At 45.0% G+C, this 60,948-nt stretch overlaps 1 protein-coding gene across 2 annotated transcripts; it reads right to left on the bottom strand.

Annotated features, from left to right (window-relative positions):
- Nucleotides 1-325: 325 nt before the first annotated feature.
- LOC149313045 (pituitary homeobox 2) lies at nt 326-56,121 on the bottom strand. 2 transcript variants are annotated; one of them, XM_089525964.1, is made up of 5 exons: nt 55,525-56,121; nt 48,489-48,544; nt 47,028-47,165; nt 7,096-7,301; nt 326-1,784 (listed from the first exon to the last, which is right to left on the bottom strand). In XM_089525964.1, exons 2-5 carry the CDS (start codon nt 48,532-48,534, stop codon nt 1,227-1,229), a joined length of 948 nt encoding a protein of 315 aa, XP_089382090.1. In that variant the 5' UTR covers nt 48,535-48,544; nt 55,525-56,121; the 3' UTR covers nt 326-1,226. The 2 variants fall into 2 exon arrangements, with proteins under 2 accessions (XP_089382090.1, XP_089382089.1); XM_089525963.1 differs by lacking the exons at nt 47,028-47,165; nt 48,489-48,544; nt 55,525-56,121 and adding an exon at nt 10,544-11,474.
- Nucleotides 56,122-60,948: the final 4,827 nt, after the last annotated feature.

The raw sequence follows: 60,948 nt of genomic DNA, 5'->3' as shown, positions 1-60,948 counted from the left end.
GAAAGAGATCTTTTCTCTCAAAGTAAGGTTATTAAGCTTCATCTTTCTTTCAGCCACTTTTAAGCAACAACGCCTTTGGCTCATTCTGCTCGTTAAAAGAAAAATCCAGACCAAAACGGTATGCTGTATATTTTACTCCCATGAAAGAAAACACATTTTTTTTCCAATGCTGTCTGAAAAGGGAAAAAAACACTAGTATTATACGAAATGTTATACACAGGGTATGTTTTTACATTGCAGTTTCAGAGTCACCATTGCATCCACCAGAAGTACTATTCTAAACCGATATTCACACAATGGGACTTGTGTTTTTTTTCTTTAATAATAATAATAATAATAATAATAATATGTTAGAAACATACAGTGTCGCCTTTAGTATATACATTCCCTTGCTCGCAAGCGGAAAAAACAAAAACAACAACAACAACGGAAAAGAAAAGGAAAAAAACAAAACAAAACAAAAAAACCCAACCCTATTCTCTTGTGTAACATGCTTTATTTTAAAAGCCTAACTTTTTTAAAAACACTGTGGAGAGAGAGAGAGATTACTAACAACTGCTTTTTATAAAATTAATTTTGACATTTCCATATATATATACATCCTTTCCCATTGTTATATTTTGTGTGTATGTGTGTCTCCTTTTTGAATGGTAACAACAGCGAAACATAAAAAAAAGAACAAGCTTATAGGAAGATGAAAAGGGGCATACCATATCCAGTCAAACGGTTGTCCGCATTTATATATATATATATATTTATTTATATATATATTTATAATATATGTCCTTGTGTAGCAGTCGGAAATACTTTTTTGTTGTTGCTGTTGCGGTTCACGCTTTCATTGTCAATGAAAAGTAAAACAAGAGCCGGAGAAGAAGCTCCTTTGGAAAACAAAGGAAAGGAGGCGATTTTTACAGTGGTTTCCCTCCTCCCTCCCTCCCTTCCTTTCCTTCTTGTCTTCCTTGTGAGTGCTGGGTTTTCTTTGCCTCCCGATGTTATTTTGGGAAAGTTTCTTTTGGGGAAACCAAATGCTCAATGCTGGTTGACTTCGACGGCTCAAGTCCTTAGGAAGGGAAGCCTGCTGTCGGGGGTCCAGAAGTGTGCGACATGGCTTCCCCCCTCCGTCCCTTGGTTTCTTTAGGTCCGATGGTTATGTTTTGCTTCTGAATGCAACGACAACAAAACCCCGACGAGGCGGACCGGCCTTCCTTCTGCCCTGCCTCCCTTCAGACGGGCCTGTCGACGGCATACTGGCAAGCGCTCAGGTTGGAGGCCGGGTTTTGGACGCTGGCATAGCCGAAGCTGGAGTGCTGCTTGGCTTTGAGTCTCAGGCTGGCCAGGCTGGAGTTACACGTGTCCCGGTAAACGTAGGGAGGGGTCGGCGGGGCGTAAGGGCAGGCCGGGGTGGGCACGGCCGAGTTGAGGGACGGGTTGCTCAGGTTGTTCAGGTTGTTGAGGCTGTTGAGGCCCGAGCCGGGCACCCCCGAGGGCACCATGCTGGAAGACATGCTCATGGTGGAGATGGAGTTGGGCGGCGAGAACATGCTTTGCGAGGAGAGCGGGTTGACGTTCATGGAGTTGAAGAAGGGGAAGCTCTTGGTGGAGAGCGTGGCCGCCGACGTCAGGCCCTTAGCCGCCCAGTTGTTGTACGAGTAGCCCGGGTACATGTCGTCGTAGGGCTGCATCAGGCCGTTGAACTGCGGCCCGAAGCCGTTCTTGCACAGCTCCGCCTGCTGGTTCCGCTCTCGCTTCCGCCACTTGGCCCGACGGTTCTTGAACCAGACCTGCAAGGCACCGGGGAAGGGGACACGGGCAAAGGACACCTTGGTCACTCGGGGGATAACCAACGCAGCTGCCCCTCCAGCCTTCAACCCCCAGCATCCCCAGAAATCTACGCTCTTGGGTTGCATCGACACTGGAGAAATAACCCGGTTTGGCCCCGCTTTAACTCTTTCTGGCGCAAGGCCTTAGAATTCTGGAAGTTGGAGTTTTCTGTGGGCCCCACAACAAACTCCAACTCCCAGAATTCCATAGCCTTGAGCCAGAAAGAGTTAAAGCTGGTCCAAACCGGGTTATTTCTCTAGTGTCGATGTAGCCCAAGAGGGTAGAGTATTCTGAGCAAATTTGGCTCAGCCTTTCACTGAGAGAAGCGCCCACCAAACACAGCTTCCCATTCAGTTTGGTCTCTTTTACTCCCCCAGAATCCCCTAACCGACTCATTTTAGCAGATATTATTACGTGGCTATTTTGGGTGGTGGGATGGGATTTTGGGAGTAGTGTGTAGTAACTTTTCCCAGCCACTACTCCCAGAATTCCCCCCCCCACACACACACACACACAGCCATGTAATAAAATATGTTTAAATTAGCAAATTTACAGCGCTTTAATAATAATAATAATAATAATAATAATAATAATAAATGTAATAAACTCCGAAATCCTCTTGGAAGCTGGGTTACCCCCCTCCTGAGGTCAGAGTTTAGGAAAGTTACTTTCCCGGGCCACTGCTCTCAGAATTCCCCCCCCCCCCCAACATAGACATGTAATAAAATCCAATACAATTAGTAAACTCCTAAATCTTTTTGAAAGCTGAGTTACTTTCCCAAGCTCTGCCCTCTCGGAGGTGGTGTAACACCTTCTCTGCCGCGCAAAAACAACAACCGCCATCGTAAGGTCCCTGGAGCTGTCGTCGAGGTCAGCTCCCTGCGGGCAAAGCACGGGAGGGGCAGGGGGAAAGGTGGGTGGGCGACCAACCCCGAGCCAAGGGGCTTCATCCATTGCAAGAACCACGGGGCTCATCGAAAGCAAGAGAGGCCTCCCCCATCGAACAAATTAGAAGAGAACCATAAAGTAGACATTTACGAGAAAGCTGCGACCCTGCCAGGGATTACTGGGAAGATCACATCCGCAGAATCAGAGAAAGCACCTCAGGAATAGTTGGGAGTCCTCATAAACCTCTTGCCCAACTCAGGGACCACGAGGAGGTTCCTAGGAGGTTTTGAAAAAACCTTTAGGATGGGTGTACAAACCAAGAGTGCAAGGCTTTCTTTCTCTAATCCTTAGTCCAAAACTGCTCCTTCCCCAGAACTGAACTCCTGTATTTCAACCTACTCTTTTATTTTATTTCCCCTCACTGCAAATCGCTGGGAGACAGTTTAGTCGGGCTCAGCGGGATTTTACTTCCAAAGCGATATACTTAAGCTATGGCCTTATAGCTCTGAACCTCGATGTTTTGATGGGGAATTTCCTAGGTTGGAATCCTACCGACTAAAGGTTTCTTGAAGTGGCTGTGCAAAAGAGCAGAGGACGGGGCTGAAAATCTTTTGCTTTGATCCCGCAGAGATCCGGAGGCTTAGCCCTAAGTAAAACCGGAGTCACGTCCCCTCCTGCCTTTTATACTCGGAGCGAGAGGGGAAAAATCGAAATGTACCTTCACAAAATGAGCGCCTTTGGTACTAAGCCGAAGGAAAAGGTTCCTGGGTGGAGAATCCTTCCCGCATCGTCCAAAATAAAATTTAATAAAATTTAATAAATAAATAAATAAAAATGAAACTGGTTTGTGGACCAAGAGGCAGAGATACTGGACCGACGGGGGTAAGGAGATTTATGTATTGAGTTATGTATATATTTAGGCATTTTGTTTTATGTTGTAACCCGCCTCGATCCTTTTTTGGAGAGGCGGGATATAAATTAAACTTATTATTATATTATTATCCAGAGAAGGAAACCTCCCTTGTAGCCCGATTGCTCCAACAGTTTGTTTGCAACAAGCCTTGACGCCTGGCCAAAAAACCGTCCAATATATCTGCCTCTTGCTCTCTCCACCCAAGTTGGGCGCCCTCCTTCCATTTTGTTCACACTCTTGTCCTTGGCTGGGGCGGGGGGGGGTTGAGGAGAGGCCGCCATCAAGAGAGAGCCTCTCTTTACCCGCCTCCAAATGGCAAGGTTTCCAACTCTTTTCAAAAACCAGAAATAAATCACTTTTTTAAAAAAAAGTCCAAACGAGACGTGCCTGCACCAAAGAGAACCGGATTGTCGCATCCCAGCCCTCTTTCCTATTTTCTGCCATGTCTAAAATGATCGCTCAGCCTTCAGGGCAAAATACAAATACAAAAAATGCCAATGCAAAGGATAGGGGAGTGGGCACCCCCTAATAAATCTTTCCCTCGCCAGCTTATTGGAAGGGGCCCGCTTCTTTCATGTGCTAATCATCTGCAAAGCCAAGCCAGATCCACTCACTACTCCCCCCTTGTCTTCCTGAATTTTTGGCAAAGGTCTCCCTTCTTCCCGACTTGTTCAAGGGAAGCGCCTCGGAGGGGCAGACAATGGCCGAGGCGTGCGACCCTTTCCCAATCCACATCCCTTCGTCTGCGAAGTTATTATGTGGATTCAAACCGGCGCAGGGCTCCTCCTTTGTTGACACAGCCTCTGTTTTAGGTTACAAATCTCTCTTTTAACCCGGTCTGTCCCCTCCCCTCCCTCGATTCCTCCCCCCCCCAACCAAACCAAGCTGCAGAAACGTACACAATCCTCTGAGACTAAATAAATCTTAGTTTATACTTCTTCATTGCCCGATATATCTCAAGCATTCCACATCTTCCACATGTAAATTAGGAAGTGATCCCTTTTCTATCACCCAGAGGGACAAGCCGACGCTTTTAAGCATACTTCTTACACAACCGGGATCCTCTGAGACTAAATAAATCTTGGTTTATACTTTTATACTTTGCCATATTGCTCCATATATCTCAAGCATTCCTCATTTTCCACGCGGAACCGAAGACAGACAAACCGAAGCTTCCGTGCTACTCTTTTCAATTGGGAAATGATGCCCTAAATCCAATTAAATAAAATAAATAAATTTCCAATCCCAAATAGAACTGATCCCATGAGCTGATTTTCCATTCAATGGGACTAATTCTAGCTGGGACTAGCAATTGGATTTAGGCCTAAAATTAACGCATTAAATCAACGTGTTTGTATTTCAAGGTTGCTGTACACAGTGATTAAAAATGGTTCAAAACTGAATAAAAACAGCTTTACTTTTGCATCATTCTTTTTGCACCACACTGTGCTTCGGATTTTTATTTGGGGACAAACCACTCTGAACTCAGCATGACTGCCTTCCCAGTCAATATCCTATGAGTGAAAAACTGTAGATCCTATCAGATCCCATTGTGTTGTTCTCTCATTTTCGATCATTACACCAGGCATAAGGTCCTGCGGGTGTATTTTTATAAACCCCAGACCGTCACAATTTTACTGGGATCATACCAAACGTTACAAACGGCTTTCCTGAGAAATATGCTCACTTCTATACTAAGCATTGCTAACTTAAGTCCAGCAGTTTTGAACCAAGTAAAATATAGACAGGGACCGCTCTGTTTTTCAAAGCGTTAATCTTGATGGAAGCGAGGAGCCATTAATATTTCTTACAAATCTAACCTTACAATTGAATCTAGGCCTAAGACACACTTCTAAGAAAATGTGCTGAAAGGAACAGGATTTGTTTTGAGTAAATGGAAGAAGATTCTTACCATCGGCCTAATTCCAAGTGTTTCGATTAAAATGCATTATGGAACCGTCTTGCAGGGTTGGGCATTTTTAAAGGAAGTCACTTGGACATCTCACGTTATTCCATAACGCATTTACACAGGTGGATCTCTCCCCCTCTTTGTCTCATAGATTATTTTGCTTTCTTACATTGCTTTCTTTCTTAACAGAGAATCATTTCCTAACTACACCTAGGTCTCAAACTGGCTCAAAAGTAAACACACTGAACTCCATGAGCCTCGGCAACCCCAAGTTAGAGGTTTTCCCTTGTTTTCTCACCACAAAAGCAGCATCCTCATAGATAATATAAGGGTGTGTCTAAGGCTGGGAAGAATAAGAGGGGTCCTGTTTACTCTTCTGAAATTCAACAGACCCTAAGCACTTTAAAGCTCTGCTTAATTCTTCCTCTCTTTCTCACTGATCCCAAGGAAATTTCCTTTAGAGTAAATGCTTAAAAAACGGGGCCGAGGGATCCCTTCTTCAGTTTGACTGATTTCGGAGCAATCCGATGAAGCTTGAGCTGCATTCACAGGGCAGGAATAACTCGGTTTGACACTGCTTCCAGTGCCTTGGCTAAATGCTGTGGAATTCTGACAATCCGCTCTGGATCCACAACAAAAGCCAGTTCCCAGAATTCCATAGCATTGAGCCAAGGCACTGGAAGCGGTGTCAAACCGAGTTCTTCCTGCCCTGTGAATGCAGCCTTAAAAAATCCCACCATCTCGGTTCCCTTCCTTGGAATTGCACGATCCTGTCGGATCCCCCCCCCCCTTTGATGGCAGCCATAAATCTCGGCAGAGAAGAGGGCGGAGAGAAGGCAGCCACCGCGGTGCTGGTGGTGATGGTGGTGAAACCCGAGAGAAAGAAGGAGAGAGAAAGAGAGAGAGGGAGGAGGGAAAGGCAAAACAGGGCAGGTCCCTGGTGAACTCGAAGCCCTGGCGCACGTCGGAACTCGCCTCCTTGGCCGCCTTCCCTGCCAAGCCTCCTCCTGGCTCGCCTCTCGTTCCGAACACGGTGCCCAACCGAGGCCATCCATCATTTCCCGAGATGCCAGGGAGGGGAAAGAAAGAAAAAAAGCTGCGCCGAAGCCAAAGGGAAAAATGAAAAAAACACCCTCCTCCTCCAATGCATCTGAGGAAGTAGACTGAAGTCTACAAAAGCTCACGCTGCCAATCTCTTTCATTCAGTGAGTCTCAAAGGTGCTACAAGACCTCTCTGTATATTATATTATATTATTATAAAGCATCTGAGGAAGTAGACTGAAGTCTACGAAAGCCCACGCTGCCAATCTCTTTCATTCAGTGAGTCTCAAAGGTGCTACAAGATCTCTCTGTATATTATATTATTATAAAGCGTCTGAGGAAGTAGACCGAAGTCTAGGAAAGTTCCTGCTGCCAATCTCTTTCTTTCAGTGAGTCAAAGGTGCTACGTACTGATTCTACAGACTGACACGGCTATGTCTTTAAATTCCTCCTCCTCCTCCTCTTCCAAAGGAAAGCCTGCCTCGGCCTGTCCCGCCTGCCCTGCCCTGCCTGGCCTTACCCTGACTCGGGCCTCGGTGAGGTTGGTCCACACGGCGATCTCCTCCCGCGTCGACATGTCCGGGTAGCGGTTCCTTTGGAAAGTGGCCTCCAGCTCCTGGAGCTGCTGGCTGGTGAAGTGCGTCCGCTGCCGCCGCTGCCGCTTCTTCTTGGACGGATCCTCGGGCCCCGCGTCTTCATTCTTGCTCGGCTGGCTTTTGTCCTTCTCTGCAAAAGGGGGGAAAGGGGGTGGCCGGAATACAAAGACAGAGAGGCGAGTCAAGAGCCCGCCGCGGATGGAGCGAGGGGGGGATTGAAGAGAGGTTGAACCCAGGAGGAGGAAGAGGAGGGGCGAGGAGGACCAGGGCAGAGGATCGGCCCCAAGCAGCCTCTGCTAGGCCTACTGGCTTCCCAGTCAACGCCCGCAGTCGGCGCCATGACCCACGCCTAGGACTGGGTAAAAAAATGCGATCCAGAGACCTCTATCCTATACTGGGGCTCGGTCCCCTTAGAATCCCAGAGCTTAGGAGTTAAGTTATTATTGTTGTTATTGTTATATTTATTTATTTATTTATATCCCGCTAAGCCTGGGACTCAGGGCGGCTTACAACATTGTAAACAGACTGGATCTGGTCCCTTTAGGGATTTTAAAAAACACCATACAGTTTAAAAACATACATAGTTGCCTGCCTACAAATCGTTTCTGACTTATGAGCAAACTTTAGGGCCAAGACCCCCCCCCCCACGAAACGGCTTGAAGGCACACAACAACAACAACAACAACAACAAAGGTAAACCTCTATCAGGATTTCTTTCTTTCTTCCTTGGGCTGAGAGTGTGTGACTCGCCCCAAGTCGCCTCAGTGGGTTTCCATGGCCGAGCAGAAAATTGAAGCCGATCTCCAGAGTTGTAGCCCCCAATGCTCAAACCACTGCCCCACATAATCACGGGGCTTTTTGAAGAGGAAACACACCTAGCGTTAATTCTCGGTCCCTTCCCCATTGAACTCAAGGAAATTCGCTTCCAAAGGGATCGTTTGTAAGTGAGAGTGTGCAAGGCCCATCCAAAGGCTGCCATCCTGTACATGCAAAGGAGGCGTGTGCCTTGGTGCTGTTGTGAAGTCCTTATCAGCTGGTTTTGGGATTGTCATGGGGAACAACGCAGAAGGAAGAAACACTATTGTTGTCAGTTAAGAAATAAATATGTTTTGGCTTCAGGAGGAAGGGGAAATTCTAAAGCATCCAGGAAATTAAGGGCTTTTACGAGAAAAAGGTGCACCAACCCCAGTACAAGCGCTCCCTTTTACTATTGTATGCTCTTCCTTTGAAAGGTGTGCACCAAATCGGGGCCAATGCCGCAACTATTAACTATGCTTCAATTATTAAGACTATCTCAAGACAATCTCCTTGTGGTTGTGGAAATTCCCCAAAACATGGGTTTAAAAAACGCAGGTGCAGAACTCGGATCTTTAAACAGTGCTTAAGACTTGAGCATTCAATATTTTACCGGTTAGTGTGACAGGGATTCAGACTTGTCCCCATACACACCTTCACTCCAAAGTGTGTACTTTCATTGTGCTGAAATATAGATCTCTGTGCATTTGTTGTAATTGCTGTTCTGTTACACTTTCTGCAATATACTCAGTATAAAAGCTTTCAAGGGAAATGAGTTATGTCGCATCTGTTTCGGTATAAATGCATGAATACTGAAACCTGCACACCGACACACACACATCAGTCCAAGCCCTGGTTACTAGGTATTAATGTCTCATTTAAACGCAATAATTTACTATTAAGTGCTTATACTTAGGAATCGCTGTATGAGACGCACAGATCTGTCTACTTGTGCAAGAACACGCGAATCCCCCTTGTAGTTAAAGGGCGCCATCCCAACACGTTTACATTGTTTGTAAATAGACTGTAAATGGTCTGACTCCCTTTAGAAAAGAGGATTTACAGCCCCCGCTGAAGCATTCATCATTTTCAGTGGCTTTGTATCAGTGTTCAGCTGAAGCCAGTTTTAACCCACCTATTCATCATATATGTGCTTTCAAGTCTCCTGTCCATTTATAACAACCCCAGGATTTTCACTCGATTTTTCTTAAGCAAGGAATACTCAGAGGTAGTTTTGCCAGTTCCCCTCTCTGAAGTATAACCTACAACATCTAGTTAGTGGTCTCCCATCCAAGTATTGACCAGGGCTGACCCTCCTGGAGCTTTCAAGATCAGACTGGATCTAATCCCTGTAGGATATTAGGCCAGTTAGCATATACTAATTTGGTTTAATTTCTGGATGCCCTACCTCTATGTCATCCCAAAAGAAGACATACCTAGATATTTAAGAATAGGCAGCATAATCCTCACATCTCAGATCGCCTTAAGTAGACCAATCTTCTCAGATGTAAACCCACTGAGTTCAAGAGGACTAACTCTCGACAGGTATAGGACTCCAACTTTAGGCTGAAGTACTTGGATTGGATATAACGGGAGCTGATCCTAGCCAGATTTGCTTGGTAGTAAACCTCACTCAATTGAATAGGATTTAACCCCAATTAGGCAATATATGACTGCAATCTAGCAGCCCACCTTTACTCAAAAGCCGCTGCATTCAATGAGACTCCCTGGTTTAGCGAGTACATGAATGGCCCACCAGCTATTCCAAAATATGTCCCACTGACTCGATTGGAACAAGTTTCAGATGTTACACTTGAAACACCTTCACTTGGAAGTAAATCCCATTATGTTCCATGAGGTTTACTGATCTGGAAATGAACTTGAGCATAGGATTACTCTCTTGGAAACCGAGGAGGTTCAACCCATTCAGAACCCATTTATTCCAACCTTGCTGTTTCAAGATGATAGAGTGCCCTGGACTTATATATGACGGATGTACTACGTGGTGTAGAGAACTCTTGCAGCACCTTTGAGACTCACTGAAAGAAATCAGGCAGTCTGAGCTTTCGCAGACTTAAGCCTACTTCCTCAGATGCATTACTAGTCTGAAGTCTAGGGAAGCTCAGGCTGCCAACTTCTTTCTTTCGGTGACTCTGAAAGGTGCTACAAGATCTTTCAACATACTGATTCTAGAGACTAACACGGTTGTATATTTGAGCACTACGAGGTGGTTAGGGATATTTTGCTTATGAATCGGTGATTTGTTGCGTTTTACCAACACGATCTGGCTAAACTGGGGGGCAATTTGCGCCGCGAGTGTGCCACCTTCTCAGGTGGGTCCACTCCTTTCTCTCCCAGGCCCCTTTCTCCCCATAGCAAAGCCACGGATATCAAAGGAGCCAGTGGCGCTATTAAATCCCGGGTTAACGGCGGAGGATCGGGATCTTATTCTAGCCCCCGCCTCTGAGTTCTTTGCTTTCTAAAGCCTCCCCGATGGGAAGCGAGGGAAGGGACCCCGACAGTTGCGAGCCCTAGGAATGGCCGTAGAGAGGGAGAGAGAGCTGCCTTCTGGCTTACCTGCGGCCTCAGGGCTGGAGGTGTCGGAGATAGTGTGCACCTCCAGGCGGTGGTGTTTGGCCGAATCCAAGGCCGGTCGCGGCTGGCCGGGGGTCAGGGCTGAAGCCATGACCAGGGACGGCTGGGGATGATGGTGGTGGTGGTGGTGGTGATGATGGCAAGAGGAGGAGGAAGAGGAGGCGGAAGAGGAAGAAGAGGAGGAGGAGGAGGAAGGGGAGGGGGAGCACAGCTTATTCCCGGCTCCCAAGCGGTCCAGGCTCAGGGTCTCTTTCAGGCAGTTCATGGGGCGACAAGAGAGCCAGCCCGGGGGCTGATCCTGCCGTTGAACCCGGGCGGAGAGAAACCGTGGTAGTGGTGCACGTGAATCTGGAACGGTGACAGGGAAAAGGATGCCAGCCGCAGTCGGTGGCGGAGGAGGAGGCGGAGAGGCGGCGGAGAAGTCCCTACTCAGGCAAGGAGGACTTCAGTCTAGTTGGGGCCGGGGGCTAAAGTGAGACCCCCGCCCTCCCCCCCTAAAGTCCCCCGGCGGCGGTGACAGGCTGCCCAGCATGAGCCTCGGAGAGTCAAAGGCAGCGGCGGCCGAAGAAACTCCGACGGCCAAAGGCAGGGAGCCCTCCTCTTCGCCTCCCCTTGGATCTGTTCCCGAGGCCAACTTCACCGACCATGAATTAATTCCCCGGCTGCTTTTGAACCCTCTGGGCCGGAGGCGGCTCCGAGACGCGAGATCTACTGGGATCGAGTAGATGCAAGGCGGAGGAGGCGGCTGCAGAAGGAGGCAAAGGGTTCTTCCTCCTTTTCCTCTTCTTCCTTCTCCTCAGCTCAGTTTGCCCAGGCAGCGTTGCCTCATTCCAGCCCAAGGCTCCCTCTCTCCTCTTCCCTCCGCCACAGCCTTCCGATCCGCAGCAGCAGCAGCAGCAGCAACCGAGCTCAGCCGCTTCCCGGTCCTCCGAACGTCTTAAGCCCAGAGGCGGCCTTCCCGGGGCAATGATATCACCGGGCCCCCTCCCTCCTTGCCTCCCCCACTTTCCAGACTCGCCGCTCCGGCCCCGAGTGACGTGGAAGGCGGCCAATCAGGAAGCAGGACGCCTTCGCCAAGGCTATAAGAAGCCCAACCTATCAGGGTTATCAGAGAAGCTCAACCTATCAGGGTTTTGCAGAAGCCCAACCTATCGGAGGCTCCAGCTCCTGCCTTTGCCATTTGCTTCCCTTCCCCAGCTCGGTCTGGGTCTTATCTGAAAAGCTGGCTCTGGAAGTCAGGCAAGGGGGGGGGGGATAACTAAATAGGGGACCTAGCAAGAAATGCACGATGGAGGCGACAGGAGTCTTGTTTTTTGCTTCTTTTTCTTTACACATTATTCCCACTGCAGAATTAATCCGGTTTGACTTCACTTTAACTGCCCCGGCTCAATGCTATGGAATTCTGGGAATGGCAGTTGGTTATGGCACTAGAGCTCCGTTTAAGTGATCACACAGGCTGCTGCCCCACTGCAGAATCCATACAGTTTGACACCGCTTTAGCTGCCATGGCTCCAACCTGTAAAACCCTGGGATTGGTAGCCTGTTGCGATACTAGAGATCTCTGAGAGAGAAAGCGAAGTATCTCAGCCAACTACCATTCCCAGAATTCCATAGCACTGAGCCAGGGCAGTTAAAGTGGAGTCAAACCCGATTATTTCCGCAGTTTAGAACATAGCACATACTTTAAATATTCTATTTAGGAAACAACGACGCCTGTGTGTTCAAAAGAGTTTTGGCAAATTTCCTCATTAACCACCAAAAGATATTGTTTTTGCTACATTAAAAATACAGGGGCAAATGTGGTAGAAGAGAAACATAGTCATCCAACATCTTTGAAGGTTTTATTTGCAAAGGCTGAGAACGCAAATCAGGAGGAAAAAGTTTCCTTTGAAAAAGCCCCCAGACCAAAGGAAAGAAAAGACTTTAAATGGAGATTACCGCTTGAAAGAGCTGGGAAATCTTTCCTAACACAACAAATGTTTAAATGGCTCCGAACTGTTTTCTTTTCTTCTGGGGAATAAAAACCAAACTATACATAGTACCTTCGCTGAAGCCAACACTGCTGTTTCCATTTGCAAAGAAGCAAACCTTAGATTTCCTATTACTTTACAGAAAACTGATAATAGCACCATAGGCAGACCTATAAAAGCATTTACCATCCAGACTTTTCCCCCTCCTCTCAGCCACAGCTTTACAGCCATTTTTCTGTTTGACGTTGTTCTAGTTCAGGGCCTGACATTCCAGTCCTCCGGCAGTTCATTCGCAAATAAAGGCAAATAAAGCTCCCGACGGCTTTGAAACCTAAGTCCTACTGAATTCCGAAAGATCCACTTCCGAAAAATTATGGAGAACATCCAACCAGCCCCTCATTTTTCACTTTTTAAGTCAAACACATTCTAAAATTAACTTGTCATCCCCGGAACGCCGTGTCCTAATGGGCCTTTTACAATGTCAATTCTTTCTTTTTAAAAAAAAATCATCTCCAAAGGTTTTTGTTAGAAATATAACATTCTTTGATCTAATCTACAATCTTGGTAATGCTTGCTAATTCCACTAAGTGAAATTTGAGTGAGAGAAAGGCGAAATCGATACAAATACCCAATGATGTTGTGTCAATAAACTGCTTAATGCGATACTGCCATTTTAGTATCATTTGGAACCACGGAGCTCGGCCGTTTGTTGCTGTTGTGGTTGTTGTGTCCCTTCAAGTCATTTCCGCAAGGTTTTCTGGGGCTGAGAGTGTGTGACTCGCCCAAGGTCACCCAGGCTGTATCCGCACTGCAGAAATAACCCGGTTTGACACCACTTTAACTGCCATGACTCCATGTTATGGAATTGTGGGAACTGAAGTTTGTTCTCAGCACCTGAGCGGAGAAATCCATAGCATTGAGCCAGGGCACTTAAAGCGGTGTTAAACCCGGGTTATTTCTGCCGCGTGGATGCAGATTTACCACCCCCCCCCCCCAGACACACCAAAAAACTAAAAAAGACTAAAAACAAAACAAATAAAAAAGCTGAGCTCTGGTGCCACAAACAAACTACAATTCCCATAATTCCATAGCATGGAGCCATGGCAGTTAAAGTCGGATTATTTCTGCACTGAGGAAGCAGTGCCCACTAAGCCACCCCCCCCCCCCCAAATTAAAAACCAGATTAACTCTCAGTTTCTCTTTTTCTCACAACAATTGAAAATGATATCACAATACCGATATATACTGAAAACGAGACGGACAATTTTTGTTACGGATATGATCTGAGTGTCAATGCACCCATTTGCTGGATTAATTCACTACGAACAAGGCTGTTATTTAATACATCATTTCTATCAGTCACATACAAGGTAGAATCCACATGGCGATTTGTCAGGGTTCTTTGGTTTTCTTCCTTAAGGTTTGGTGTTCTGTTACAAGGCGGACGGTAGCAAAAATAGAATCGGTTGCGGTTTTTGCCTAGCAAGCTTTCCAACAGGTTGGGAAAACCGAATAATAAAATGGAGAGACTACTCGGTCGACCGACAACCGGGATCGAAACCTATTCTCCAAATCGAAGACCTCCTGGAAATCGATTTCTAAGCTCCGACCCAACGGATCCTGCAAAGGTCTAGCAATTTTTACATTGTTTTCTCTCCCTCCCTCTCCTTCATTCAGTTTTAGACAACCGTATTAAAAACATTGCATTCTTTTGTTTACATTTTAATTAATGCAGAATAACGAGCCCAGAGTCGTGGTGATGCCCCAAATAACCCCAAATACCCCAAAGTTACCAGAGCCCGTCTGATTTTGCTAGCTAAGCAGGGCTAGTACTTGGATGGGAGACCGCCAATGAATACCAAGGCTGCAGGAGGAAAATAGTCCAGCTTGACACCTCTTTAACTGCTATGGCTCAGTGCTATGGAATTCTGGGATTTATAGTTTTGTGAGATACAACATTTAGCCTTCTCTCTCCGAGAGCTTTGCTGCCACCACAAGCTTGCAGCAAGTCACACTCTCTCAGCCTCAGCAGAAAGCAGTGGCAAACCCCTTCGGACAAAGCATGCTAAGAAGACTCCATGATAGGGTAGCCATAAATCGGAAACGAGAACAACCGCGGCTCTTGAAGACGTAGCTATAACTAACCCATGTTAACTGATCTTCGGAATGCGCTCTGACAGTCTCGGCTCGGTTGATCCCAAGACAAGCTGCTATGCTAATGAATCATGGTCTCAGGTCCCTCTTCACAATAAACCTCATTCCCTACAGCCCTGTTTTTGAGCTGGTCCCTGAGCTGTTCTTCTCCTACCTCTTTCCTCTTCCAGTCTTACCGATTTACCGTTAAACTCTGCATATTAGATTAGCAGAGGCTGTTGGTAAAGAAGGTCAAATTAATTTACATTCTCCTCATTATCCCATGTTTAAATGACGTGGTTTATCCCTGAGATTTGGCAAAGTCTCTCTTTCTCCGCCACTGCAACTCCACGCCTCCGATAGACCCCACAGCGTTAGGATGGAGACAATACTCTTACATTTGTAGTGGATTTTAATCTGATAAGACCCTAATTTGCTTAAGGCTTTTAAATAGGGGTGTTTTTTTTAAAAAAAACACGATTCTAGCCCTTTTCTTATTGAATTTCCTCTAATTCCCCCAAGATCATAAAGTATATGTGTAAAGTAAATAGTTTCTCCCACAACACCGCCAGCGGATGACCTATCAGTAAGTCAATAAGAATCCCAGCGCCTTTCTGCGCAATTTGTTTACTAATCATATCCCGGTTTCTCCTTAACCTCCCGGGGCTAACTGGGGGGTTCACACTTCACGCAAATCCCTGCAAGCCCTTCCTAATCGATGGAAGCCGCTCAGAAGGAGAGCCGACAGCCAATCCTGGCAGCCTGAGAACCAGGGGGGGAAATACAAAGCCCACACCTACACCACCCTTGAGTTATATAGGGCTAGATAGAGAAGCAAGGCTGAAAGAACATTGGAAGGGAAGGAAGGGAAATCTGGACTCTAGGGCTCTCTGGGAGAAACCTAATAATTAATCCCAACTAGGCTAGACCTGAGAGAGCCAGTGAGGTGTTGCAGTCTTGGATTAGAACTCTAGGAGACCCAGGTTCGAATCCTAGCTTGGCCAGGGAGCCTTCCTCCCCTAAGAAAACCCTATAAAATTAATGGGTTTGCCACAAGTCATTTCCCTCTTATGGTCAAGTCATCTCCGATTTATGGAGACCCTCAGAAGGAGTTTTCCATTGTTTTCTTCTGGGGGTGCCGCAGGCTCCTAGTGAACAGGCTCTGTCTACATGGGAGGAGAAATGTCTCTGGGTCAAGGTTAGTCTATCTGTAGTACCAGAAAAAGAGAGCCAGAGTGGTGTAGTGGTTTGAGTGTTAGACTCCAGGAGACTAGGGTTGGAATCCCAGTTTAGCCATGAAAACCCACTGGTTGACATGACTTTGGGCAAGTCTCATTCTCAGCCCCAGAAGAAAGCAATAGAAAACCCCTTCTGAACAAATCTTGCCAAGTAAACCCTGTGAAAGGTCTGCCTTAGGGTCTACATAAACCGGAGATGACTTGACCATAAGGGGGAAATGACTTGAAGACACATAAGAACAAGAATGGATGTTGAATGTTGAATGGATGGAAGGTGTGAAGTCAAGGATGATTGGAGCCCCATCTATTCCATGGGACCAGCTCTTTAAGTGAGAAAAGCAAATGATCCAAAGGTTAGTCCCAGTTAGAGTAGACCCATTGAATGAACTGGACGTACCAGGTCAACAGTTATAGAAGTTTCATTGATTCACTAGAGCCAACGTTTGGATTATTTTAGCTCCCTCCGTATGAGGCTGCCTTTTGAAGAGGTTTTTGAAACTTCAGGTAGTACAAAGAGCTGCAGCCAGAGTATTTACAGGGCAGGTTACAAGGACTAAATTACTCCTTGTTACAACAGCTCCATTGGCTGCCAGATTGTTTCCAGGAACAATTCAAAGTACTGGAGATGGCCTACCTATATGGCTCAAGTTTAGGCTATCTGGCAGACCATATCTTCCCTATGAGCCTGTCTGGTTGGGAAGACCTTTCTTTCTCTCAGTCCCACTATCATCTCAGGCATGGATAGTGAAGACACCACATAAGACCTTATTTGTTTCCCTAGATTTGGAATTCCCATCCCAGTGTTAGGGTTTGATAACCCCCCTCTCTCTTGCTGCTCTTCCTTTGGCTGGGTTGCCCCCTTCTACTCTTTACTTTCTCTCCCCACCTTCCCCTTTCTGAGTTTTGGCACGATGACAGTGCACCTGCAAAGTCAAGGCCAAGCTGACCCAGACAGGGAGGGAGATAAATCAGTCTTCGGTGATAAGACATAGAGTTTCATCCTCATTAAATGTTAAGAACACACTTTTTTTAATTTGGGTTATTGAAAGTTCAGGAGGAGGGTGCCCGAAGTTTAAGCACTGTCTTCTGTATAAAAGGCTGCTCTATACTTTGTCCGGGACACAGTTTGGTAGAAATGATTCCCCTGTGTTCATTTGCATGCAAAATAAAAAGCCATCTTGGATCATGGACTTAGTTTGTTTGTTTCTCTTGATTGGTACCTTTACATTGGCGACCACGAAGGGACTCTTGAAAACAATTGAAAACAATTGAAACAAGGGCCAAACAGGAGAAAAGGAGACAAGCAGAGGGTTTTCCTCCTGCCCTCTCTTGAGGCTGGCTGCCGACTTCGGATGTCCTTTAATGCCGTGAGGGAGTGCGCACCGTCACCTCTTTTCGTGATGCCTGAGCGGCGGGGGAGGATCTCCGGGGTTTGCAGGGCCTGCAATAGAGGAAGCCAGAGGTCCAGACAAGATCGCTTTCTTGATCCAGCGCGCTTGCGTCTACAGCTGTTCAGGCAAGTATTTGGGGACTTTTACTTGCCTTCCTGTCTGGTCTTGGTTTTTGCCCGGTTCCATTGTAACCGAAGGAGAGCGTGATCACCTCTCACCGGAGGAATTAATTATTCCTGATACCGGAGGAATTAATTATTCCTGAAACCGGAGGAATGGGTTATTCCTGAAACCGGAGGAATTAATTATTCCTGATACCGGAGGAATTAATTATTCCTGACACCGGAAGAATTGAATATTCCTGAAACCGGAGGAATGGGTTATTCCTGAAACCGGAGGAATGAATTATTTCTGACTTGGAGGAATTGATTATTCCTCACCTGTTTCTTTTCTCTTCTGGGAGGGAAAAACTGGGAGCGGGGTTTCCTGCTGTGTGTGAATGAAGAGTGAATGGCTGTTACGTTTCTCTTGACTGACCGTAAGGCACCCACGCCTTGAACACGCCTAGTGTTTGAACGTCCGGCAGTCGGAGCTAGCAGCTTTGATTGATATCCCTTTGTGTCCCAGAACTGACTCCCCCAATTCCTATAGTCAGTTCTGTCCCTGTCATTCCCTCACCTACCTTGTCTGTCTACTGTACTTGTTGAAGCTAGTATAGCCAGGATGGGGGGAGGGTATGTTACCCCATCACATTTCATGGTCTGTTATTTCTCCACTTCCTGTAATGCTGGCCATCTGTCAGGGATGGTTTGATGGAGAGTTCCTGTATGGCAAGGGGTTGGACTGGATGGCCTTGGTGGTCTCTTCCAGCTCTACAATTCTGTGATTCTTCATGTGCTGAAGACATGAAGACCAGTTATGAGAGAGACTGGCAACAGTGATGCAAGCTTGCCTGGAGGCAAGAGAAAGATTTAAAAACAAAAGCAAACAACAGACAGGGTTCTTAAGTTTTGTGATCTATGGCCCAATGAATGAGAACCTGAAGAAAAACAGAGACTGAGAAATAAAATGCTAGGAGTTTTAATTGTGAAACAAGACCCCTTTTGTCAACCTATTGGAAGAGATTAAAGTTTTTGTAATCCACTGAATAGCCCATATTTCTAAATGTTCCTGGATGCCCGGTGTCTTTGAAACAGACTTTGCCTAGAAACTAGAAATTTGTGATGAAATTTGAAAATGCCTATGTCCGTTTGCTCTGAGGACTGTGCTAAAATTTAAAAAGGAGCAAACAGAAGATAAATCCCAGGAGTGTGGGCAGAAGAAAGATTAAAAGCCTGGAGTGTTTAAAAGAAAAATGAAAAATGAGTGTTAGAGTAATTTAGAAACACCCAAATGGACTGTGTGTATCATGTAAGAAGAAAAATTACATTAAGGAAAGACCAGTTCGTGTGAAAAACACTCCTGTTAAAGAAAAATAGAATCCCAACTTGTGTGAGTTTGAAGGAAATAACAAGCTTCCACAGATTGAGTTGAAAGTCAAATGAGTTTTGCCATCCTAAAGTAACAAAGAAACTGAATACAGAGCATAACAAGAGTGCCATCTTAATGAAAAAGAGATGAAGTTACCATTGCAGAATACCAGAAAGATGCAAGAAGGTTTATCCAGAGGTTTATCTTCTTGGGGCCTGATTGAAGAGATCAACTTCATTCTTAGCTGCATTTAATAAAGGAGCAGCAGCAGCAACAGCAATAAAGCCATTGGAGAGACATCTTGCTAAGTTAGAAGAGTCTGAGAAGGATTACTAACAAAGAAAAGCATTTCCAGACTTTGAAGAGTTTTTCAGTTCCTGATGCAACTTTTGCTTTTTGAACTTTGGTTGCTTATGAAAGCCTGATATTCAACCACTTTTGAGAGTGTTTGGGACTGTTTAGATTTTGATTTTTGGGAAAAGGACACTGTCTCGTCATTTTAGCGTTTTTGAGTTTTGGAGGTTGTGATCCTGAGTGAGTTTTAAATGTTTTGCAACCAGACCTGAGATGTAAAAGCAAGTTTTGATGCCTGAGAAGATTTGGTAAACCAAATGGAATAAAGGATGTGCTAGAGGACATCACCACAGCTCCCATAGTGAACCCCAACTGAGATGCCCAGACAGATGCTGGACACCGAAATCAAGCACAATGTCAACAAGCCTTCCTAGAAGCTGTGAAGAAAAGAAATAGACACATGATGCAAAGGATCCATGATGTCTTACAAGAGAAAGATGAAAGCCCCAGAACGTTTTTGGAGCGCCTCCAGAATGCTTATTGTCAGTATAGCCCCCTGGATCCAGAAGAATAAGACAAGTAGTGGTCATGAGGCTCCAGATACCCGGAAGAAGTTGTGAAAGATTTGAAGAATGTCCCAGCCTTGGCAGACAGAGTTTACAGAGGAAAAGTGAGAAGCAGATGCAAGAAAAAGCAAGTTTGCTGGCCTAGCAGCACTGAACCAAGACAAAGAAGGAGGACGACGTGTCCCATTGAACTGGAGAGGCCAGATGAGAGTATGTGGAATGATGATGCATGAGGATGAGGAAGAGGACGTGGATGCGGACAAAGAAGGAAAGCCATGAATTCAATGCTAGAGCTTCCCATTCTACCCCGCTTCCCAGGATGTTCCTGCCATGGCAATGAGAGATGTGAAAGAAGAAGACTGAAGTGGAAAACAGAAAAGTCAGAGGGTTGACTTTGGAACCTAGAAGTTTGTTTTGGATCAACCACAAGGAAAAGACAAAAGCCACCTCAGAAGGTGTACCACTGATGCTGACTGCTCGCTTCAGGAAGCATGGCAGCTGAGCCCAGATTTAGGACTTTGTGTTCTGCTGAATGATGTAAAAACTGATGAACAATGTTTTGAAGACACAAGGCTAGCAAAGCCAAAACCCAGATTTGCCAACAGAATAAAGATACCGTAGTCTTGGCAGACAGCTGAATTCAAGCTATTTGTAACCAACCTTTACCTGGAAACAAGAAGGAACTGTGAGTGTTCCTTGGAATGGCAAGGTACTGTCGAATATGGATTTGAAATCTTGCTTCCCTGGTCAGGCCACTGTATGACATGTTAAAAGGAAAACTGCCAGAGTCTGCACCTCTTTTGTGGACAGGCAGACAGCAAGAAGCATTAAGACAACTGAAGCAAGCCCTTCGTAGCCCACCTGCTTTAGGCTTACCAGATATCAGCAGACTTTCCAACTAAAAGAGAAAAAGAACAACCATAGGAGTCCTGGTTCCTGGAATAAGCCTGTTAAGGAAACCTGAAGTTTTGTAGTAAAGTACAAATACTTGCTTGGAGAAGAAATGTCCAAACAGACCAGGCTGCAAAGGGAGCAGCTATGAAGAAAATCACAGTCATCCCTGTGTTGGTAATAGATGTACCTGATTTTATGGATCTAGATTATGCCTGGGAAGAACAAGGAGAAGCTTCCATTTGAGGTTATTGGAAAAGTAAAAGGATGATACATTCTCCCAGATTCACGAGCATGGATGCCATCCCAACTTGGTCCAGAAGTTGTCATCTACGTGTACAGTCAGTGTCACTTAGGAGAAGAGACACTGAGATATTTGAATGAACTAACTTTATATGTTGACTGGCTCTCAAGTCTGTGTGGAGATGCCTCCAGAGGCTGTGTGATCAGAGCTAAGTCAAACCCCTGCAAGAGATTTGTGCCACAGCCCGAAGTTGTACTTGAAGAAAATGTGCCTGGAAATCAGAAGCAAGTGAATGATAATGTTGTCAATTGTCCTGTTACACATGAGACAACCACCTCTTCCCCTGACTGTAGAGACTTTGGGACAAAGGGGGGAGATAGCTCTTGAAAGACAACTTAGAGAGCTGAACCAGACTGTTTTAGAACTCAGCCAGTATATAGAACAAGTGCCATTGGGGATAACTACTCCTATCCATGGGCACAAGCCAGAAGATTTAGTTTGGATAAAGAGTTATAAAGAAGATGCCTTAGAAAAACATGGAAAGTTCCATTCATGGTTTTACTAACCACCCCACTGTTTTAAAGCTTAAAGGAAATCCTGCTTGGATCCATCGGAGTGGAGCCAAACCGCTGCCACAGAGGGATGGACGGTTACCAACCTAGAGGAACCTAAAGATGACCCTGAGGAGGAAATGTCCGTCAGTGGACGCGACGGGAGAAGCCTCCTCGAGACCGACAATCGAGTGAGCGAAATTCTGGTGGGTGCTGCAACCCCTCCCATGCTGGAGAGGAGGCGGTCACCACCTGAAGAGAATCCAGCCCTTTGAGATGCTTCAATTTCAGTTTAAATTGCCTACCTTGATGATTTTGTTCTTGTTGTTTATGGTTATAATGTTGTTAGTGTTTCCCCTTTATTGCAAAAGTAAGACAAACCAGATCCCTGTAGGTTCTGTGTCAAAAATTGTCAGGACTGGAAACACAATTAGAGAGACCCTGATTTACCAGAGTAGATATGCATGTCAGAAGAAAAAAAAGACACAATGTACTTTTAAAACATAACAGACATAATTCTGACCTTTCTGAGTCTGTTATGACCCCAAGGAAAATCCTGTTCAATGGTATCTGCAGGCTTATCAAGCCCAAGCAGAAAGTGCCAGTTTTGCTAAAATAAAGATTCAGAGTCCTAATTCAAGAGTACAATAACCCTTGAACCTTGTGGGTTATCCAAACGGCCCACCGATTGTGGAGGGCTAGACTGGCAAAAGACTTATGTTCAAACTGATAAATATATCTGTCCTGACAAGGGTATTGGTAATACCAAGTGTAACCAGCAATGTTTCTATTGGAGTTGTGTTGGATGGGCGACTTGGCAAACTCGTGGCCCCAGTGCTACCTTGGTCAAAGTCCCAGTCCAAACCAACTGTAAGGAATTCCAGTGTAATTATGTTAATTTCACCATTAACAATCCCCAGACATTTCTTTCAAGGTTTGGAAACCAGTTTGGTATAAGAAATGTGGAAAAGGTTCTGACCCCTTAGGTCTGTTTACCTTAAAACTTGTAAAATACACAGAGGAAGGACACTCAGTTTCATGATCCTTCTTCACTGAACTCTGGGAAAAGATGAAAATACCGTTTGAAATCCCTGAAGTTGCTAAAAATTTGTTTGTTACCTTTGCTGAGACGATACCCGTTAACCAACTTTGGAATGAGTCTCTTAAGTTAAGGCTCAATCTCTCCCTCCCAAATAGTAATGCTTGGGATGCTCCTAAAGGGTTGTATTGGATTTGTGAGAAATATGCATATTCCCAATTACCAGAACCGTGGGATGGTGCATGCACCCTAGGAGAAATTAGACCTTCGTTTTTCCTTATCCCCTTAAGGGATGGAGAGACACTGGGCCACCCCATATATAGCCGAAAAAGGAGAGCTCCACTTATTGGAAATTGGAAAGATGAAGAGTGGCCTCCTGAAAGAATAATTCAATATTATGGACCAGCCAGTTGGGCTGCAGATGGGGCTTATGGGTATCGCACCCCTATTTATATGCTTAATTGTATAATCCGCTTGCAAGCTGTATTGGAAATAATCACTAATGAAACCGCCAGAGCCCTGAACACCCTTTCCAAAACCCAAACCCAGTTAAGAAATGCTGTATATCAAAACAGGTTGGCTCTTGACTATTTGTTAGTAGCAGAAGGAGGAGTTTGTGGAAAATTCAATCTCACAAACTGTGGTCTCAATATTGATGAAAATGACAAAGTGATCGAGGAGATTACTAGTAAAATAGTCAAATTAACCCATGTTCCGGTACAAACCTGGAAAGGATTTGAATGGGCTGAAGGACTGGGTTCATGGTTCGGCTGGATTGGAGGGTTCAGAGGCCTTATAGCAGTGGTAGCAGTGTGTTTGCTTTTGTGTATTATTCTGCCTTATATTCTACCCCTGTTGGTTAATTCTGTCAGGGGAATGATGGAAAACATAGCTGATAGAAAGCTGCAGACCAAATCATGGCGCTGCGAGAGAGATATGTTCCTGTTCTTGAATATGATGGTGATATCCCATAATCCCCAAAGTGGATGATGGGCTATCAAAGGGGGGAATGTTAGGGTTTGATAACCCCCCTCTCTCTTGCTGCTCTTCCTTTGGCTGGGTTGCCCCCTTCTACTCTTTACTTTCTCTCCCCACCTTCCCCTTTCTGAGTTTTGGCACGATGACAGTGCACCTGCAAAGTCAAGGCCAAGCTGACCCAGACAGGGAGGGAGATAAATCAGTCTTCGGTGATAAGACATAGAGTTTCATCCTCATTAAATGTTAAGAACACACTTTTTTTAATTTGGGTTATTGAAAGTTCAGGAGGAGGGTGCCCGAAGTTTAAGCACTGTCTTCTGTATAAAAGGCTGCTCTATACTTTGTCCGGGACACAGTTTGGTAGAAATGATTCCCCTGTGTTCATTTGCATGCAAAATAAAAAGCCATCTTGGATCATGGACTTAGTTTGTTTGTTTCTCTTGATTGGTACCTTTACACCAGGAAGGGTACAATGGCCCCTCCTTGTTGTTCTTCCATTTATAGGCAAAGACCTTTTTATTCCGAAACAGAAAATTTTAAAAGATTGGGCTGATGATGATGCATTGTTTCAAAGCCTACTGTTCTAATCACTTTTTATCTTTTTAACTGTATTTTATCTTTTAAAATGCAGACTGTAATCGTTTTCATATTGTGAATTGTTTGATTCCATGTTAATGTTTGCTCTTTTTACATGTTTTTAGCTGTATTGTTCTATTTTTTTCAATTTGCAAACTGTCTTGGGACCCAATTTTGATAGAAAGGCAAGATAAAAAATAAATACAACTACTCTAAGTGGGAACAGAGGATGGTGCAATGGTTAGTCTTAAAGGAGATTCACAGGGAGCAGCACTTGGAAAGTCAAGGATTGTGAAAGCCCCATCGATCCAGTGGGTCCAACTTTTCTCTAAGAAGGAACAAAAGCATTGTTTATCTCCAGCGGTTAGCAGCATCGCCTAGAATGAATGGTACTTATGGAAGCCATTGATTCCATAGAGCCACTGGAGTTCGGTTGAACCACTGGATTTTACCTGTTGTTCCTCTGCTTACACAAAACCAGCTCCTTGGATTCGTATTAAAGCCTTTATGGCTTAATGGTTTGAGCGTTGGACTACGACTCTGGAGACCAGGGCTCCATTCCTAGGTCGGCCATGAAACCACTGGGTGACCTTGGGCAAGTCACATGCTCTCAGCCTCAGGGGAAGACAATGGCAAACCTCTGAACAAATCTTGCCAAGGAAACCCCATGATAATTATGGTCTAAGGGTCGTCAAAAATCGGGGGGGGGGGGCAAGTTGAAGGTGCACAATACACACACAGTTGGGAACAACTACTGACCCGCTGCCCACCGCCACTAATAAGGATCAGAAGTCTTTTTTCCACCCTCAAAGGGATTAGTCTATGGACTCCTTTTAAATCCTGAATATGTCATGAAACAGGGATGGCGCCTTCAGAGGTAACTACTCCTGCCTTTGAAGTGAGTTTAAGTGTGGCTCCTATTCCTTTACATCATAAGGATTCCAAGATAGGAAGGAAGCGGAATGAATGGACTATGGACCGGACATCTATGACAAGGCGATTCAGAGTTTGATCAACCACTTCTAAGTGACCACCATATAGATCAACCTTACAGGTAGTTAGGAAGAAGTAAGCCCGACCGGGTCCAATGAGACTTACTTCTCTAAGACTTTGCCTGGGATCCAAGCCCCAGAGTTTGTGATCTAAAACAAAAACAAGAGCCTTCATTGTTACGGGCAGTGGGAGTCGTCGGTGAGCCACCCGAAAACGCACAAACACACCCTTTCGTGGCCCTGGATCAAAAGTTGTTCGGAAGCTGATCCCACTGATGTGGATTGAAGGAGCTTGGGAGATCCTTCAAGTGAAATCAAAGCGAAATGTGTTCTTAAATAGGCCAGCGCTGGATTAAGTGTTCTGCTAAATAAAGGACGGAATAGGAAGAGGGCCCAGTCAAATGGAGCGACCTGGTGAAGCAATGCGGCGATTCGGGCGTTTCCTTACGTGGGGACTGTCAAGGTTCCGTCTTCAGGAGATAAGGAAGGGAGGGCAGCCCCGTTTTATCTGGGAGATCCATCCAGCGTCTCCTTTGATTCCTGCCCGGCTGAAGACCAGACACAAAGACGCAGAGAATCCAGACAAAATGTTTAGGAGGCACAATCTGGTGCGGAACTCGACGCGACAAAGATGAAATTGATAAGTAGATAAATCCACGCAATAAAATGTGATAAGGTTTGCCCTACTGGCAGAGCCTCCTTGAAGCTGGATTTACCTGCTCAGAGGGGGCAGAGGTCGACAAAGTTATTTTTTGACTACAACCTCCAGAATTCCCATGTTGTTGAAGAAGTTCTGGAAAATTTCCTTCAAAAAGTAAACTTTTTAAAGGCGTGGAATAGAGGAGGCATTCTCTCTCTTCAAACTTCAAAGACGTTTTATTTGAGGCAACTAGCAGCACAGGAATGAGATGGACACCCTCCGGGTGACTTTAGGCAAGTCACTCTCTCTCAGCCTCAGAGGAAAGCAAAGGCAAACTCTTTCTCTTTCTGAACAAATTTTGCCAAGTAAGCCCCGTGAAAGGTTCACCTTTAGGATACCGAAGTCGGAAATGACTTGAAGTCACACAACAACAACAACAGCAACAATGAGAAAGTCTAATTAGATGTTCTACTCTGTTGGCTGGGATGCACTTTAGGAATTAGTTGGAAGGCATCCCATCAGCCAGAACAGTAGGACCACCTCCTCAGGAATAAGCATCTTACCTGGAGGTGGTCCTACTGAGGAAGGTTTCTGGGACGGACATATAGCTTATTAGACCAATTTTTGCAGCTCTGGCCCATGCATTCACTATTGTCTGTGTTGAAGGGCAGCACTTCTCCAGGGTTTGAGAAGATTGTTCCCTGCAGATGCCAGGGATGGAATTTGTTCTTGGTGTTGTGTGCCTTCTTCAGGTCATTTCTGACTTGTGACGACTCTGAGGAGAACCTATCAAGATAGTTTTCTTGGAAAGATATATTTGAAGGGGGTGGGTTGCCTTTGTCCTCCTCTGAGGCTGAGAGAGTGTGACTTGCCTAAGATCATCCCATTGGTTCGGGGATTCAAACCCTGGTCTCTAGAGCCTTAGTCCAGTGCTCAAACCACTACACCACACTGGCTTTCAGGGCTAAAATGTGTGTATGCTTTCAATTCGCCTGACAATTTATGCTGACCCAATGAATATCATAAGTTTTTTTTTAAAAGACAAGGAATACTCAGTTGGTTTTTCCAGTTCCTTCCTCTGAAATATAGCCTTCAGCATCTGGAGTGGTCTCCCATCCGTATACTAACCAGAGCTATCCCTGCTGGATGGATCTCTCAGATAAAATGGGATCTGGTGCCTTTGGGAACATTAAGGATAGAATATGACACCCTAAATCCTATTCTTAGCCCGAACTGGATAAAATCCATTTGATTTATCTATGAGTTTGCTAAACCAGTAGGCAAGAGCCCATATCGTTTGTGAATAAAGCCTGTGCTTTATCACTGAGGAAGTATGGCTTATGGGTTAGAGATGCGTGGTGGGCCGGGAGACAGTTCCTAGCTTCAACGGAACCTCTCTGTTCATTTTGTTTTAATCACGAATGAGATCGAAGTTTTTAGGTTCCTAGAGCTGTGCAATTGGAATTAACCAGTCAGCTCTCTGATCAATAGGGAACGGTGATCATCAAGGCATGTGTTTCCTCTCATGGTTTGTGTTGTTCCGGGTCTTTAAATGGACTTTTGACTTATGGCTACTCTATCCTAGGTTTTCCTGGGCAAGATTTCTTCAAAGGAGGTTTTGAAGACTCCATGGCTGCGCAGAGATTCCAACCCTCGTCTCCCAGAGTCCAGTTCAGCCCTCAAACCACCACAGCACACTACAGTAGTTCTTTTCCTCTGTCACATGTAGGGACTGTAGATGTTCTTTCATAACTTGCCCTACCATCTCCTCCTCCTTCACAGTTCCCTGTCCACCCCTACTTTCTTTCTGGTCTATCCAATGGAGGTGTTAAAAAAGTAACTTTTCAGAGGTGTGCAATGAAGGAAGTACTCCTTCTCTTTAAAGTTCCAGAGTTTTCTTCAGGCACATGGCAGGCCATTCTCGTTTGTTGTGGCACAATTCTCAGAATTCCATAACACTGAGTCAGGGCAGTTGAAGCGGTGTCAAGCCGGATTATTTCTTCAGTATGGATGCAGACTGGAGTCAGCAGAAAGTTCTCTTGTGCGACAGGTCAAGACAGCTGTCATTCCGCAGAAATTTGCGCAAAATAACTTGGCATAGATTCGTGCCTCAGGCTTCAACCCGATTCGCACTCATCCAGGGGTTTAATAGGCGTTTAATATTTTTGAAAAGACGGATAGGCGACATGGAGGCGTCATTTCCTTCAAAACAGAACTTCTTAAGGCTTCGGATACAGGTAGCCATGGCTTCTCTCCCTTATTTATTTACATATTTTACTTATTCATATTTATTTTATATCTTGCCTTTCGCCCCAGATGGGATCCCTAAGCCAATGTTTGGGCACTGGGTACTTAATATCCCATGGCCAGCGTGCCTCCTCCATTCATGGCTAGTCCTGGAAATGCTAAAAAAGGATGGATTGAAGGAAAATGGGTTGAAGGAAGGAATTCTGAATCTGGGATCTATCGCTTTGTGACTAATTCATTCTCTATGCAGCCAGCCATTTCTCCACTGCTTATTTCAAATTTCAACTCCATTTGTTTTCTCTCTCTCTCTGGACCATCATCTCTGGTGAATAGGGTCTGTTCTGCAGTCTCTTCAAGGACTCTATTTTACCCCCCCCCCCGAATTCTTGGAAACCAAGTCCATTAGTCCAGCAATGTTTCTATTACTCTTAGATCTTGGAGGACATAGACACACTGCAGAAATAATCCAGTTTGAGACTGCTGTAACTGCCTTGGCTCAGTGCTAGGGAATCCTGGGAACTGTAATTTATTGTGGCACCAGAGCTCTCTGACAGAGAAGGCTAAACGTCTCACAGAACTACAGTTCCCAGGATTCCCTAGCATCGAGTCAGGGCAGTTAAAGTGGCCTCAAACTGGATTATTTCTGCAGTGTGTTTGAGACCATTGAGAATATCAGAGACATAGAGGTAGCGGCCTAGTGGTTTGAGCGTTGGACCACGACTCTGGAGACTAGGGTTCAATTTTCAACTCGGCCATGAAACCCACTGGGTGACCTTGGGCAAGTCACACTCTCTCAGCCTCAGAGGATGGCAGTGGCAAACCTCCTCTGAACAAATCTGGCCAAGAAAACCCTATGATAGGCTCGCCTTAGAGCCTCCATAAATCGGAAACGACTTGAAGGCACAACAACAACAAAGCGATACACACTGATAACTGATCAGGAATAGCCAATACTACTAAGCAAATAGTGGTTAATAAATAAAATAAATAAAAGGCATCACTTCCATTATCATTATCACAGACTAACGATTCTCAGGCGATCATTTTTCAGATGGACCCAGGTCCAGGTATGGCAAACATTTGAATGTACAACAGAGCTCAGTCCCCAGTCGATTTACACTGAAATGGGATTTAAATTGAATTAGCTCCATTGATTTGGATTAGAGCCTGATATTTTGTCTTCATTAGTTTGTGGCCTGATTTTTTTGAGGGACAAAGAAGGCAGGGGTCCTTAGCAAATTTCGACTAGGTGCCCCTTTATTTCATCCAGAAGGCAGTAAGCAAGAAGTGGAATTAGAATAATAGTGATAACTCTTTGTCCCAAACCTAAATGTAGCATCCTCCTAGCTATAGGAGACCCACTGACTTAATCGGAATGTGTTAAATCGACATTGATGTAAATTTTACCGATTCAATGAGACTACTCGAGTTGGAACCAATAATTGGATTTCGGCTATTGTTTGTTTGCTTTGCATCTGTCCTTCCTCAAAATTGACTGGAGGACGAAGGGGGAGTATTAGTAGTAAGAGCAATAGTTATGGGGATAGTTATAGCATTGTGCTGCTAAATAATGAGTCTATTATTACTTTTTTAAAAAAATGTCAACTTTCTTCCAATATGCTTCTCATCCCCTTCCCCATTTTATTCTTACAACAACCCTGCTAGGCAGACTCAGTGAGTTCGAGCTGAATCTCTAAGGCAGTGGTTCCCAAACTTTGGTAGTCCAGATGTTTTGGACTTCAACTCCCAGACGCCCCTTCATCAGCTCGGCCAAAAGTGAGGAATCCTGGGAGCTGAAGTTTAAAAAACCTAAAGGATCAAAGTTTGGTAAGCACTGCTCTAAGGTGTAGCTCTGTCTATGTTAACCTTAAACAATGTTGGTTCTCACTGGCATGGAATACAGCAGGGGGAACGATGATCTCCCAGTTCCTTGCTGCTAGGGTTGCCATATTCTAGTCCCTCATATCTGGGAATCTAATTTGCATATTATGCAAGTGATTATAATAATGCACATTATTAATTTGCATTCTGGTTATGCAAATTCAACACATTAAATGGCACTTTTTTGTACCATTACGTTTCAACCTCAGTACCAGTACCAAGCTAAGACCTCTTTTCCCTCCTTCTCCCCATCCCCCAAGTTGGTGTGAAGGGAATTTCCCAGCAGCTCCAGAGAGCAAAGGGAGTTCCAGATTGTTTAGAAGCATAGGTCCACCATGCTGCCCAGCTCTAGACTCAAGTCAACAAAGTCACCAACACAATCACTGCACAACACAAGGCCTTCTCTGCTGGCTTCCCTTCCTTTATTGCCTTCTGGGCCTGTGGGAGGAAGCAGGAAGGGAATGGAAGAATAAGGTAGCAATGCTAGACCTGTGTAGTAGCAACCTGAGCCTGCAGGGCTCCCATCAGTGCCAGTTTTCTTGCACATTTTCCTGCTTCATCGTTACTGCCACATTTTCCTGCAAGTAAGGAGAAATCCAACTTCACTGCTTCAACTGGCACAGTCAGCTGGGACATTTTTTGGTCCTTGAAATCTGGAATTTCCCAGGTTTTCGGGGACAAATGGCAACTCTACGTGTGGCACCTTCAGTTCAAGATGCGACCTAATCCACAGACATTGCTAACCTTGCATGGTGAGTTGAGGGTGCTACAAGGAGGGTTGCCATTTGTCTTGGAAAATCCTGGGTTCAAAAGTACAAAAAAAAAAAAATGTCCCAGCTGGCTGGGCCAGTTGAAGCATTTGTAAACTTCGATTTCCCCTTCCTTGCAGGACCATGGGGTAGGTTAAAATGTGGCAGTGGAGAGCCAATTACCCAGATGTCAGCCAAATGTCCAGCTTTCTGTTTCCCGACAAGTTGCTCCTAGATGCCTGGAGGTCCCGGATCTGGAGCTCTGAGCCAGAAGCTGGACTGTGATGACTTCAGGCTGGAATGTATCAATCTGGGAGGGGGGCACCTTCGGCGCCAGTCTTAGCCACACTGCGTGGCAGGGAGAGTTCCCAGAAGAGATCCACTGGGGGAGGGAAAGCCCTTGATCCGAAGCGAACTTGGGCGGAAGTCATAAAGAAAGCAGCGGCCCTCTTTCCCAATACCTCTTCATGGACTTGCGCAGGAGGCTTTCCCGCAGGGTTTGGGCCCCTCCTTTTCGGTTGCCTTCGAGGCTGAAGCCTCAGCTGAAAGCCACTGCCAAGAGCATTGTGCCAAAACAGCTTAGGAGACTAACCTCACCGTGACAGAAAGGAATCCAGGAGACGCCCTACAAGACCCACCTCTGGATCTCAATGCGCCACAGAGAAACAGCAAACACACCTAAGAAGAGGCCTTCCCATGTAGGCTTTTGACTCATCACCAGCCTTGGGTCCACTCTAAGTATATGTTAGCCACACAAACTGAATTTGGGGATGCTCAGACTGGGGTCTCTTTCACACAATACTTTGCTGCTGCTGCTGCTGCTGCTGTTGCTGTGTGCCTTCAAGTCATTTTTGACTTATGGCCGTAGAATTCCCTTGGTAAGTTTCTTCAGAGGGACAGCCCTTGCCATCCTCTGAGGCTGAGAGAGTGTGACTTGCCCAAGGTCACCCAGTGGGTTTTTAAAAGCTCGCCTGGGAACCCAGCCCTGATCTCCAGAGTCATAGTCCAACGCTCAAACCACTGCACCATGCTGGCTAATATCACTTTAGCAACCTTTTGTTAGTTTACTTACTTAAGGTATTTGTTTATGACTTCTCTCGACCCAACAGGATCCCAGATGGGATGCGCAATTAGTAAAAACACTTTAAAAGCGTTAAACCAATAATTAAAAACCAATTAAAACCTGTCCAAAGCACTCCTTAAAGAAAAGCAGCTAAAGAAGAGACCCCAGACTTTAAGAGCTAAAAGCCAGACTAAAATTCCGGGATATTCTGGGACTATGGCTGCTTCCTATGGGATCTTGGGATTTGTACTTTGGTGAGGCACTAGAATTCTCCAGCAGACTATTCTAAATATTACACGAAATTACAAATCCTAGGATTCTGTAGGATTGGATAGTGGCAGTGAAAGAGGTATCAAAGTGCTATAACTGTATAGTGAGACAGGGACTATTGATTTTGTGCCGTTTGCACATACTGTCTTAAATCTTATGTTTGCCTTAGACCCATTGAACCAATAATATCTACCTTCGCTTTAGAGCACCATCCATTCAACGTTTGTTTCTACGGGTTCAGAATGCAAAAACTGTGCGGTGTGACAGATAATTTGAACCCTGAGGCCATTTTGAGGACCCTTTGATTCATCCATCTTCTGAAGAGAAGACGACTTCCAAAGAGTTCTTGCAGGTACTGGTTGCATTAAAATGTGTTGCCCAAATCAGAGCTTGGGAAAGTTATTTTTAACATTACAATCCGAATAACTCCCCAGACATAATGCTAGCTGGGGGATTTTGGGAAAGGACAGCACGATGTAATGGTCTGAGCATTGGACTATGGCTCTGGAAACCATGTTTCAAATCTGGGCTCAGCCATGGCCATTCATTGGGTGACCTTGGGCACGTGCCACTCTCTCAGCCTCAGAGAAAGGCAAAGCGTCTCTGCACAACTCTGCACAACCTAGAAAGCCGCATAAGAAAAGAGTAGGAAACGACTTTAAGGTACACCCCAAGAAGTCGGATTTTTATTTCCCAAGCTTTGGTTTGTTTCTTCCAACCTGAACGCTCTACTGCCTTTCTTTATGAGTAAAACAGCAAAGTTTCTGTCTCCTCTTAGGTAAAACTTGGGTATCCCTCGGAGATGACAGATAAAAATGGTTTCTTGGATCAAGTCGGTCCCTTTGCCTACCAGCAAAGCTCCCCGCAGAACGAAACTCTAAACCTGCTCCCGACAATTTCGGATTTACTGACATCGCTTATCTCCAGTCTTTTTTTCACAAAAGGACCTTCAGTGGGACTGAATCCCACCTCTCCTAAAGAAACATAATTTTTCTGTCGTTCTTAGATAAAACCTTTTTGGTTCAAATCTGGCTCCTGGGTCAACAGGATCCGCGGGGGGGGATTCCCCCCCCCCAAAAAAAGCCATTTTCTCTTTCCTTCTCCAAAGGTCCTTGGTGGGTGTTCCTTTCAGTCACTTTCCGGGGTGGTTAATTAATCGGGAATAAACAGAGTCTCTCCTTTCTGTTTTCTCAGTCGCTGGCAGAGGTAGAGGAGAACTAATTTGCTCTTAAAGGTGCCATGGTCCAATGCAAAAGCCAAACAAACAAAGCCACCCTTTCCCCCTGAACGGACTGGGTGGAAAAGGGAGGAAGACAACGAAAAAGAGGATTATTTTCTGATGGCGCAGGGGGTGTTTCCTAATTTAACCCCCCCCTCCTCCCTTTCTCTCTCCTCTGAGCCCCTGTCTGGTTCTGTTGGGCTAAGTGACTGTTTTGAACCTTTTGGCTATAGACCTCTTGTTGCTTTTTTATTTTTTAAAATAAAAACCTTTGTCTTGTCGCCTTTCGCCTCTCCTGGATTACCGGTGGCTCGCCTAGATGAAGAGCCATTAATTACCCATTCAGTCAATATTAGGAAGGCGACAAAGCTTTTTAGAGAGGATTAAAAAGACATCGGATTGCTCCATTAGGATATTCCTGCTCACGGTTAAAGCTTTCGTTACACACGTTTCTCCCCGCCCCAGTCGATCTGCCAACGGGCCCATAGATTAAGGGCCCAGGAAGAGGAGGAGGAGAAGCCCCCATGGTGTGTGTGTACACACACACACACTCACACACACACCAGGAGTCACAGGTAATGCCATAGAGAGCAATGTGGAATTTGATGGCTGAGGATCTGGCTCAGGGAGCAGAAGATGAATTAGAGGCGATCAGATGGAGTGGGAGATATGCATATGGGCAAGCCTGTCTTTTATTTAGCACAACGGCCTATTGCGAGCCTAAAATCAGACCCTTTTTTTGCTTATCCTTCGACCATCCTTCCTGCCTTCCTCTCCTTCCTCTCTTTCAGTACTTCGCAGCTCACTCAGTTCAGGAGATTCCTCTTAAGTTTTACATACAATAGCCATCTAGAACTCAAAACCGCCTTAATTTTCTATGCATCTCCTTCTCTTTCTACCCAACCACAAACATTCCAACAGGACAGAGGGAATCCAGCAGAAACTGGTTTTCACAAGGCTGGCTCTACCATGAGGCAGGGGGGCAGACCTAGGGAGTTATGAATGTTGGGAGAGCCAGCATGGTTTGAGTATTGGACTATGACTCTGGAGACCAGGGATTCAATCCCAGCTCTGCCACTGAAACCAAGTGGGTGGACTTGGGTGAGTCACACTCTCTCAGCCTCAGAGGATGGCAGTACCAAAGGCAAGCCCCTGCTGAAGACACTTGCCAAAAAAGCCTTGTGAAAGGGTCGCCTTAGGGTCGCCATAGGTCCCTAACAACTTAAAGGTACATAATAGCATAAACAATAAAGGAAATCTTGGTCTTACTACTACAGTAACGAATACTACCAGGAGCAGAGGTGCCACAAATTCCCAAATCACTTTGCTGGCTTTGGAGGTTGCAAACCTTGACTCAAGTGGTTGGGGAAAAAAGAGTGTGCAGGTACAAAACTGTCTTGGGTCAGACCTTCGCCTCCTCCAAAATATCTTAATAGTGTATAAAATGTATAAAGTGCCACTATTTTTCACAATTGTCCTGTGAGGTCCAAAAGAAATTGTATTATGGGAAAGAGAAAGAGAGAGAGATGATGGTCGGTGGGTGGTGGAACCTTCGTGTTAAGAGACAGTACCCCTCTCCCAGGTGATGGAGGAAAAGGGATGGATAAGCGGGCAATGGAGAAAAGGCTGTGAAAATGGAGATTGTTTTTTTTTTCCATGCCATCATAGTTGAGTTTTAGAGAGGCAGTAGGTCAGTTCTTGCCCAAAGCAAAGGACTAAATATGATAGATCTCAGCTTAATCTAAGACAACCATTATGTTCTTACTCACTTCACCTTCCCCAACTAAAGGAATAATAATAGAGCAGGAACTTCAGCTTGGATCTCCAGTCCCAGCTCAACACTTTATTGAGGACACTTTCTGGAAGCTCTCACTTTTATGTATTTTAATAGTGTAGTGTAGTCTATGTACTTCCATGAACTACTCAGTACAAATCCCACATCCAAGTACAAACTGGTCTGGCTTAATATGTTCATCCTGGTACCCACAGGCTTGGGATTTGGTAAAACATTGTCCTTAGAAGGCTGTTCAGATCATCCCTTTTGCCAAATCAGAATAGATGGAACAAGTGGATAATATTCAAGTACCTTTTCTGAGCCAGCATGGTGTAGTTTGAATGTTTGAACTAGGATTCCGGGAAAGCAGAGTTTGAATCCTGGTTCAGCCACTGAAACCCACTGTATGATCTTGGGCATGTCATATTCCCTAGCTTCAAAAGAAGGCAGTGACAAACCTCCTCTGAAGAAATCTTGCCAAGAAAAATCTATGATACTTTCTCCACCATCAGTCAGAAAGGACTTGAAGGCTCACAACAACAAATCTTTTGTGGGATTTCAGTGTCTGAGGGAGTACAAGGATGACACTTTGATTCACAAACTGCTTGGAGTCCGAGATGATGAAACTAAAGGCAGTTATGATTACTATATATATTGTAGATGCATCTGAGGAGGTAGACTGAAATCTACGAAAGCTCATGCTGCCAACTTCTTTATTTCAGTTAGTCTCAAAGGTGCTACAAGATCTCTCTCTCTCTCTATATATATATATATGTATGTGTGTTCAAATACAAAAGACAATAAAAGGAGAAGGAGAGATAAAGTTTGCAACTTTTTCCAGTCACTCCATAAGTGTCGGATATTCCCCTGTACCCTAAAAAGGCAGAGGGTTATGCCAACTTCCTAAAACAATGAAAACCTGTTTTGCAGGGAATATTTACAATGCCTTCCTGAAATTAAGTCATTCACCAATTCATAACTGAGTTTTCCAGTGAACATCTGGGGATAAGAAGCCAATCACAAAATTTAGGAGCATCAGCAGCAGATCAAGAAATGGCTGCACCCCAGGAGAGGAGCTCAGTTTCTCTCCTCTTTTCCTTGCTTAATCTTTTCCTTTCTGCTCAGCTCTGCTGTTTTTGACTGAGCAGATTTTACCTGCTCTGAGGGCCTTCAGGGCCTTAGTTTGCTTTGTTTTTGGCCTCTTTTTGAAAGAAGAAGGCTTTCCTTTCTTCTGAACATGTCTCTTCTTGGCTTTGAGGCTGTTCTGGGCCATTTCTTCCAAAGTCAGCTTGTTGGGGCTGGATATTTGGCTCCTGAACTGCTGGAAATAGATTCAACTTTCTCCCAAGCTCCCACATTTTCTTTCTGTTATTTAACTTAAATGTATATTTAGTTTGTCACAACCTCTAGTCCGCAAGGGTTTGGCCTCATCATTTTATGACTGTATATTTTTCTCAGCTTCCTTTGGAGTTAACATTTCTGCCTGGACCATTTTTGAGTCCCTTACTTTGAGTCCCTCAGAGATGGGATTTTCTACTTTTCTTCATGGTATATAGGATGGTGCTCCTGTGAAGTTTGCAGGACTCACATTGATATACCATTAGGAAGATTTTTGATTTGTTAGGCGATATACCTATACAGTTGAAATGTTAGGATCTTCACTTAACTAGTCTAGACTGGTGGGAATTTAGGTGGAGCTAAGCAACAATTCAAACTGCTGTTCATCTTGCCTGATGACATGTTTTGCATCTCATAGCTATTTGAACTGATTCCCTTATTCAATTTTTTTGCAGATTGTCATTTTGCTTGATATAATTTTTTCACATCCCATTTTTTTTAATTTGATGGTCTCATTCATTTCATTTCATTTTATTTCTTTAATAAACTTCATAATTGCATTGCAATTTACTTTGTGTGTTTAATCTTTGCATGCAACGGTTTCTCTCCCTGACCTTGTGGGTTATGGTTACAATTGTATTTTATCTGTGCAGTCATTGCATGCTTCACATTTTACTTCTGCATTCAGTGTTCTTTTTCTTTTACTTCTCCCCATAAATCATGAACGTGTATTCTTTTAGAAACATTTCTGGTGTAGCATGTTCTCATCTTTTATGACTTGAAGAACATGTGCTTCCTACAATATTAAATAAATCTTTTGATTTTATTGCACCTGAAAACTAGCCTCAGGGCATCTCTGGTTACACCCTCTCACCTGTTGGGATAGAAACTCAGCAGAGACAGCAGGCTAACCAAGGATATAATCAAAGTATCTTTTCACCATTCTAGCCATGGCTCACTGCTTCTGGAATAATATATGGAATCCGTAGCCAAGCATTCATATTGGACAAATGGGAGACAAAATATGTGGGGCACCAAGACTTGAACTGGCTTTTGTAAAGTAAAAGGTAGAAAGAAATTATATGACCTTAGCACCAATGCTTGGAGAATTTAATTTTCTGGACTATAATTTCCAAATCCCCAGCCAGCCAGCCAGCCAGCTGGGAATTCAGATATAGCTATAGTTCCACAAAGAAACCTTCAAACTTTGTTCAGAGTAATTCAGGGAATCCTAAAGCCTAAACCCAATTGCTACTTTGAATTTAAGTAAACCTATTGAATCAAGTCCTGAATGGTAAATGAATACTTCTGTAAATTCCATTGATTTAGTAGGGTATACTGTAGTTGGGACTATCCACTGGATTTAAGTAGAGGAGTTAACTATTTATTGCAAGAGGAGGAGGGAATTTAATAATAGATTGTGCTTACATGTCTTCCCTGTTGTTGTTAACTGCCCTGGAGTGAAGTTTGCAGGGCTCACAATGACCCTGTGGATGAGAGATCTCCAAGACTCCCTGTCCTCCATTGTCCTGCTCAGGTCCTACAAACTCAGACCCCTGGCCCATTGAGTCCATCAGTCTGGCCTATGGTCTTCCTCTCTTTCTACTGCCTTCCTAGCATTATAGTCTTTTCTTTCTCATACCTTCTCATGTTGTGGCCAAAGTAGGACAGCCTCAATTTAATCGTCTTGACTTCCAGGGAGAATTCAGGCTTGATCTGTTCAAGGATCCATTTGTTTTTCTCTGTGGCTGTCCAAAGTATTCTTAGCACTCTTCTCCAACACCAAATCTCAAATTAGTTTCCCTATGTTTTATTAAAGGGCATTTTTCTTAGATGCAATACCTCTTCATGAATTGTATTTTTTTTTAAAAAAAAGATGATTTTAAGTCTTCCTAATTAAAAGTTTTGGGCTCATACAAATAGCCTCTGGGAAACTGCTCCATTAAGAAGAACCTGAAAATACCCTGATCCCAGTACACAGACCTTAAAGTATGTATGCTACAGCCTGGTTGCTCATTTTCAATATCCTTTGAATTGTTCCCAACCATTTTCTTGGAAGCAAAGCCACTAATTTAATTGGGATGCTTTCCCAAGCCAGAGCCTTTAGGACTGAAATCTGAATACCAGACTCAAAGGTGCAGAAGGAAACATGATGTTAAAAGAGCTTAGAGAAGTTACTTTTTGGGGACTACAAATCTCAATAGCTGTACTGGCTCAGAGATTTTGAGAGGTATAGCATAAACAAGGAAGCTTTTTCATGTTCTCTTCCACTTCCCAGATTCACACTTGCACATATGTCCACCTACTTATATTGCATCTCTCGTTGATGTTGGAATCAAACCATACCTGAAGAACAGGATATAAAAATAATGCATTGTTCATTCCTCCAACATCACAACAAGCAACTTCCCTTCCTTTAAAATCCTTTACAAATCCAGATCTTTCCATAGTGCATCCCATCTTGTCTACTCAAGAGTTCGCTCCTCTGAATTCAAAGAGTTTTATTCCTGATTTACAGAGCAAGCCTAAGTATGTTTATGCAGAGATAAGTCTTGTTAAGAACCTAAATAACTTAAAGGCACCAGATCCTGTCTGACCTTGGTAACTAAATTGTTTCAGCCCTGCTTAGTATTTGGATGGGAGACCACCAAGGAATATTAGATACTGTAGGTGGTATTTCAGAGGAAGGAATGGGCAAAACCACTCCTGAGGATTTAGTGCTGGGGGGAAAACACCTGTGAATTTCGTGAAGCCACCCTAAATTGACAGGTGACTGGAAGGGTAACACAAACACAAATTTCCTTGGGACTGTAACTTAAGTGTGCTACTTTTCTTGGGATTGCAGCCCAACAGTGTGCTACTGGAGGCTTCTGAAAGCTCAAAGTCTGCTGGAAAATCTGAAGGCCCAGACACCAAATATCAGAGGGTATGAGGTATGTAATTGTGCCAGATAAGAAAGAGGAACTTTACATATGGTTAAAAGCACTTCCTTCTTTCTTCTTGCTTCACAAGGTTTCAAGGAGAAGCCTAGTCTTGAATAGAAGTTCAGTGGGTCAACTTAAATCTGGTGAAATAGGATTTGGAGGTGGCTGGAATGTTTCCTTGGTGGAGTCCTAAATTGATGGTTCAGAAGTAAGTCCCATAGAATGCAATGGAAGTTACTCTTCTAGTAAGAGTAGTCTTTAAGGTTGCAGTGGTGGCATTTTCTGCTCATTAGACCAAGGGCTATTTAAGATGTTGTTCTTATAAAGCTCTCTACATACTGCTTAAACAAACCTGATTGGAAGATACCTGGATTTTAAGGCTGAAGTCATATACACAGTGGCTTAGGAGAAAGCCCCAACGAAGGCTATAATATTGTTAGTGCGCTTTCCACAGTGGACACACACAAGTCAAAAGGTAACCCTGGGAAGTCTCTTATCAATTCACAGTGTTAGAGCAATGCTTTCTCAGAAGGAAGCAGGATCCAGGTCAATAAGACCGACTTCTTATAAATTCTGGCTACAGATCCTATTAAATTCTATGGAAATTATGTTAAGAATATTCTCAGATTTCTCACTGGCATCAATGGGGTTTTTGAAAAATGCCTTCCTTTTGCCTGTACCTTTGCCCTATGTTTTTGGGAACAGAATGCTGGAAGAAATGTGCCTTTGGTCTGATAAAAGCACAGCTTTTATACTTTATCAGTTCTGTATTGAAAAGCAGAACTTAGGCAAGTTCCTTGGTTGAACTACAACTCTCCAACCAATACCCCCCCCCCCCCCCAGTCAGAGAGCCAGGGACCAGATTCTGGAGATTATAGTCCAACCAAAGAATTTGCCCAAGCTAGACTTTGCATTTGGATGTTGAAATCTTGGGACAGGAAGCTGGATCATCTTAGCCAAGCAAATCATTTCCTCTTCTTTATCTAACAAAAGAAAGAATGCCACTTCGAAGTTTGCCACTTAAAATTTGTGTCAGATCTTGAATTTTTTAAAAAAAAACACCAATAAACTAAACATTTAAAGGGACAGAGGGGCAACCTTTCAGTCGATCAAAAGACTAAATGCCCAAACACTGCAGTCCTATTTCCCTCCTGCCTTTAGTTTTAGTTGCAAACTTCCCTAAACGCTTAATAATAATAATAATAATAATAATAATAAAACTTTTATTTGTACCCCACTTTTCTGTAAAAGAAAAATCAAAGCGGCTAACAAAGTTTAAAAATCCATCATACAATACCTATTATGTATAATATCACAAAATCCCCCCCTTAAAACAGAATTAAACACATTAGAATTAAAATTATTTAAAAAAATGTTTTGGCTTAAACTTTTAAAAAGAGGACTGTCCTTCTTTAAGTGGCTATGATCCTAGACATACTCATGTCGGAATTAGAGTCTGAAAAAGACAACCACTCCCATGGTCCGTGGCTGATTTAATATTGACCTAAATCTTGACTAAAGTAGATCCATTGGATCATGTTGGAATGGCTCACCATCCAACTATCGGTTGACTGGGGCTACCCAAGTTGGAACTGGGATTCCAGATGCAGTCTGGGGATTTGTGGGTGCTGCATGTTTTTTTTAAAGTAACGCCTGCAAAACCTTAGGTTTATTTCTGAGAGATATCTACTGCAAGGATCTCAGCCAAGGTGTCGGGACTCGACCAAGAAAACGTTGGTACTCCTCCAGCTTTAATAGATTGCATGCGGAGACGCCTAACAACCTTTCATTACGATATATATATACACAAATATTTGCACAAAAACAACCAGTTCCGAATGCGTTTTGTGGAATCTGACAGAGAAATCCTGGGCTGTTGACATACTGCAGCATTAATGTCGTTTGGCACGGCTGTAACAGTCATGGCTCCGTCCTATGGGATCCTGGGATCTGTAGTTTGTTGTCGCACCCAACTACAAATCCTAGAATTCCATCGCATTGAGCCATGGCTGTTAAAACAGTGTCGAACTGCATTAATTTTGCAGTGTAGATGCAGATCTGGGGAGGCTACTCAGGTATAAACCCCAATGAGTTCAATGGGACTGACTTCCAGGTGACTGCGGATAGGATTGCAGCCTTAACGTTGTTTAACTTCTCTTGTTATGTCCTTGTTATGTTTAACTTCTCTCTCTTACTCTCTTAAAGAAAGCTTTGGAGAGCGAAAGTTATTGATGCTCAGTTTCTTGATACCTAGAAACTGCCATAAATGTTGACCCAAAGTTTTAGGAAGCTACTTCCTTTACCTTAAAAAACAAACAAACAAACCAAAAGAAAGTCAGATAAACATATCCTTGCTCCACAACGGGGACTTAATGGATGAAAAGGCAAAGCTCAAGAGAAGTTGCAGGAGACATTTTGAGAGACTGACTGAAAAGAGCAGCCATTAGGATCTCAAATCCAAGCGTCGGCAGAGGCTCAAAAACCCGACACATACAAAATCTCCATTCATTCCAATGGAGCTCCCTTCCCAAGCCAAGGATGGGAAGATAACAGTTGGACTGAATGGTACTTCCAAAGAGTAGAAACACCGTGAACCACTGAGACTTCCGGAGCCAGGTGAAGCTTCCTGTTAATTTCAGTAGGAAGATCTTTTTTCCGACTTAGGTTATGGGACCCTGTGGGTGGCCTTAGGATACCAGCTCAGGGCTACAATTTGACTCATGTTTGCTCAGAAATAAGGACTAGTGGGACTGCTTTCCCGATCATGCTCAGGCTAAAGGGAGTTTAAGATAGTGACAAGCATAGGACCCCCGAGCCTCCAAAGAAACATGTTTAATGCTCACTTATTTCAAGGGGAGTCTCTCCCTGTCAATGACATCTATGGGAATTTGGAAGCGATGGATCACGCCCAACATACCCCTCTTCAAGCAAGAAAGGATCCTAGGAGCTCTCTAATCCAGTATGGAAGGGCATTTATCGATTCAAGAGCACCATCGCTTACAAACTGAATCCTGTTGAAGTCTCTTTCACTTCCATGGGAAGGATTTTAACGGGCCTTTAATGCCCCTATCAAACACAGAAACCATATGGCATGGGTAAGGGTGGGTTGGATCATACCCACAAACAGGTTTTCACAACTGGTTTCCTCTTCCAGATTTTTTTTTTTTACTATACCTCCCATGCTATACAAGCGTTGGCTTTTATGGCTGAGGATGAAGAAAGTTGTAGTCCAAAACAACAGAAGCCTTCAAAATTGGGGAGGGTTGTCCTAAAGGTTTTGATTTCAGCTATGTGGACCGCCTTTGCCTTGGAAGGTATGTTACTATATAGCCCATAAAATGGTTGGTTGACAGTTGTTTAAGTCTTGCTCTGGGCTGCATCTGCATTGCTGAAATAATCCAGTTTGACGTGGTTCTAAGTGTCATGGCTCAATGCTGTGGAATCCCAGGATTTGTAGCTTTGTGAGACCTTTAGCCTTCTAGAACTGATGACACAAAAAACTACAGTCCCCAGAATTACATAGCATTGAGCCATTGCGGTTAAAGCCGTGTCAACTTGTGCAGTGCGGATGCAGCCCTGGAGACTAAAACCGCGCTAAAGCCATGGAAACCCACTCAGTGACTTTGGGCAAGTCACACTCTCTCAGAAGACAATGACAAATCTCCGCTAAATAAATTTCTCCAAAAAACCCCCCCAATGATAGCACCTCCATAAATGAGAGTCGACTGGAAGGCACAGAACAACAAGCACCAACGGTCAGATCTGGAGTATTAAAATACACAGCATAAATATCCAGGGACTCAGCTTTCCCCCCAAACTTTTCACCAAGTATCTGAAGGGATGCAGACTGTCTTCAGGCCGTGATCCTATGTTTACTTTCCTGGGAGTAATTCCCACTGAACTCAATGGGCCTTTCTTCCCAAAAAGAAGAGGATTTCGCAGCAAGAGAGTCATGATGCTGAGACGAAAGCGATGTTGAAATCAAACAAAGTCGCGGTCTGTTTGCCTAGGCATTTCCCTTCTGATTGGAAGGGAGCGAAAGAGAGACCCTCCATCCCCAGAGGATATGGCGCAGGGCAGGAAATGTAACATGTAGGTACAAAACCCCGGGCTCTTCATAAATGCTTAGAAAAACAGGCATTGGTTTCTCCGCAAGGCGAGAGAGAGAGAGAGAGAGAGAGAGAGAGAGAGAGAAGGGTCACAGAGCATGTGAAAAGCCTTCCCGGGGCTGAGCTCCTTTGTTTAGTTCGAAGTCACTTCCATCTGAGCTGAGTGCAACTGAGCATCCTGGAATTACTCGAGGCGGATTAAACGTCCCCTAATGTTCTTCAGAAGGACACAGAAGGCGATTTCCTCATTCTTGGAGACCCTGGACTGAATGGTCATAGAATCATAGAAGAGACCCCAAGGACCATCCAGTTCAGCCCCCTGCCATGCAGGAACTCACAATCAAAGCACCCCCGACAGATGGCCATCCAGCCTCTGTTTAAAGACCTCCAAAGAAAGAGACTCCATCAGTGTTTCCACTGTGGAACAGCTCTTACTCTGAGGAAGTTTCTCCTAACATTGATGTGGAATCTCTTTTCCTGTAGTTTGCATCCATTGCTCCCGATCCTGTTCTCTGGAACAGCAGAAAACAAGCTTGCTCCATCCTCAACGCGACATCCCTTCAAATATTTAAACAAAGCTATCATATCACCTCTTAACCTTCCCTTCGTTCCATTCAAAGTAGACCCATTGAGCCAATTGTTGAAGGAAGAGTCCAGGGCTAGGTAAATCCCATGTATCCAGAAGGTCTACTCGAGTGTGACCCCTATTTCGATTTGAATGGGCTCAAGGGAGCACAGGCGACCAATGCCAAGAACAATTTTGTCCTCAAAAAGTTGTGAATGGCACGGATCCACGGATCAAACTCAGGGTTTGAAACCCTAATCCTGAATGCATGGAAGAGGACCAAAGCATCCTTCCTTCTCATAAGAATGTCGTTTCGTGCCCTGAAACGTGTTTCTGCGCTGCTTCAAAGTGGGTTTGACGTTTAAAACCCTCTTTCACTTAACCGATGGTGCTATAACGATGTCCTAAAGAAAGCCAGCTTTTCTCACTGCAGAAATAATGCACTTTGACACCGCTTTAACGGCAGTGGCTCAGTGCTAAGGAACTGTGGGGATAATAGGGTTTTGTTTGGGGTTTTTTTTGAGACATTTAGCTTCTCTGTCAGAGAGCTGTGGGGCTACAGGAAATTACAGTTCTCATAATTCCATAGCATTGAGCCATGACGGTTAAAGTGGTGTCAAACTGGATTATTTCTGCAATGTGGATGCAACCTTACAGACCTTTTATCAAGAAATAAAAATCCCTGGCTATGAAGATTGCTATTGTACTACTCCCTCCCCTCAAAGCCAGGCATTCCTTTCCAATCCTCTTAATTTCCATAGAAGGTACTTCCAGTAGGGTTGCCAGCCTGAAAACCGGGGAGGGCTCCTGTGCTTTTCATGGTTGTATGGAAGATGAAATTCCAGCAGCCCTTGTGTGTTAAGTGGAAAGGGAAAAGCAACACTTGCTGAGAAGTAGATCCCATTGAGTGTATACTAGGGAATTCTGGGAACTATACTTTTGTGAGGCGTTTAGCCTCCGCTCTGGTGCCACAATAAATTACGATGCCTAGGATTTCCTAGCACTGTGTCAGGGCAGTTAAAGCAGTCTCAAACCGGACCATTCCTGCAGTGTGTTTTGGACCGAAGTTGGTAGAATGAACATCCATAAATTGGAAAGGACTTGAAGGCACACCATCACCACAACAACAGCAACAGCAAGGAGACAAATACTATGGTTGTTGTGTGTCTTCACGCCATTTTCGACTGATAGAGACCCTAAGGAGGACCTAAGGTTCCCTTTTAAACAATGTTTGCCCCAGTTTTCCTCTGAGACTAAGAAAACCTGACTTGCCCAAGTGACTGAGAGGGACTCGAACCCAAGTCTCCCGGAGCTCTTGTCCCGGAGCTCTATTCTGGTGCCACAACCACCTACCATGCCCAGAATCCCATAGCATTGAGCCATGGCAGTTAAAGTGGTGTCACAGCAAATTATTTCTGCAGTGAGGAGGCAGCCTACCAGTCAAATTCAATAATGTGGGTTTATATGCTTCAAGTAACTCAACTGGCACTCAAGGGCCAATAATAATAATAATAATAATAATAATAATAATAATAATAATAAATATATCCGGCCTCTCCCTACGGATCGAGGATCAGGGATTAGAGAACCGTCAGACCCAATTTATTGCTGTGATATGCATGGATCACCCCCTCCCTCTCCTCCACCTTAGTGCAGGTAAAATTTCTGGTTTCGCTAATGCTGTCAATGGGAGCCTCTTCCTCCTCCTAGAACCCAAAGAGGCAATGCTTCTATTGCAAGGTGGCCAGATGCCACCACCGCAAAGGAGGACAAGGCACCGCAAAATGTAGGACCATCAAAGACATTTCCAAAGAAACGCTAAAAACACTACCACAAATATTTATCCACGCTTCTTAGTCATGCTCCGAATGGAGGACATTTTGAAATTCGTCCCGGACAGAAGGCTGGAAATGTAGGACACGTCCGGATAAAGGAGGACGTCTGGCCACCCTGTTCTACTGTGCCTTTTGGATCAGGGACTAAAGTTATGATTTTTTTTTTTTTTGAGATTATAGAGTTGGTTATAACCTTAAGAGTTGGTTATAATCTTTTACTTCAGGACAATGGGATCTACTTTGGAGTAAACACATTCAAGGTAGTTCTGCTACAGAAACAAACGAATTTCTGGGATAGTCTTGTTTCCCCTCCATTCCTGCCATATCCCAAGATGTCCATTCAGTACCTTAGAAACAGATTCTGAGGTATCTATATTGGACTTGCAGCAAAAATGCAACAAAATCCAAAATCCACAAAAGCAGTCATACCTATATTGGGCCAACTCCAAGGTAAATTGGCCAACCTCAATGGGTTGGAAGTCACTTTTCTATTGCTAATGGAGTTGAAATGTTATTAACCTGCCTTTTTTTGCCCCTTTTCCCTAGTTATCATATGTCCAAGAAGGGGGACTGCCCTCTGCCTGCCTTGAGATCCCTCAATATCATCTTATCTGACATCAGAATAACATCTGACACAAAATGTAGGCCTGCGACTGACAACATCCTCACTTCCTTCTCCTGTGACTAACATTGTCATATTTTTCCTTCTTGTATGATTTTTTCTTTGCCTGATGGAGCTTTCAAAGTCTGCAACATGTATTTTCTACCTTTTGGCTGGTCGAATAAATAAATATGTTGTTGTATTTTGCTACAGGGCCAAGGCAGCTACCTCTGGATATGTTTCCTTCTCCTGTATGACTTTTAACATCTTTGCCTGATAAAGAAGCCAAGAGATCATAGTCGCACCTATGAAATTAACTGAAAACTAGAAAGAAGTTGGTAGCATGAGTTTCCTAGACTTGAGCCTAATTCCTCAGAGGCATGTTGAAGAAGCCCGTGAAGCCTGGAATGCTTGCATGATGCATTTTTTGGAGTTGCCCCAGTGAAAGTAAGGCTGCTTTGTGGATGTTGGATTCTGCTGTATTTTTCAGCATCAAAATCCCTCTCCGAATCAACGTTGGCAATCTCAGTATTGCTCACCCTCCCAGTTTCCCATTCAAACCTGAGCAGCAGAGGGCGCTGTTGTACTGCATTTAGGGCCACTCTTTTTTTAGGAGGAAAAACAGAAGGGGGAAAGGATGGGAGAAACGTCTGAACTGGACCAGGACAGACGAGTCACCAGATGGGAAAGAAAGCTCGAAAAGGCAGAGCAGGAGCACTAGGCATTTCCCTTCCTTTGGCACACCATGCACATTTCCCAGCCCTTGCCCAGCTCAAAGCTGTGGCCCATTATTCCCTTGATGGGTGGGATCCTCTCAGGGATGTGATCCTTGCTTGGACACCTGGGGGGGCATCGGGAGTAGGATCGGGTGTGGATCCCGGCAGGAGGCCGACCAAGAAAGGAGCAAAGGCGACTCACCGTTGGCGCCAGCGTGTTGCCTCCCGAACAGTTTGCTGCTGGAAGCTTCTTTCCTGCTCTCAGGAGAATCAGTGAATTCTCCTTTTTTAAGATCGGAGTCTTTGGAGAAAAGGCATTCAACAGCAGAAGGTTGTACCCCTGAGAGGGAAAAGAGAAAGGAGTGGTGCATAGGTGGGGAATTGAGGGGGGGGGGGGGGGGGAGGAGAGTTTTTTCCGAAGAAGGAAAGACAAGATCGACAGACAGGGAAAGAGAGAGGAGAGGGAGAGAGAAAGAAGGAGAAAGAAAGTTTAAAGATAAGGAAGGGGTCTCTAACCTAAACAAGTAGAAATGCCTGGGATGTGGCAACAGAGGGCATTGAATTCTAAGAATTCTGCCCCCCCCCCCCCCCGAACGATGTTATGTGACACTAGAAATTTTGGGGGCAAAAAATTCCTTTTGGGAAGCAAGAGAATTGTCCCTCGGCGGGGCAATGCCCTCCTTTTCCTTCGTGGAGGAGCTCCTGGGAAATGCCCTCCAAGTTCTTGCTAGGCATTCACCAACTCCCCGCTGCCAAGTCCTCCTCAACCCAGGCAATGTTTGCCCTCAAGCTTTGCAGATCTCTGGGGCAGAGAGAAAACGCCGGATCTAACCAGTCCCTCTAAACAAGAGGTGCCATTTCAGAGGGAGGTGCCCCTTGGTTTGAGCCGGAGCGCCAGCAATGCAGCCTTTGGAGAGGGGTGACTCTCAGGCCCAAAACACACTGCAGAAATAATTCAGTTTGAGACCGCTTTAACGGCCCTGGCTCAATGCTAGGAGTTTCTGGAAACTGTAGTCGTGTGAGACATTTAGCCTTCTCTGTCAGAGAGCTCTGGAGCCACAGTAGACTACAATTCCCAAGATTCCCTAGCACTGAGCCAGGGTAGTTAAAGCGATCTCTAACTGGATTGTTACTGTAGTGTGTTTTGGACCTAAGAAACCCAAGGGCGTTGCATCATCCTCAGTAAACCTGGACCCTAAGCGGCTAGTGCGACAATCGCTTCAGATGTCCATAAAATATATCTCGGAGTAGCAGTGAACTGAACCACCTGAACTGAGAATAACCACATCTTGACAAAATGCAGGCCTGCGACTAACATTATTTCCCATCCTTTATAATTTTTCAAACCTTTGCCTGATGGAAGAAGCCAATGGAGCTTCCAAAGCTTGCGACAAACATTTGTGTGCATTTTAGTTGTCCCCCATGAAGGAATCACTGATGTGTGGATTGTGGATATTATTCACTCAGATTCTGAACTCGTTTATGGATTCGGGTGGGATCTCAGAAGTTTTGCTACTGTCTGGGTCCCTTCGTTCAAGAGCATCCCGGGCAGAGAAATTTAAACAGTGGCCGCTGCCAGGGGATTTAAAAAGGAAAGCCAAGCGACAGCAAGCAAACCGTCCTCTTTTAAAGCGCAAAATCGATCAGAAAAGGTCTCTCTTACCTAACTGAACGCAAGCCGATACAAGTTTACGACAGTTGGACTCCATAACCCGTTATCTGCAAAACATTAGACGTATTGAACATTAGGACAGACAAAATGGAAGTCAGGGAAGAACAACCTCAAGCATCGAGAGGAGAGGAGGCCAAAGTGCCCCCCGTCCGTTTTTTTAAAAAAGGTCACTGCCTTTCTTATATTCTGGAGGGCTGAGAGGTGACAGGGATTTGGTGGAGTGGAATAATAAATCCACATTTACTTCAGAGCAAACCTGTGCAAGAGACCTTTCCTTCTTCTATATTTAAATGCGGGGGGGGGGGGGGGGAAGACACTTCTGCAGACATTCCCAGTCCATGGAAATGAAATATGTCTCTTTAATTCAATTTAAGGCTTCCACCCCCCCTTCAGCCCCCCTCCTTCTGGATGTTTGGGTTTTCATGAAAATGAAGGCGATTCGCACCCATCCAGCTGTTTTTCAATTCTGATTTTTTAAATTCTTGTGCTGGGAAAACTAAATAGACACACCGCACAGACCTGATTCTAGTGCAATACTATCACACTGTACCAAGTTTGGAGCTTTGGACCGTCATTGATTCGGATTCTTATTCAGGAAGCTGTCCTTGGTTAAGGTGACACCTTTCGTTGTTATAATTTTTATTTTGATGCAAAAACATCATGCATATTCCTGCTCCGACTTCTGGGGTTCTTTCTTACTTGACAAACCATCCCATCTAGCAAACGTTTTAGGGGAAATAAAGTTATTAATGGGGGCAGGAGAGGGACTGGACTTCCCTTTGCATATTTTTTTTTAATTTATTTTTTAAAGGATGCGGTAGTTGGACATATTTGCAAATAAAAATGTTAAGGTACCAAAAACAGTCATGGCAATGGCCAGGCTATCTATCTGCCTTGCCTCCACCTTGGCTGGGGAGAAAGCCAGAGGAAATAGCTGGGCTCAGGCTTTTTAATTAAAATGCTAGGGAAGGAGGCTTAGCCTCGGCCTCTTTCGAAAACAGCTCGGTTCAGTTTACCTAACCAACCTGAAATGTTAACTAAACACAAAACGGCACACAACCGAAGCCTGCCCCTGCGAAGAATCCTAACTTCTTTTCAGATCCTTTGTCCTAAAGATCGGCTTGAGGGGAGTCTGTCCTCTGATTCTAAAGGCTTCTAAAATGCATCCACACTGGATAAATAATCCGGTTTGACCCCGCTTTAACTGTCCTGCCTCAATGCCATGGAATTCTGGGAATTGTAGTTGGTCCACATATACCTTAAGTCCCCCCCCAACAACAACCTATGAAGAAATATATGAATTTTGGATAGTTTTTTTTCCTGAAAAATAAAGGACCAAACAAAATCCTCATTCATCCCTATACTGAGGCTGTATCTGCACTGCAGAAACAATCCAGTTTAACTGCCACGGCCCAGTGCTACGGAATTCTGGGAATTGTAATTTTGTGAGACATTTAGTCTCCTGTGTCAGAGAGCTCTGGTGCTACAACAAACTGCAGTTCCCAGAATTCCGTACCATTGACCCAGGACAGTTAAAGCGGGGTCAAACCGGGTTATTTCAGCAGTGTGGAGGCATCCCTAGACATCCATAAGCACAAAGGCGGCAAAGCGGTGGATTTACGCAGAAGCCAGTGCCAGGAAACGTAAGGGCACCCTACTTTTTCAAGTAAGGGATTTCCTTTCCACTCAGCCCGATCCTAGAAATGCTCGAAATACTGGAAACAAATCCAGGGTCCAGCTGCTTGGAGTCGAAGAAGCTGAGGAAAGGCGTCCTCTTTGTCTGATTTAAGGCTTTGAACAATTGCTTTAATTTTTACAATAAGGACGAGGGAAGAGAAGGGATTTTCAACTTTGCTCTTTCCATTTTAGTGGGGTTAGGGAAAGCTGTTTTCTTGGAAACTGGCCAGAGAGTCCCTCTTTCCAGTGTGTGCTGGTGTGTGTGTGTGTGTGTGTGTGTGTGTGTATTTAAATTTTACAAATATATAAAATTTGCAAGTATATTTTTAGACCATAGAGCGGGCGCTTACTAGCTCTGATATCCTTAAAAAGAGGGAATGAGACAGATAGAGTTTGTTTTTTTAAAGACAAAAATGGCATTTGACGGTGTTTGCGCTGCTCTTATTTTTGGCTTTAATGCCATACTTGGTCCCTGTGTGCCTTCAAATCGTTTTCGAATTAGGGTTCCCTTATCACGGGTTTTTTATTTTTGGGCAAGATTTGTCCAGAAGGTGGGCTTTCTTCTGCTTTCTTCTGAGGCTGAGAGAGTGTTTAAGGAGTATACACACACACACACACACACACACACACACACACACACACACACACGGAGGCCTACATACATAAAGATATGCATTCTCTTTTTCATATATGACTTTACATATGTATGAATTAATTTAATCCCGAAGGCGTTTGTGTGTACAAGTGGCCAGTTGCCTAAATGGCGAGTTGCCTAAATGGTTTTAATTCGAATACTTTCAAAAAAACTTTGGGCCTGTTTTTAACTCCTCTAAGTTTTTATTGTTATTTCCCTATGTTTTGTAAAGCGCCTGGAGGCCCAGTTTGGAAACAAGGGCGGTAGAAATAAAGCGAGGGATGGATGGAAGTTTTTCTGCAGTCGATAGGAAACGGAGCATGGCTTCTCCGACAATTCTTTTTATGCGATTACATATTTGTATATTTATGTTTTTGTATTTTTTCATAAATATTTGTAACTCATATTTAGATGCCTCTGGTGCAAATTTTACTGCTCTATGACTGTAATGAACAATATCTATCTATCTATGATAGGAAATGGGGTGCTTCTGGTCTTAGGCAGGAGTAAGGCGGTAGGAACAGAAGTAGGACCTCTCAGAGCCTCTTGTGTATCTTCGCAGGGGTTGACTCCTGTGTGTGTGCGTTTGTGTGTATGTTAGGATGAAGGATGGAGAGGGCTGAGGAGGTTGACCTATACCGTTTCCTTACTAACTGGAGTTTCCATCCTGCCTTTGAGTAAAGGAAGGCCCATTGCTGAAGGCCGCCTGAGACCAGGATCTGAGATGCCACTTCTGTGAAATTCAAGATTTTAGTCATTCTAAGGTTTTTTTAAAAAAGAAAATAAAATGAAGAGGGAAGGGAAGGAAGGAAGGAAGGAAGGAAGGAAGGAGGGGGGGGGGGATCGCAGGATTAGTGCCTGATTGAGATGTCTGTTCGGGAGATATTACAAAAATCATTATCAGCGCTCTCTTACTAACTCGATATGAAGTAACACAGATGGGATTTTATTAGCCCAGGCTTCCAATGTTTACTTATGATAATTTGGGTGGAAAATTTGCATGTCATCATCGTTGGGAGTAATTCTCTCAACCCCCCCTTTCTTTCTTTCTTTCTTTCTTTCTTTTTTCGAAAGCCCACCTCTCCTATTTCCATGAGTTCAGGGGCTCCCCTTCTTAGTCGGTGCTTATATCGTTACCGAGTAGATAAATATAAATATCCTGGCGAAGCTGGCTAAGATTTGAGGAAAGAAAGAGCCCTGTCCAGAAATAAAATGAATATAAGTAACTAAATGCAAATAATCCCTGCCTTCAACGGTGAGGAGGAGAAAAGCCGCAAAGAAGAAGAAGAAAAATACTACATAATTAAGAATATCCAAATCTTGAGCAGGTTTTCTTGCAATTGTCTTCGTACAGATTATTTGCTGCAATTTGGAATTTATATATATTCAATTAAAGGCAGGCAATCGGTGGCTTTTCAAATGAGGAGCGAGAAAAGTCTCATGGACCTTTGGGCCAAACTTCCCTTGATTGCAGAAATAACCCAGTTTGAGACTGCTTTAACTGCCCTGGCTCAATTCTAGGGAATTCTTGTGAGACATTTAGCCTTCTCTGTCAGATGGTTCTGATGCCACATTAAACTACACTGGATTAAATTCAAAGACATAGGGGCAAAACACACGGCAGAAATAATCCTGTTTGAGACCGCTTGAACTGCCCTGGCTCAATGCTAAGGAATCTTGGGGACTGTAGTTTTGTGAGACCTTTAGCCTTCTCTTTCAGAGAGTTCTGGGCCCAGGATTCCCTAGCACTGAGCCCGGGGCTGTTCAAGCGGTCTCAAACTGGGTTAATTCTGCAGTGTGGATTGATGCGTTCCAGGTTAGCTGCAGGATTCTAATAGGACCAGATTGACTGCTATTCCAAGCTGCAGAGACCCGAGGAAAAGGAGTGTATGGGACGCCTTTGCAATCCTGAGGCCTAATATATATAAATTGTGGGGAAATTATATGGGAAGGGAATTTAGAAACTCCTCCATGCCTTTCTGATGGCCCTCCAACCGGTTCTGTCAAGACAAACCTCGCATATGACAAATTCGGCCTCCCAACCCCAAGGCCCGTCTTGAGGGCTAATTTATCTAACAAATTGAGACGTACAACTTCTTTCCTCCTCCTCTTTTTCTCTCGGAGGCCTCCTTTGCCTCCCAAAATTATGACACTGGTTTACCACCCTTCCTTAAAAACACATGCCAGAAACTTCAGCGGCCTCCAAGGCTCACCTTTCTCTACTTTATTTCAAAAATAAATAAATGAATGAATAAAAATCCTTTGGCAAGATAGACATTCATATTTGGATGTGAATATGAATACGGTCAACATGGTTATGAATATTTGATCCCAGGCTTGATGGGGCTCTGGAGTAGGAAAGACGGGTTGCAAGACAAGCCTAACCTGGTTTATGGGGAAGGAAATTCCCCAGGGATTTTTTTGGTCCTGTAAAGGATTGCCAAAGGAAAACCGATTCTTAAAGACTCAGCTCCCTCTGCCTATACACTCATTTATACCTGAATTCAAGTAGCTATGAGAAATATATATAGTCCAAAACACACTGCACAAATAATCCAGTTTGAGACCACTTTAATTGCCCTAGTTCAATGCTAGCCGATTCTGAGAATTGTAATTTTGTGAGACATTTAGCCTTCTCTGTTTGAGAGCTCTAGTGGCACAATAAACTACAGTTCCCAGGATTCCCTAGCTCTGAGCTAGTTAAGGAAGCCTCAAACTGGATTATTTCTGCAGTGTATTTGGATCAAACACACACACACACACACACACACGTAGATACAGTCATATGTATGCATTCTCTTTTTTCCTATATGACTTTAAATATGTATGAATAGATTTAATTTAGGTGCTGTTGACAGGCGTTAAAAGGGATGAAAATACCTGGCCCCTTTGCATGGAAAAGGTGGGGAGTTTTCAGAAGTTATGTCCCTCCATATTAACACGAAGCGCCTATGGTAAACCGATTTACCCAATCATCGATCTAATCATAAATAAAATAGAACAGAATCTTTATTGCGGTCAGATCTAATCCTGAGACTTTCCCTCCCTAAACCTTGTGAGTACTAGATCTATGCGCCTTTCCAAACCCAAATCTCTGGCCCAGTTTCCCTGATCACTTTTTATTTTATCTTCTTGGGCGGCAGTGAAATTTCCTGTGTTAAATATATTGTGAGCCATAGAGGATATAGTCAATGGGATCATAAATGCTGGGGACATCCAAAGAAGATGTCTGATCACATACTAGAAAGTAGGATTTGGAGGAAGGTTGTAGGAGGTGACTCCTAAACGAAATTGGACTGGGACTTGTTTAAGGGCCCAAACCAGCAAATCTTATACACATCCAATTATTTGAACTCAATGATTGCTATTTTTCCTGCAAAGTCACTGAGGTAAAAAGAATTGGCGGAGAAAGTTTCAAAGCCTAATAATTAGGGTTTTTTTTTAAATAGTAGGTTATTTTAGGTGTTCTGAAAACTATTGGGACGAACAAGTTCAGCGGAAAGATGTGCCGTTCACTTCACTACAAAGAAACTTTTGCAAAGCTGGGCAAACCCCATAAGAAAGTACGACCCCTTTCTCACTCCTCCTCTTTTTAAATCTAACCCCTTCTTTAATGCGATTTAATTAAATTAGTTCAACATATTTCAAGTCAGATATGAAAAAGAGAATGCATATGAGTATATGTCTGTACATATTTGTATGGGTTTTTTTAAAAAAATAAAAACAAACTTTTCCCAAAATCAAATAATAATAATAATAATAATACCGGAAAATGAGGCCGCTTTTTTGCAGACTGCTAAGGGCCAGGGAAAGAAAAACAAGTATCAAAGTTTTGGAGAAAAGTGTGTACGCGTGTGTTTGCGTGCCTTAAAAATACACTCCGACAGAAGAAGAAGATCAACATACACGAATGTTAATACTCTGTGCCTAGTTAGCGCTAAATAATCTGTTGGCCTGCAGTGGAAATATTAAGAGGCATCGCTCTGGCTCTCCTAACGACAGGAGGAGCGATGGCTCTCTTACTATTCTCTTTCCTGTTTTTATTCCGGTTCCAGGAGCGGAGTAATTTATTATACATTTCTTTCGGGATCGGCCTCGTTCAGGACTGGTTGTCGCCCCAGTCGCTAACTTCAACGGCTAGAAAGCCGTTGGAAAAACACTGAATTTGCAAAAGGGGGGAAAGGCCTGAGGATCAGGCCTTCCTCTCAACTCCCCTAAATAATCCCCCTTCCTTCCTTCCTTCCTTCCTTCCTTCCTTCCTTCCTTCCTTCTTTCCTTTCTTGCCCTTGAGTTCCCTATTGGAGCATCTGGTCTCTCCCCCCGCCGTTCCTCAAGGCCAGTCTTCCCCAGATGTCTTTGCAAGGAAAGAAACTCTGGTTAAAAATGCTGGGGAAGGAGGAAGGGAAGGGGGGGGGGGGGAGAAGACAAATGAAGGGAAGGAGGGAAAAGAAATACAGAAAGGAAAGAAACGCCTGCACCCCCGACCGCGATTTATAACTGGGGGAAATAATAAACAAACGGCGCGCGCACACACACACACACACAGGCAAGCCCTGGGTCTGGTGTCCCGGCGGCCCCTTTGGGCTGGAGCCCCACAAATCACCCTTCGGGAGGCCCGGCCCCGAGTGGAACCAATCGCCCGACTCGCATTGTCTCACACCGCGGAGAAGGGGCCTGGGAGCCTGTGTGTTGTGTGGGAGGAAGGGGGGCGCTTACCGGGGCTCCTTCGGGAGCGCTCCTCTGCTGCTGAGCCTCCGCGGGGGGGTGGGGGGGTCTTCTCTCTTGCCTTCTTGCGCTGGAAGCCAGGGGCTGGAAGAGGACCGAGGAGGAGGAGGAGGAGGAGGAAAGCTCGCTTCGGACGGAGCCCCCCCAACCTCCCAGGCCGGGCTGGGATGGGACGGGACGGGGCGGGCGAGGAGTACAGGCCGGGAGGAGATTCCCTTCCTCTGGCCCCGCAGGAGAGAAGCAGGGTGGGCTCCTGGCTGGCAAGCCGCTCCGTCGAGGAGGAGGAGGAGGAGGGATGGATAGAAGGCAGGCCTTGGATGGCGCGGCTGCGGGACCCCTCAGGGCAGACTCTCCTCCTCTTCCTCTTCCTCTTCCTCTTCCTCTGGCCGGTCTGAGTCTGGACCTGGGTTCTGGGTCTGTGCTGGGGCTCTCCTTCTCCTTCTCGGCTTGGTCTGAGTCTCGCCTTCGGCTGGGGAGCCGCCTGACGTCAGCAGAGATTCCACCAAACTCCCTGCCGACCCCCAAAGCAGACCCAGAGAGAGAGAGAGAGAGAGAGAGAAGGAAGGAAGGAAGGAAGGAAGGAGGGGAGGAGAAAGAGAGAGAGAGGGAGGGTGAGAGACGGGAAGGAGGGAAGAAGAGAAGAGCAGGGGCCGCTCAGCCCGGACCCAGGTAGCGGGGAGGAGATCTAGGGCAGAGGAAAAGAGAAAAGGGGTGGTGGGGGGGAGACACACGTCGGCTTGGGGGGGGCAGGTCTGAAGCGGGGGTTAGACTTGGTTGATGCGGTGGGGAGGAGATCTGGGGCAGAGGGAGAGAGGGGGCACACACGTCGGGTGCAGAGAGGGACAGATCTGAAGGGGAAGAGAGAGAGGGACACACGTCGGATTGGGGGGGCAGATCTAAAGGGGGGCTAGACTAGGCTGATGCGATGAGGAGGAGATCTGGGGAAGAGGAGGAGGGAGCGGGGGACACACGTCGGATGGGGGCAACAGATCTGAAAGGGGTAGTTAAACCGGGCTGATGTCGTGGGGAGAAGCTCTGGGGCAGAGAAAGAAAGAGAGGGGGAGACACACGTCAGATGGGGGGGAGATTTGAAGAACTAGGGTGGTTTAGACGGGCAGATGCAGTGGGACAGAGAAAAGGGAAGAAATTTAAAGTGGGGGGTTTAGATTGGGCTGAGGCGGCGGGGAGGAGATCTGGGACAGAGAAAGAGACGGGGAGGGGCATACGTCGGGACAGATCTGAAGAGTGGAGAGGGGTCTAGACGTCTAGGTCGGACAACCCTGAGGTAGCCAGATGGCGACGAGGCGAGAGAGAGAGAGAGAGAGAGAGAGAAAGGGAAAGCCGTCCCTAGGCCTGAAGGGGACTGACGCCTCCTCCGCCTTGCAGGAATAACACATTTTGACATCCCTTTAACTGCCCTGTCCGCATGCTATGGATTTGTGGGGATTGGAGTGGGTTGTGTGGCCAGCAAAGCTTTCCTCCTGGCCAGTTGACCCAAATCCCTCACTAGACGGTTGAGGAAGGAGGGCAAAAAAAGGGGGGTAGTGGCTACCAAGTCCTTCAGGGCTGACGCCTCCTTGAACTTGCTGGCTTTCCAGGGAACCTCCTTTCCCTCCCCCCCACTCCCTGGAGCTTTTCTCTGTGGCCACAACAAACTACACTTCCCAGAATTCTATAGCATGGAGCCAGGGCAGTTAAAGCGGTCTCAACGTGGATTATTTCTGCAGTGTGTTTTGGACCACACACACACACACACACACACACACACCATACATACATACTCTTATGCATTCTCTTATTTTCCTATGTGACTTTAAATATGTATGAATGAATTTTGTTTAGGTGGTGTTGGTCTGCAGTGTGTTGTTTTGGGCCAGTGAACGGGAAAGTAGTGGAGCATCAGGAGGGAGGGAGGGAGAGAGAGAGAGAGAGAGGAGAAGAAATAAGAATGGAGGACTCTTTCTTTCTTTCTTTCTTTCTTTCTAACCTTCCTTCCTTTTCTCTCTCTCTCTCTCTTTCATACACACACTCTCTCAGAAATCTATTTGCTTTCTCTGTTAAACTAAGACCCCTCCCCCTCCACCAGTAAATCCAGTGCGAAAGATAGAATCGAGAGCAACAAAGGCTGGCAGAAAGGGAAAGTATGTGGCCATTCGTAGCGAAAGTTGGTGGTGCAAGGCCCCCCAGAGGCCAAAGGGAAAGGAGAGATCAAGACCCCCCCTAATCCCAGCTGTGGGGTGGATCAGGGGCTAGGAGGGCTGGAATCAAGGAGAAGCCAGGAAAGCCTCTCCAGTCTCCGGAGTTCAAAGTCAAGTCGCAGGAAAGGAAGAACGACCCAAGAAAGGATGGGAGAGTCCTCCAGTGGGCGAGTCGGGGGTCGAGGGCTGGCTAGAGAAGAGAAGCAGCCCAGCCTGGTTAGGCACTTTGAAAGGAAGGCTTGAGAGGGGGCCCCGCCAGAAGCCCAAAGGCTCGAGTTTCTGCCGCTGCCTGTGGCACCCACCGGGTTCACGCGGGGTCAGGATCACTCCTTTTTTCACCCGAAGAGATGGAGGCCAAAAGGGGTGGGTTGGGGGGACGGACGGTGGGTCTCAGGACAGAGGGAGGGAAAGAAACTCTTTTCTACGCCTTCCAGCGAGATCTACCCCCAAAACACGATTTATTTCTGCTGCCGTCCTAAGCAGGCTGCATCAGCATTCTAGTAATAATCCGGTCTGAGACCACTTTAGCTGCCATGGCTCAATGCTATGGAATTCTGGGGATTGTAGTTGGAGCTCTGATCTGCCACAACCAACTACAGTCCCCATAATTCCATAGCATTGAGCCAGGGCAGTTAAAGTGGTCACAGATCGGATTATTATTACAATGTGGATGCAGCCCTAATCCTAGTTGAGCATAACGTCTTGGGAAACCTGCCCAGACCCGGGCTACATACAATCCCTTCTTTCCTATCAACCATAAATAAATTGTTTTAAACCATGGTTGTTCCTTACTATCCTCACCCATGCTCCCTCCCCCTTAAATATGCTGTTAGGATATAAATGTGGCTGAATGGGTTTCAGAGCATTAAAATGTGGCCCCAAACCCTAAAATGATTTTTATTTTTATTTGCTCTGTATTTGGTACTGATGTTCCAAAGTGGTACAAACTAAGGTCCCCCCCCCCCACCGTGTTTTTACTTCGTGTTATGAAAAGAAGAGAAGCTTTGCTTTCAGAGACCCTTTTAAAAACTGAGTTCTCCGTTTTAAAGTTCAGAAACCCGCGACCTCCCTCGATTTATGGCGATTAAATAAATAAATAAATAAACACCACATTATTTAAAAATAAAAATGAAAGATGGTTATTTGAGATTGCTTTATCCTCCACTGGAAAAGGGATCAAAATTGGAAATGGAAATAAATGGATACCATTGTGATTCTTTCTGGGACTCCAATCCTAAGGGCACGTGGCTTGCTTTCGATATGAATGGTTAGGATCTCGCCCTAAGCTTTGATAACACACAAACTTCCCTCCCTATGTTGCTAAATGTATTGACACATCCCCCATAAACCTCAGGCAAAATTACACAGAAGGTAACCTCACTGAAATCAATAGGACTTATGAAATGTGTAAATGGCTAGGTATGGGGTTATAAATCAAGAAGAAAAAAAATTGAGTTGGGTAGGGGGGAAAATTGTTTTCCCATGGATAATCTTAATACCCCTAAGAGCTGACATGCCAAAGCAAAAGATCATGTTGGAGCTACTATGACCCCTCATTGTTTTAGGAAGAGATCATGTTAAGATGAGGCTACTACTATAGGAAGGGGTGAGACAAGGAATCGGGGTAGCCCAACAATCTTGGGTGGATCTCCTCTCTCTCACACACATACACAACACATACACAACACAACACACACACACAGAGTCTACAAGCATATGCCTGTCTCCCTATCCCATATGTGTCTTTGTGTGTGATACAAGTTGTGTCTTATTGGATGTGTGGACACACACATACACACACATTCTAACAACTCCCCCAACACAAACCCGCACATCTATGCGTGTGAAAAAGCTTCAGACGATCGGTATTTTCGTCCTCCCGAAGCGACTGTCAACAATTATTATTATTATTATTATTATTATTATTATTATTATTATTATTATTTTACAAGAGATCGGGAGAATATCCAGAAGTAGCCGTGGTGGCCATATCGCCCATAAAAGAACAGCCAAACCCCACCAAACAGTGATACCTTTATTGGACCAACCCGAATGCACAATAGACACGTTGCCGGTGGAGCTTCGACAGCTTGCAAGATAGTCTGTATTTGGGTTGGTCCCATAAAGGTGCGTGACTGTCTGGTGGAGTTTGGATGCTCTTGAAGCAGAGGTCGGGTCGTTGTAGCTCAATGGAGAAAGCAAGAGTGGTTGGGGAGGAGGACCCACTGGAGTTAACCCTAAGCTCTCTCTTTCTGCAAAGAGAGGCTGGCTGGGAGGGTGGGGGTGGAAAGAAAGAAAGAAAGAAGGAAGGAAGGAAGGAAGGAAGGAAGGAAGGAAGGAAGGAAGGAAGGAATTTAAAAATCATGTGAAAGAAAGAAAGAAAGAAAGAAAGAAAGAAAGAAAGGTCTCTTTTTGTTTGGTTGTCAGCAACTACCAGACACCCCCTTTGCCTCCTCCTGGAATATATCCATGTTTCTGTGTCCCTCATTAAAGGAAGGACAGTCCCGGGATAAAATAATAAAGGTAAACAGATCCTCTGGATGCTGGGGCTGCTGGGGCTTTGAACCCATCTGAAGAATGCGAGACAGCCTCCCCTCCCCTCCCCTCCCCTCCTACAACCTGCCTCTCTCTTGCCCCCCCCCCCCCATGACTTGAAATTGGACTTTCCCAGACAGACCACTTCCCTCCTTCCCTGCATGCTTGCCACCCCCCACCCCCAGCCCTTGCTATCCTCTCTGGGGCTGGGTGGCCAGGCCTGGGACAGTGCCCCATCGTCCCCCCCCTTCCGATCCCTTTGCCAGGCCGGGCCTTCCTCTGGAGTAGTCCGGCTCCTCCTGTGCCCACCGGTGCAGCTGAAGTGAGCAGCTGGCGAGAAATGCAAATGCCTTGTCGGGGCCCCACGATTTCCCTTCCCTCCTCGAGTGGGTTGGAAGGAGCTGGACATACGTTCCGCGCTCCTAATCCTTCTTTTACATTTTTAGTCATACTCCTATTAAACAACTAATTAATGCCCAGCAGCCCCGGGGAATACATTAGGCAGGCGGGCCCAGGGAGAGGGCTGCCAGGGGCTCTGGAGCTGCTGGAAGGGAGGATTTCCATTTCTCCCCCCCTCCCCCCCCCCCCAGCCACTCTTCCTCTCCTTTTCCCTCCTTGGTCTCCCCTCCCCATTCCCTGCAAGAAAGCCCTGCACCAGGTAAAAGGCCCTCCGCGCTTTAGA

The sequence above is a fragment of the Sceloporus occidentalis genome, unplaced genomic scaffold (assembly GCF_023333645.1).
Source record: "Sceloporus occidentalis isolate IW3139 unplaced genomic scaffold, rSceOcc1.0.p SCAF_5, whole genome shotgun sequence".
Taxonomy (NCBI): domain Eukaryota; kingdom Metazoa; phylum Chordata; class Lepidosauria; order Squamata; family Phrynosomatidae; genus Sceloporus; species Sceloporus occidentalis.
This window is presented reverse-complemented; position numbering and strand designations above follow the sequence as displayed.

Bases quoted from the DNA above. Each gene is read 5' to 3' on its own strand.
- LOC149313045 (XM_089525963.1), bottom strand. From the start codon at position 10,826: ATGAACTGCCTGAAAGAGACCCTGAGCCTGGACCGCTTGGGAGCCGGG. The intron at 7,302-10,543 runs GTAAGCCAGAAG...CCCCTTTTGCAG, and splicing joins CTCCAGCCCTGAGGCCGCAG to AGAAGGACAAAAGCCAGCCG. The intron at 1,785-7,095 runs GTAAGGCCAGGC...GGTGCCTTGCAG, and splicing joins TCACCGAGGCCCGAGTCAGG to GTCTGGTTCAAGAACCGTCG.